The sequence below is a fragment of the Rutidosis leptorrhynchoides genome, chromosome 3 (assembly GCF_046630445.1).
Source record: "Rutidosis leptorrhynchoides isolate AG116_Rl617_1_P2 chromosome 3, CSIRO_AGI_Rlap_v1, whole genome shotgun sequence".
In the NCBI taxonomy this organism is placed as follows: Eukaryota; Viridiplantae; Streptophyta; class Magnoliopsida; order Asterales; family Asteraceae; genus Rutidosis; species Rutidosis leptorrhynchoides.
Genome location: NC_092335.1, coordinates 422,653,815 through 422,725,903, shown reverse-complemented (window position 1 = coordinate 422,725,903; position 72,089 = coordinate 422,653,815). Strand labels below are relative to the sequence as shown.

At 32.7% G+C, this 72,089-nt stretch overlaps 1 protein-coding gene across 1 annotated transcript; it reads right to left on the bottom strand.

Moving 5' to 3' along the window:
* Positions 1-41,778: 41,778 nt before the first annotated feature.
* LOC139901438 (uncharacterized) lies at positions 41,779-46,144 on the bottom strand. Its single transcript, XM_071884153.1, has 13 exons — positions 45,986-46,144; positions 44,921-45,188; positions 44,702-44,798; positions 44,439-44,569; positions 44,136-44,220; positions 43,856-43,997; positions 43,577-43,712; positions 43,323-43,376; positions 42,981-43,213; positions 42,731-42,859; positions 42,445-42,617; positions 42,180-42,300; positions 41,779-42,054 (listed from the first exon to the last, which is right to left on the bottom strand). Exons 1-13 carry the CDS (start codon positions 46,142-46,144, stop codon positions 41,779-41,781), a joined length of 2,004 nt encoding a protein of 667 aa, XP_071740254.1.
* Positions 46,145-72,089: the final 25,945 nt, after the last annotated feature.

The following is a 72,089-nucleotide window of genomic DNA, read 5'->3' as shown; positions in this document are numbered from 1 at the left end:
TGAAAATAACTTAAACTTCACTTATTATGGTAATAATCAAGACATGTCAAGGTACTACACTGAAATTGGAAGGTGTAACCAGGCTTCAACATCGCAAGCAATAGAAATCAATGAGCTTTGGGATAATTCTGACGATAATAACAATGACTCTGACACCGACACTGCAGATGAAACTACCTCACTTGAAGATTCTGATGAAGACTTGTCAGGAGAACAGGAGACAACTGAAGACGTTAGTGTGAAATTTATTATGCCATCCGGTCACGTATATGTAAATGAATGATTTTTAACATTTAAGGTCAAGATCTTTGAATTATTAGAACTATACGTTACTAATTATAATTTTGTATATATTAAATTATAGTGATATTACAATTTACATTTTACATTATTCTTGATATAGCGTCTACCACCGGAATTGCTAGCTGTAAGGAAGTTGACAGCTGGAAGGCAAATAAATGTAACAACTCATGATGGAAACAACTACACATGGGGTTTACTTACAAACGACAAAAGGGCTACCCGAAACTTATATGTTTCGTCTGGTTGGTACAATTTTGTGCGTGTGAATCGTTTACAACCTAATGATGAAGCTGAATTGACATACAAGGCGGGTGAAGATAAGCTTGAGCTGTCTGCTGTGAGACGTAATGGGTTGAACGTTTGAAAACAACATACCACAACAATCTTTTGTTAATAAAAACCATCAACATCTGGGTTTAGGGCATATTAGGTTGTTCAAGATGGATGGCATATGTTGCCTTTTGAAGTTTTTTGCTGAATGTTTTAAGATATGGCTTAAGATGGATGTTTAGTGTTTGTTATGATTTTGTTTTTGAAAATGGCTATGTGTTATCTAAGATTGATGTTAGGGTACATTAACGATGGTTATGGTTATGGTTTTTGATTGTCTCCTTAGGATGTTGATGTTGGTTAAAAAGCATGATTGTATAAACTATTAGATGTATTGTAACCAGATTGTTGATGTTTTATGTTATTATTTGTTATTGTCGATACATACATTCTATTTATATACTGGCAATGTGTTCACAACAACACATAACAATAGGAATGTTATGTTATACTTTTAGAATTTAATCAATCATATTTAACATGTGCACAAATAAGTTAATAGGAAAAGCATCAAAATGTAGCATATCCTCATATTGGGGTAGTGGACAAGGGGTATTATAAATACAAACAAAAAAAAAATAAAAAAATTCTATAATTCATAGTTCAAATTTTTTTAAGAAGGTAGATAGATTAAAGCCTTTTAGTGGCAAGATGTATTTAAGGTATAAAAATCATTATGACTCACGTTTGATATATTTTTAAGATTTATAGCAGTGAACGTAAATAATTTTGTTGATAAATTTAGTTATTTTTAGTATTTCCTTATAACTTTTTTTTTGTACCACGAGTGCATAAAATAAAGACAAAAAAGTTTTATGTATGATATATGTTGAAAAAAATAAAGACAATTTTTACCTAAAGTTAAGTTTAAAATTATAATGAATGATGTATTAAGAATCAGATTGGTGTAAATTATATTATATATGTACTAATGTAATAGATGAACCAAACATTATATGAAAACAAAAACGAACATAGGTCTTTCACTGATAAACAAAAGGTACTTAACATGACATCAACATAGACAAAACAAAGGAAAACACAACAACTAACATTGTTTGTTAAGATAACAACAATGCCTATTCCTAAAAACACGAGACGCTATCATAATGAAAGATCATGATGACCAAACATTTTGAATCACGTCTTTATTTAAAACACTTAGCAGCATACTGACGCAAAACATTCATAAACATAGGAAGTCAGATAACACATTAGAGAGGTTCCATACGTGGAATTTTGATTGCTGCAATCCCATCAGTGATACCAGTAGTTAGAGTCTCAAAATCTTCACTAACAGTTTTTGAATCTGATTTGCGTTTGGTGATACTCGGGCTAGGGGTCAGATTCTCAACTGATGAATAATTACCTTCAATAGTATGAGGGACTGAAGCCTGTGTGACGACCCAGAAATTTTTGACCAAACTTAAACTTAATCTTTTATGATTTCGACACGATAAATAAAGTCTGTAAAGTTGGATTTCAAAATTTTGAACTATATTCATGATATCATTTGACCTTCGACTGTTCCCGACGATTCACGAACAATTGTTTGTAAATAAGTATATATAGATATATATGTACAAATATAAAAGTATATAATGATAAAAATACAATTTACTCATTTGAATTAAAATGAATCTATATATACATGTATATGATTTCTATATATAGTTAATATTATGTGTATATTGTAATATATATAAAATATATGAATATAAAATATATGTTATTATATATATATATTACATAATTAATAATATGTGATATTAATAAATTGGGTTTAATTACAAGTTAAAATAGAGTTGTTATATTAATATTATTATTATTATTACTTTCATTATTATTAAAATAAATATTAATATTAATATCTGTATTATTAATATTATTATATGAAATTTGATACATTTAATTTATTATGATATTATTATTATTACTAATATTATTGTTATCATTATTAATATCATTATTATTATAATCAGTAGAAAAATTTTAATTATGATTATTATTACTAAAATTAATAAAATTATTATAATTATAATTATATTTTTATTTATTAAGTACTCATAGTAATCAAAATATCATGATAAATAATATTGAATCCGTTAGCCATCATTATCTATTCTTTTCAATTTGTCTGCTTGATTGATTCTCTTAATTGATTTATTCCTGCTATTAGACGAAAATAGTTAAAGATCTAAATCAATCTTTATGTTTACTATAATCAATTATACGAGTTTGTTTAAGGTCACTATCTAAATTATCTTTCTGGTTGATTGGTATCTTCTGTAAATCCATCCACCCATTATATAATAATCGAATTTCTCAAGGTTATGAATTAAATCAGTCAACTTTACACTACTTTCATCACACATAAACCCACTTTCTATTTCTCTTTTCTATGAGCAAACCAAACCATCATGCTAGAGCCACCTTCAACCACCGACTACTATCGCCTCCCTTCATCACCATAAGGTTCATGGTAATGATCAAACAATTACCATCTTTAATCTCTATCTCATATTATATATACACACAAATATTGGATATATATACCTTGAATGTATCAACCATCTATCTCCTTCTCTTCTTCAAACATGACCATACACCACTAATTCTATTACCGTGTTCTGTTTGATATCGAAACGCCACACAACAACCACTTTAGTGCCACCACAATTCCACCACCCTTGAACCCTCTCTAAACCACCTATAACCATCGACACACATATCCTTGTGATATAACTAGTTCATCGAATACCTTGCAACACCATTCGCCTGCCATCGTTTCATTTTAGTTTCACTATTAATACGGCCGTTTAAATGCAAAAACCAACACTCATGTTATATATATGCATACACATATAGACTTATACACTTACATTTCATCACCCACACACCTCACCACCTTCAAAACCAACCCTCAAAACCACCACAACTTCTGTTATTTTTTCGTTGCTACAACTGTTATAATCTTAAAAAAAATGTCGCTGCTATATGTTGCCATCCGAACCAAACAACTTGATGTATTAAAAAGAAGTGAGGATCGACATCCTTTAGTGGAGGGAGCACAATTATATTTATCAAATAAAGGGCATTAAAAGTCACATGCTTGTTACTTTTAAAAGTAAATTGTCACTCCTGCTGTACAGCTCCTTTTGGGGGTTTCCACTTTTGATTAAAGAATTCGAATTGCAGCTACTTTTGGGCTATTACCTATCCTTCTGTTTTTTCAATCCCAAGATCACCATTAAACCACCTTTCGATCACTCTCAAATGTTATTACAGCCTCCTGCTACGCTGTTGTTTTGTCACTGTACGAGACCAACACATCTAGCTAGGGGCTGCTACTGCTACCTGCTGATCACAACTTAATTTCGAGCTATTTCTGTGTAGTCCCAAACCAAAGATCACCCAAGCTTGTTTCTAATCTCCCTTCGTGAAACCACAAAACAACCGGACCCAAAACCATCATCAAACACTCCTTCTTCAACCCCCATTCCTTTTTGTTCTTTTTTGTTTTCATTTGACACAACCTTGCAACCCTGATATACGTTGCTATCTCTGCTACCATATTTCTCCACTGTTACGCTTATGTTTAAAGACCCAACAATTTGGGCCATTAATTATTAATTGGACTAGTGTACTTATGGATTTATTTAGAAGGCTGTTGGGCCGAGGGAATTGGGCCCAGAATATAGGGATGGGGACAAGATATATAATGATACTTAGATATGGATTGGTAAGCCGGTTGATGATGATGGTAATACTGAATCATAACGAGAACAATGATATGAACATGATAATAATGATATACGATATAATTAGGTGATGACTATGATGATAAAATGAATAATGATGGTGATATAACATAGTAATTATGATGATGATGTTATTTGAATAAGAAGATGACAGACAGAAAAAAATTGGTTAAAATAAATTAGGGTATGATATAATTCAGAAAAGCAAAGTCAGAAGGAGTGGTATGGGGTGTTGATGGGTTAGCGAGAGGTCAGGGGTTCGAGCCCGGGCTATGGCATTTATTTTTAGGATTGCTTGAAGGTAGTCTCCTTTTATATTATTATTTTTGTTATTATTATTATTATTAGTATTATTGTTATTAAGTATTATGAATATTAATTATTATTATTACTTTTACCATTATTATTATTATTACAACTAAATTATTATCATAATTATCATTAATAGTAAAATTATTAGTTTTATAAATATTATTATTATGAGCATTATTATTATCATTATTATTATCACCCATATTGTTAATCCTATTTTCATACAAATTATTACTAGTATTATCATTTTTATTATCATTATTAAAAATGATTATTACAATTGTAAGTATTGTTATTATTATCATTATAAAGACATTACAACTTTTTACTTATTATTATTATTATTATTATTATCATCATTATTTCAAAATGAGTATTATTATTATTATAACTACTGATATTATTATTATAAAGATATTACGACTTTTGGTTATTTATTAGTATTATTTTAACCAAATAGATATTAGTTACACAAAAATATATCTAAAACGTATAACCTAACTCTATTATTATTATTTTAATAAGTAAGATATATAAAATAAATATATGTAAGTTATTAATGAAAAGCATAAATCATTTTAATAACAAGTATAGCACTAATAATATATAAATTTGTTCGATTACCAATATATGTGTTAATATATATACTTGATATAGGTTCATGAATCCAAGGTCAACCTTGCATTGTTCAGTTCCGTCGTATGCATATTTTTACTACAAAATATCGTATTGTGAGTTTCATTTGCTCCCTTTTTAAATGCTTTTGCAATATATATTTTTGGGACTGAGAATACATGCGCTGCTTTTATAAATCTTTTACGAAATAGATACAAGTAAACGAAACTACATTCTATGGTTGGATTATCGAATCGAATATGCCCCTTTTTAGCTTGGTAGCCTAAGAATTAGTGTTTATGATAATTGCCACTAATTGACGCGAATCCTAAAGATAGATCTATCGGGCCCAACAAGCCCCATTCGGGTTACGGATGCTTTAGTACTTCGATTTATCATGTCCGATGTGAGTCCCGGAATGATGGGGATATTCTATATGCATCTTGTTAAGGTCGGTTACCAGGTGTTCACCATATGATTGAATTTTAATTCGCGAGATACGCGTGTCAATATATGAAATCTTGTGGTCTATTAAAATGATGAAAATGAATGATTATGATAAACTAATAAACTCACCAACCTTTTGGTTGACACTTGAAAGCATGTTTATTCTCAGGTATGAAAGAAATCTTCCGCTGTGCATTTGCTCATTTTAGAGATATTACTTGGAGTCATTCATGACATTTATCAAAAGACGTTGCATTCGAGTCGTTGAGTTTATCAAGATTATTATTAAGTCAATTATAGTTGGATATATTATGAAATGGTATGCATGCCGTCAACTTTCGATGTAAAGAAAGTTTGTCTTTTAAAAAGGAATGCAATGTTTGTAAAATGTATCATATAGAGGTAAAGTACCTCGCGATGTAACCAAATGTAATGTATTTGTCCAGATGGATTAGGACGGGTCGTTTCAGTTGGTATCAGAGCGGTGGTCGTAGCGAACCAGGTCTTGCATTAGTGTGTCTAACAGGTAGTTGTTAGGATGTATTAGTGAGTCTGGACTTCGACCTAGTAGTGTGTTAGGTTATATTAATGAGTCTAGACTTGAACCTGGTCTGCATATCAAAAGTTTTGCTTATTCTTTGTCAAAAAATATCTACCTATCATTGTCAGTCTCGACACGTCTTATTGCAATTATTGCATAGATGATGTACAGACAAATTCATATCCCATCACATTAAACCTTGTCTGACACGTTTCCTTAATTCCATCCGTAATCTACGGGATCTTCTGTACTATATTTAGGTATTCTATATAATTAGAATATCATCCGATATCCGAAAATCATTTCATATCGAAAAATCCTTTATTCAATCGTACGAAATGGAATTCGTCATTAGTTCAAGTCATTCAGATTCCGAAATGGAATGCCACTCAAGCTCCGAAAGCAGTGTGACTGGAATGAATTAACCAATCAGCCGTCATCTATTTTGGATGAATCGGGGATGGGTTCGTAGCCTCCTCAATCATTGGATACAAAAAGAAGGTGATCCCTTCCATCCACCATATTGCCCTCTTGGCGAAGAACCTGAGGCACTTACCGGTGAACCTGTTCATAATACCATTTTCTCTCTCATTTCTAGAGTATCTCGTCACAATTATATACTATCTCAGATTCTAGATCTTATTCATCCGCTCACTCAAACCGACAATCATCCTGGAGCAATGGAAGAAGTCAACAAGCTTCGCGCTCGAGTAATAAATTTGGAGAATATAATGCAAAACTTACTAGCTTCAGCAACATCACCGGCACCGACTGAACCACCAGCAACAGCACCCGTACCATCAACACTACACGCCACAATATCACAATCTATACCCCAAGCATGATCTTAGTTCTACGTATCGTTCTACATCATTTATCTTCGTTCTACATGGTAATTATGTAATCTCTAATATTTTAGAGATTATGTATTCTAGTTCTAACGGTAAACCAGATGAGTTTAATATCACATTGACTCATTAAATCCATGATTACATCTGAGGAAAATATATATGTATATATATTTTCATAAAGATTGTAATTGAAAATTCTTTTGTACAAACTGTTAATGGTGAAAATATTTTAACGGGTAGGTAATACTCGAGAAATATTTAGATTTCACATTAATAAGTTACACTGTACGTTCTTCCAATCTGATTCAACAGTCATTTACTATCCTACTTACATCCACCGATATACGTATCCGTTCACCGCAGAATAACCATTTTCATTCAATTTCATATTTGGATTTTGACCTATCAGAATCCAACAAGTGGCATAATGAAGAAAGCATTTGACAAAATAAAATTTGTTAGAAACAAACAAATTAATTATGAGAAATTTTGTTAAAAATTCACGCTAACAAAATCCTAGCTAACTGTTCCTAGCTAACTGTTAATTCCTTATTACCATTTAATTATCGCAAATTTAATTCTCTCAATTTTATTTATCGTCATTTAATTTCTGTTATTTATTTTACGCACTTTATTTATCGTCATTTAAATACTATTATTTACGCATTTTAAATATCGGGACACGTATGCAATGTTTTGACATATCATATCGACGCATCTATATATATTATTTGGAATAACCATAGACACTCTATATGCAGTAATGTTTGAGTTAGCTATACAGGGTTGAGGATGATTCTAAAATAATATATATGCTTTGAGTTGTGATCGAGTCTGAGACATGTATACAATGGGTCACGGTACGTATTAATTAATTCGAATATTATATATATGAATTATTGAATTATTAACTGTGGACTACTAACTGTGGACTACCAACATTGGACAATTAAAATGAATTAAAATATTGATTATAACATATGAAACTAAACAATTCTTCAAGTTTGCCACTTGATTTCATCTTAAACTTCATTTGTATCTTGACGATTCCAATTTGCGTTCAAACCTTTCATGATTCTTGAAAACACCTCAATCGAGAGGATGAACCAACCGCACTTCATCTATGGAACTAAAGATTTATGCATATAGTTATGCACCTGAAAACACTCGGAACCTGATTAAATGTTTAACACGTATCTGTGCTAGCTCCTTTGGCATTGTTATTACCGAAAACAACTTTACAATCCCTTCCCATAGTAGCCAATTTTGTCACAGCTCCAGCAAATCAACTTCAATTTTTTTCATTCGAATAAACCTTATTATAAAGATTACCCCTTCATCATCGTTACCGGAGAACCGTTTATATCCCACCACATTAGCAGTAAACTTACCAGCAATTCCATTACTCTTTGACTTAAACTTCTCAGAAAAATCACTATATTTAATCATCAAAACCCTGTCACATACTCATTCACATCTTGTAACGAGAATTGCCATATCAATTACTGGTAATTAGAAATCTGTATTTCAAATCTCGCAGCATTTCTGCATCAACAGTTATATGTATACATATAACATTTATCTCTTGAAATTATGAGCTTCCATTTTGAAATTCTGAAAAGCACCCAGTCTGTGAATCAATACTCTGAGTTTTGAAAAAGCTGATAAAGCAGTGAAAACTGAAGACTGCCTTAATAGTCAAAAGTTTAATGATAAAGAATGGAGTGTTGAAAAAGCTCAGAAATTTTGATACTGAAAAACGAATTGAACAAACCATGAAAGAGACTCTGAACAAATCACAAGGACAAAACTTGTACATAAAGAATCCTGATGATTCGGTTCTCATGAAATCTTAAACGAATACCTTGCTCCTGATTCCACACTTTTACGGACAAATATTCATCATCATCCATCGATATTAGAAATTCTAAGATATCATCATATCTTTCATTATAAATATCCTTGATATTTCTGGAAAAAAAAATTCATAACTATTCCTACCTGAAATCATTTATCTCTTCGCGTTATCAGAAACTGCATAGTTTCTATATTTTGTAAACATTCGAGTTTAAAATATGAATGTTTTGAAGTAGTGTTGGGAACTGAATCATGAGTTAGTATAATATAATGACACTAGATCAACGTGATTATATTACAGTAAGTCATGCTGAGTTTCTAATGGGACGTGATGATTCACAGATCATAACGTCTGAAATGTCCCGTTCATATTGATTATAAACGTTCCATATTAATTGATTTCGTCGCGAGGTTTTGACCTCTATATGAGACGTTTTTCAAAGACTGCATTCATTTTTAAAACAACCATAACCTTTATTTTATCGATAAAGGTTTAAAAAGCATTACGTAGATTATCAAATAATGATAATCTAAAATATACCGTTTACACACGACCATTACATAATGGTTTACAATAAGAATATATTACATCAAAAATAAGTTTCTTGAATGCAGTTTTTACATAATATCATACAAGCATGGACTCCAAATCTTGTCCTTATTTTAGTATGCAACAGCGGAAGCTCTTAATAATCACCTAAGAATAAACATGCTTAAAACGTCAACAAAAATTTTGGTGAGTTATAGGTTTAACCTATATATTATCAAATCATAATAATAGACCACAAGATTTCATATTTCAATATACATCCCATACATAGAGATAAAATTCATTCATATGGTGAACACCTGGTAACCGACATTAACAAGATGCATATAAGAATATCCCCAATCATTCTGGGAATCCTTCAGACATGATATAAACGAATTCGAAGTACTAAAGCATCCGGTACTTTGGATGGGGTTAGTTAGGCCCAATAGATCTATCTTTAGGATTCACTTCAATTAGTAGATCGGTTTACTAATTCTTAGGTTACCAAGCAAAAGGGGCATATTCGGCTTCGATCATTCACCCGTATAATGTAGTTTCAATTACTTGTGTCTATTTCGTAAAACATTTATAAAACTGCATGTATTCTCATCCCAAAATATTAGATTTTAAAAGTGGGACTATAACTCACTTTCACAGATTTTTACTTCGTCGGGAAGTAAGACTTGGCCACTGGTCGATTCACGAACCTATAACAAATATGTACATATATATCAAAGTATGTTCAAAATATATTTACAACATTTTTAATACGTTTTACTATTTTAAATTTATTAAGTCAGTTATCCTCATTAGTAACCTACAACTAGTTGTCCACAGTTAGATGTACAGAAATAAATCGATATATATTATCTTGAATCAATCCACGACCCAGTGTATACACGTCTCAGGCTAGATCACAACTCAAAGTATATATATTTTTGGAATCAACCTCAACCCTGTATAGCTAACTCCAACATTACTGCATATAGAGTGTCTATGGTTGTTCCAAATAATATATATACATGGGTCGATATGATATGTCAAAACATTTGCATACATGTCTATAGTATCCCAAGATTACATAATATATTAGAATACATGTATAATACAATATAAGTTAGCTAGGATATGATATGTATAGAATTGTTACAATATTTCCCGTAGCTACAACAATCAAAAATATTCAATCTTGTTTTACCCATAACTTCTTCGTTTTAAATCCGTTTTGAGTGAATCAAATTGCTATGGTTTCATATTGAACTCTATTTTATGAATCTAAACAGAAAAAGTATAGGTTTGTAGTCAGAAATATAAGTTACAAGTCGTTTTTGTAAGAGGTAGTCATTTCAGTCGAAAGAACGACGTCTTGATGACCATTTTGAAAAACATACTTCCACTTTGAGTTTAACCATGATTTTTGGATATAGTTTCATGTTCATAAGAAAAATCTTTTTCCCAGAAGAACAACTTTTAAATCAAAGTTTATCATAGTTTTTAATTATCAAACCCAAAACAGCCCGCGGTGTTACTACGACGGCGTATGTCCGGTTTTACAGTGTTTTTCGTGTTTTCAGGTTTTAAATCATTAAGTTAGCATATCATATAGATATAGAACATGTGTTTAGTTGATTTTAAATGTCAAGTTAGAAGGATTAACTTTTATTTACGAACAAGTTTAGAATTAACTAAACTATGTTCTAGTGATTACATGTTCAAATCTTCGAATAAGATAGTTTTATATGTATGAATCGAATGATGTTATGAACATCATTACTAGATAAAGTTTAGTAGGTAAACCTACTGGAAGTGACAAGAAATAATCTAGCTTCAAAGGATCTTGGATGGCTTGAAAGTTCTTGAAGTAGAATCATGACACGAAAACAAGTTCAAGTAAGATTATCACTCGAATTAAGATAGTTATAGTTATAGGAATTGAATCAAAGTTTGTATATGAATATTACCTTGATTTAGAATGATATCTTACTGTAAACAACAAGGATTTCTTGAGGTTGGATGATCACTTTACAAGATTGGAAGTGAGCTAGTAAACTTAGAAGTATTCTTGATTTTTATGAAACTAGAACTTGTAGAATTTATGAAGAACACTTAGAACTTGAAGATGAAACTTGAGAGAGATCAATTAGATGAAGAAAATTGAAGAATGAAAGTGTTTGTAGGTGTTTTTGGTCATTGGTATATGGATTAGATATAAAGGATATGTAATTTTGTTTTCATGTAAATAAGTCATGAATGATTACTAATATTTTTGTAATTTTATGAGATATTTCATGCTAGTTTCCAAATGATGGTTTCCAAATGTGTTAGATGACTCACATGGGCTGCTAAGTGCTGATCATTGGAGTGTATATACCAATAGTACATACATTTAGAAGCTGTGTATTGTACGAGTACGAATACGGGTGCATACGAGTAGAATTGTTGATGAAACTGAACGAGGATGTAATTGTAAGCATTTTTGTTAAGTAGAAGTATTTTGATAAGTGTCTTGAAGTCTTTCAAAAGTGTATGAATACATATTAAAACACTACATGTATATACATTTTAACTGAGTCGTTAAGTCATCGTTAGTCGTTACACGTAAATGTTGTTTTGAAACCTTTACGTTAACGATCTTGTTAAATGTTGTTAACCCATTGTTTATTATATCTAAAGAGATGTTAAATTATTACATTATTACATTATCATGATATTATGATAAATTAATATATCTTAGTATGATATATACAGTTAAATGTTGTTACAACGATAATCGTTACATATATGTCTCGTTTCGAAATCATTAAGTTAGTAGTCTTATTTTTACATATGTAGTTCATTGTTAATACACTTAATGGCATGTTTACTTATAATTTATCATGATTAAACATAGTGTATCAATATCTTCATATGATTCATATGTATTTAGTAAGACGTTGTTATAACGATAATCGTTATATATATCGTTTCGAGTTTCTTAATTCAATAAACTCAATTTTATGTATATAACTCATTGTTAAAATACCTAATGAGATACTTACTTATCATAATATCATGTTAAATATATATATAATCATATATATGTCATCATATAGTTTTTACAAGTTTTAACGTTCGTTAATCACCGGTCAACTTGGGTGGTCAATTGTCTATATGAAACCTATTTTAATTAATCAAGTCTTAACAAGTTTGATTGCTTAACATGTTGGAAACACTTAATCAAGTAAATATAAATTTCATTTAATATATATAAACATGGAAAAGTTCGGGTCACTACAGTACCTACCCGTTAAATAAATTTTGTCCCGAAATTTTAAGCAGTTGGAGGTGTTGACGTATCTTCTGGAAATAAGTGCGGGTATTTCTTCTTCATCTAATCTTCTCGTTCCCAGGTGAACTCGGGTCCTCTACGAGAATTCCTTCGAACCTTAACAATTGGTATCTTGTTTTGTTTAAGTCTTTTAACCTCACGATCCATTATTTCGACGGGTTCTTCGATGAATTGAAGTTTTTCGTTGATTTGGATTTCGTCTAACGGAATAGTGAGATCTTCTTTAGCAAAACATTTCTTCAAATTCGAGACGTGGAAAGTGTTATGTACAGCCTCGAGTTGTTGAGGTAACTCAAGTCGGTAAGCTACTGGTCCGACACGATCAATAATCTTGAATGGTCCAATATACCTTGGATTTAATTTCCCTCGTTTACCAAATCGAACAACGCCTTTCCAAGGTGCAACCTTAAGCATGACCATCTCTCCAATTTCAAATTCTATATCTTTTCTTTTAATGTCGGCGTAGCTCTTTTGTTGACTTAGGGTGGTTTTCAACCGTTGTTGAATTTGGATGATCTTCTCGGTAGTTTCTTGTATTATCTCCGGACCCGTAATCTGTCTATCCCCCACTTCACTCCAACAAATTAGAGACCTGCACTTTCTACTATAAAGTGCTTCAAACAGCGCCATCTCAATGCTTGAATGGTAGCTGTTTTTGTAGGAAAATTCTGCTAACGGTAGATGTCGATCCCAACTGTTTCCGAAATCAATAACACATGCTCGTAGCATGTCTTCAAGCGTTTGTATCATCCTTTCGCTCTGCCCATCAGTTTGTGGATGATAGGTAGTACTCATATCTAGACGAGTTCCTAATGCTTGCTATAATGTCTGCCAGAATCTTGAAATAAATCTGCCATCCCTATCAGAGATAATAGAGATTGGTATTCCATGTCTGAAGACGACTTCCTTCAAATACAGTCGTGCTAACTTCTCCATCTTGTCATCTTCTCTTATTGGCAGGAAGTGTGCTGATTTGGTGAGACGATCAACTATTACCCAAATAGTATCAAAACCACCTGCAGTCCTTGGCAATTTAGTGATGAAATCCATGGTAATGTTTTCCTATTTCCATTTCGGGATTTCGGGTTGTTGAAGTAGACCTGATAGTTTCTGATGCTCTGCTTTGACCTTAGAACACATCAAACATGCCCCTACGTATTTAGCAACATCGGCTTTCATACCTGGCCACCAAAAATGTTTCTTGAGATCCTTGTACATCTTCCCCGTTCCAGGATGTATTGAGTATCTGGTTTTATGAGCTTCTCTAAGTACCATTTCTCTCATATCTCCAAATTTTCGTACCCAAATCCTTTCAGCCCTATACCGGGTTCTGTCTTCCCGAATATTAAGATGATTCTTCGATCCTTTGGGTATTTCATCCTTTAAATTTCCCTCTTTTAAAACTCCTTGTTGCGCCTCCTTTATTTGAGTAGTAAGGTTAGTGTGAATCATTATATTCATAGCTTTTACTCGAATGGGTTCTCTGTCCGTTCTGCTCAAGGCGTTGGCTACCACATTTGCCTTCCCCGGGTGGTAACGAATCTCAAAGTCGTAATCATTCAACAATTCAATCTACCTACGTTGCCTCATATTCAGTTGTTTCTGATTAAATATGTATTGAAGACTTTTGTGGTCGGTATATATAATACTTTTGACCCCATATAAGTAGTGCCTCCAAGTCTTTAATGCAAAAACAACCGCGCCTAATTCCAAATCATGCGTCGTATAATTCTGCTCGTGAATCTTCAATTATCTAGACGCATAAGCAATTACTTTCGTTCGTTGCATTAATACACAACTGAGACCTTGCTTTGAGGCGTCACAATATATCACAAAATCATCATTCCCTTCAGGTAATAACAATATAGGTGCCGTAGTTAACTTTTTCTTCAACAATTGAAACGCTTTTTCTTGTTCATCCTTCCATTCAAATTTCCTCCCTTTATGCGTTAATGCAATCAAGGGTTTTGCTATTCTGGAAAAGTCTTGGATGAACCTTCTGTAGTAACCAGCTAGTCCTAAAAACTGACGTATGTGTTTCGGAGTTTTCGGGGTTTCCCACTTTTCAACAGTTTCAATCTTTGCTGGATCCACCTGAATACCTTCTTTGTTCACTATGTGACCGAGGATCTGAACTTCTTCCAACCAAAATGCACACTTTGAAAACTTAGCGTACAGTTTTTCTTTTCTCAGCAACTCTAGCACTTTTCTCAAATGTTCTTCGTGCTCTTGATCATTCTTCGAGTAAATAAGTATGTCATCGATAAAAACAATGACAAACTTGTCAAGATATGGCCCACACACTCGGTTCATGATGTACATGAACATAGCTGGTGCGTTAGTCAATCCAAACGGCATAACCATAAACTCGTAATGACCGTAACGCATCCTAAAAGCAGTCTTTGGAATATCATCCTCCTTCGCCCGCATTTGATGATATCCAGAACGTAAATTGATCTTCGAATAAACAGACGAGCCTTGTAGTTGATCAAATAAGTCGTCGATTCTCGGTAGTGGGTAGCGGTTCTTGATGGTAAGTTTGTTCAACTCTCGGTAGTCGATTCACAACCTAAATGTACCATCTTTCTTCTTGACAAACAAAATAGGAGCTCCCCATGGTGATGTGCTTGGTCGAATGAAACCACGCTCTAAAAATTCCTGTAACTGACTTTGCAATTCTTTCATTTCGCTGGGTGCGAGTCTGTATGGAGCACGAGCTATTGGTGCAGCTCCTGGTACAAGGTCTATTTGAAATTCAACGGATCGATGTGGGGGTAAACCCGGTAATTTTTTCGAAAATACATCGAGAAATTCTTTTGCGACAGGAACATCACTGATGTTCTTTTCTTCAGGTTTAACTTCCTCGATGTGTGCTAGAATGACGTAACAACATTTTCTTATTAGTTTTTGCACCTTGAAACTACTAATAAGATTTAATTTCGCGTTGTTCTTTTCTCCGTACACCATTAAAGGTTTTCCATTTTCACGCATAATGCGAATCGCATTTTTGTAACAAACGACCTCTGCTCTCACCTTTTTCAACCACTCCATGCCAATTATTACATCAAAACTTCCTAACTCGACTGGTATTAAATCAATTTTAAACGTTTCATCCCCCAGTTTAATTTCTCTCTCCCGACATATATTATCTGCTGAAATTAATTTACCGTTTGCTAATTCGAGTAAAAATTTACTATCCAAACGCATCAATGGGCAACTTAATTTAGCACAAAATTCTCTACTCATATAGCTTTTATCCGTACCCGAATCAAATAAAACATAAGCAGATTTATCATCAATAAGAAACGTACCCGTAACAAGCTTCGGGTCTTCCTGTGCTTCTGCCGCATTAATATTTGAAAACTCTTCCACGGCCCTGCCCATTAGTATTCCCCTGATTCGGGCAATTTCTAATAATGTGGCCTGGTTTTCCACATTTATAACAAACAGCGTTGGTATTACTTTCTTCGACACTATTCGTTCTGGCATTACTTGTTTCGAAACTATTTGTTCCTTTAGTTCTGTTAAACTTTGATCCGTAGACCTCACACTTTGTCGCGCTATGATCATTTCTTTTACACCTGTTGCAAAATGTCGTGCAAAACCCCTGATGATTTTCTTCACACCTATGACATGGTTGTTTTTTATTTTTGTTGTCGTTGTTGTTATTGAGGTTATTGTTGGGATTGTTATTGTTGTTGACATGGTTGTTATAGTTATTGTTGTTGTTGGGATGTTTGTTGTAGTTATTGTTAGGATTGCGGTTATTGTTGCGATTGTTGTTGCAGTTGTTAGGATAGTTGTTGCGATTGTGGTTGTAATTGTTGTTGTTGTTGTTGTACTGGTGACTCTTGTCACCGTTTTCCTCCCACTTCCTCTTGAGTTGTTTCGTGTTGGCTTCTTCGGCCGCCTACTCTTTAATTCTTCCCTCAATCTGATTTATGAGTTTATGAGCGATTCGACTTGCCTTCTGTATAGAAGCGGGCTCGTGTGAACTCACATCTTCTTGAATCCTTACTGGTAACCCTTTTACAAATGCGTCGATCTTCTCTTCTTCATTTTCGAATGCTCCTGGACACAATAGGCACAACTCTGTGAATCATCGTTCATATGTGGTAACGTCCAACCCTTGTGTTCGTAACTCTCTAAGTTCTGCCTTGAGTTTATTGACTTCGTTTCTAGGACGGTACTGCTCGTTCATTAATTGCTTGAATGTCGACCACGGTAGTGCGTAAGCAGCATTTTGTCCTACCTGTTCAAGATAGGTGTTCCACCACGTTAATGCAGTACCTGTGAAGGTATGCGTAGCGTACTTAACTTTGTCCTCTTCAGTACACTTACTTATGGTAAACACCGATTCGACTTTCTCGGTCCACCGTTTCAATCCAATTGGTCCTTCGGTTCCATCAAATTCCAAAGGTTTGCAGGCAGTGAATTCTTTGTAGGAGCATCCTACACGATTTCTTGCGCCGTTAGCTGCATTCATAGATTCAGAGTTATTGTTGGTATGTAGCGCAGCCTGTACTGCGGCTATATTTGCAGCAAGAAAGGTACGAAATTCCTCTTCGCTCATATTCATGGTGTGCCGAGTAGTCGGTGCCATTTCCTTCAAAATAGCCAACTGAATCGAGTTAATCATACAGAATATTAAGAGTAGTCAATAGTATTTCGTAGCATAATATGAACTCATTTATAAAAGCTTTTTCTTCATATTAGCGTTTTATAAGTTTAAATTCGGGTACTACCTACCCGTTAAGTTCATACTTAGTAGCTAATATACAATTCAACTACTACAATTCCATACGAAAAACTGATTATAATAATATATCACATACAAATATTCTTCAAACTTACAACTTCGCTATATTACATATAACATGAAATATAGTACACTATGATACAGGACAGTTTTGAAGATAAATCTAGTTAATAGGCAAGTTGTTCAGCAAAGGAAATAAAGACACGTAATTCATAAGTCCAGAAACAAGTCATGCATTCTGGTTTTACTAAGACGACTTCCCATCCTTGGTCTTGTGGAAAATAGCCGTTATGACCATTGGCTAGGCAGCATGTTGTAATGTCGTCAAAAGGACGAGGGTTTCGTAATGTCCAACAGCCCCGTAATAATCTAAAAACCTTGTTTCTCACCCCAACTACTGAATCCGTCACTTGTGGGAAGGTTTTATTTAAAAGTTGCAATCCGATGTTCTTTTTCTCACTTTGGTAAGAAGCGAACATCACTAACCCGAAACATAACATGCTTCTTTATGTTGCATGTTAGAAGCTTTCTCTAATTCACGAAATCCTATGTTTGGATATGTTGAGAGTCAAAATAGGTTCTTAACCCGTAGCGTAAAATTGCATTTGGGTTCCCCGCATTTAATGCTTTAAAGAAAACACGGCGTAACTTACGGTCTCCCCAATGTGATATACCCCACCTATCAAAGGAAAGCCTTTTATAAACTAAGGCATTTCTGGAAAGTCTTTCAAATGTTTGACAAGTTAATTTCGCCATAACTAAATGTGCTGATGAATTCTGACCGACTCTAGACAAGATTTCCTCAATCATATCCTCTGGTAGGTCTTCTAAAATATTCGGTTGTCTACCCTTAACGTCCATTTTGTTTTTATACTGTAAAATAGACAAGGATTAGATTCGTAATAACAAACAATACAAGCAATTTTTACATAGAACATAAAAGTACAAGCACACTACAATACATATAATACACAACATGATTACAACCCTCTAATCTGAATCACTGGTTTCTTCTTCTTCTTCGGACTTGGTTCGTTTTCCTAATTTTCTAGGAATTTATGGTGTTCCTCTAATACGAGCCGTTGTTTTCCATAATGGTTTAGAAAAACCTGGTGATTTAGAGATTCCCGGGTCATTGTTACATTTTAGGAAATACGGATGTTGCCGATACATATAAAGTTCATCGGGGTTGGAATCGGATTTCTCTATTTTTATACCTTTTCCCTTATTATTTTCTTTCGCTTTATTAAATTGGGTTGAGGTAATTTCTATAACATCATCGGAATCCTCATTGGGATCCGATTTATCGGAAAATTGGTAATCTTCCCAATATTTTGCTTCCTCGGCGGAAACACCATTGACCATTATTAACTTTGGTCCGTTGGTTGAGGTTTTTCTTTTATTTAATCGATTTACTATAGGTATCAATATTTCTTCCTCCGAAACCTCTTCTTCTTCTGGTTCCTCCTCTTCCGATTCCTCCTCTTCTGGTTCCTCTTCTTCCGGTTCCTCCTCTTCCGGTTCCTCCTCTTCCGGTTCCTCTTCGGGAATTTGTGAATCTTCCCAAAATATATTCGACTCTTCATTATTATTAGGTGAATCAATGGGATTTGTACTAGAGGTAGACATCTATCACACAATATCAAACATGTTAAGAGATTAATATATCTCATAATATTTACATGTTAATAATATATAGTTTCCAACAAAAAAAAAGTTAAGCAACCGTTTTTGAAGAAAAACACGGTCGAAGTCCAGACTCACTAATGCATCCTAACAAACTCGGTAAGACACACTAATGCAATTTTCTGGTTTTCTAAGACCAACACTCGGATACTAACTGAAATGTTCCGTTCATATTGATTATAAACGTTCCATATTAATTGATTTCGTCGCGAGGTTTTGACCTCTATATGAGACGTTTTTCAAAGACTGCATTCATTTTTAAAACAACTATAACCTTTATTTTATCGATAAATGTTTAAAAAGCATTACGTAGATTATCAAATAATGATAATCTAAAATATACCGTTTACACACAACCATTACATAATGGTTTACAATAAGAATATATTACATTAAAAATAAGTTTCTTGAATGCAGTTTTTACATAACATCATACAAGCATTGACTCCAAATCTTGTCCTTATTTTAGTATGCAACAGTGGAAGCTCTTAATAATCACCTGAGAATAAACATCCTTAAAACGTCAACAAAAATGTTGGTGAGTTATAGGTTTAACCTATATATTATCAAATCATAATAATAGACCACAAGATTTCATATTTCAATACACATCCCATACATAGAGATAAAATTCATTCATATGGTGAACACCTGGTAACCGACATTAACAAAATGCATATAAGAATATCCCCTACCATTTCGGGAAATCCTTCGGACATGATATAAATGAATTCGAAGTACTAAAGCATCCGGTACTTTGGATGGGGTTTGTTAGGCCCAATAGATCTATCTTTAGGATTCGCGTCAATTAGTAGATCGGTTTACTAATTCTTAGGTTACCAAGCAAAAGGGGCATATTTGGCTTCGATCATTCACCCATATAATGTAGTTTCAATTACTTGTGTCTATTTCGTAAAACATTTATAAAACTGCATGCATTCTCATCCCAAAATATTAGATTTTAAAAGTGGGACTATAACTCACTTTCACAGATTTTTACTTCGTCGGGAAGTAAGACTAGGCCACTGGTCGATTCACGAACCTATAACAAATATGTACATATATATCAAAGTATGTTCAAAATATATTTACAACATTTTTAATACGTTTTACTGTTTTAAATTTATTAAGTCAGCTGTCCTCGTTAGTAACCTACAACTAGTTGTCCACAGTAAGATGTACAGAAATAAATCGATATATATTATCTTGAATCAATCCACGACCCAGTGTATACACGTCTTAGGCTAGATCACAACTCAAAGTATATATATATTTAGAATCAACCTCAACCCTGTATAGCTAACTCCAACATTAGTGCATATAGAGTGTCTATGGTTGTTCCAAATAATATATATAAATGGGTCGATATGATATGTCAAAACATTTGCATACGTATCTATGGTATCCCAAGATTACATAATATATTAGAATACATGTATAATACAATATAAGTTAGCTAGGATATGATTTGTATAGAATTGTTACAATATTTCTCGTAGCTACAACAATCAAAAATATCCAATCTTGTTTTACCCATAACTTCTTTGTTTTAAATCCGTTTTGAGTGAATCAAATTGCTTTGGTTTCATATTGAAGTCTATTTTATGAATCTAAACTGAAAAAGTATAGGTTTATATCTGGAAATATAAGTTACAAGTCATTTTTGAAAAACATACTTCCACTTTGAGTTTAACCATGATTATTGGATATAGTTTCATGTTCATAAGAAAAATCATTTTCCCAGAAGAACAACTTTTAAATCAAAGTTTATCATAGTTTTTAATTATCAAACCCAAAACAGTCAGCGGTGTTACTACGACGACGTATGTCCGGTTTTATGGTGTTTTTCGTGTTTCCGGGTTTTAAATCATTAAGTTAGCATATCCTATAGATATAGAACATTTGTTTAGTTGATTTTAAAAGTCAAGTTAGAAGAATTAACGTTTGTTTGCGAACAAGTTTAGAATTAACTAAACTATGTTCTAGTGATTACATGTTCAAATCTTCGAATAAGATAGTTTTATATGTATGAATCGAATGATGTTATGAACATCATTACTACCTCAAGTTTAGTAGGTAAACCTACTGGAAGTGACAAGAAATGATCTAGCTTCAAAGGATCTTGGATGGCTTGAAAGTTCTTGAAGTAGAATCATGACACGAAAACAAGTTCAAGTAAGATTATCACTCGAATTAAGATAGTTATAGTTATAGGAATTGAATCAAAGTTTGTATATGAATATTACCTTGATTTAGAATGATATCTTACTGTAAACAACAAGGATTTCTTGAGGTTGGATGATCACTTTACAAGATTGGAAGTGAGCTAGTAAACTTGGAAGTATTCTTGATTTTTATGAAACTAGAACTTGTAGAATTTATGAAGAACACTTAGAACTTGAAGATGGAACTTGAGAAAGAGATTAATTAGATGAAGAAAATTGAAGAATGAAAGTGTTTATAGGTGTTTTTGGTCGTTGGTATATGGATTAGATATAAAGGATATGTAATTTTGTTTTCATGTAAATAAGTCATGAATGATTACTAATATTTTTGTAATTTTATGAGATATTTCATGCTAGTTGCCAAATGATGGTTCCCACATGTGTTCGGTGACTCACATGGTCTGCTAAGAGTTGATTATTGGAGTGTATATACCAATAGTACATACATTTAGAAGCTGTGTATTGTACGAGTACGAATACGGGTGCATACGAGTAGAATTGTTGATGAAACTGAATGAGGATGTAATTGTAACCATTTTTTTTAAGTAGAAGTATTTTGATAAGTGTCTTGAAGTCTTTCAAAAGTGTATGAATACATATTAAAACACTACATGTATATACATTTTAACTGAGTCGTTAAGTCATCGTTAGTCGTTACATGTAAATGTTGTTTTGAAACCTTTACGTTAACGATCTTGTTAAATGTTGTTAACCCATTGTTTATTATATCTAAAGAGATGTTAAATTATTACATTATCATGATATTATGATATATTAATATATCTTAGTATGATATATATACATTTAAATGTTGTTACAACGATAATCGTTACATATATGTCTCGTTTCGAAATCATTAAGTTAGTAGTCTTGTTTTTACATATGTAGTTCATTGTTAATACACTTAATGACATGTTTACTTATCATTTATCATGATTAAACATAGTGTATAAATATCTTAATATGATTCATATGTATTTAGTAAGACGTTGTTATAACGATAATCGTTATATATATGTTGTTTCGAGTTTCTTAATTTAATAAACTCAATTTTATGTATATAACTCATTGTTAAAATACCTAATGAGATACTTACTTATCATAATATCATGTTAAATATATATATATAATCATATATATGTCATCATATAGTTTTTACAAGTTTTAACGTTCGTGAATCACCGGTCAACTTGGGTGGTCAATTGTCTATATGAAACATATTTCAATTAATCAAGTCTTAACAAGTTTGATTGCTTAACATGTTGGAAACACTTAATCATGTAAATATCAATTTCATTTAATATATATAAAATGGAAAAGTTCGGGTCACTACAACGTCATCATGTGCCATGTTACATAACTCTTTCATTCTGCTCAACTTCTGAACATATCAAGAAAGTATATTCTTGATAGTTCTATTCTCAGTGATTCTGGTAATTTGACAAATCAAATCGTGCTATTTCATTCTTTCTTGTTTAGAACATTAAGTTCATTCGAAACTCCATACTTACGAATTCTGGACCATTACTCGCTTTACTAGAGGTCGAGAAGAAAATAAAAAGGCAAAGAGCTCCAAAATATAAAAGAAAATATAGAGCCCAATAACAACACGAAGGTTACAAACCGTGGATATTAATACGAATAGCAATATAAAGACACGGTAGAATTAAGAATAGTATCACCTCAAGGTAATAGTAGAAGTAAACAGATTTTCTTGGTGGAAGATTGAAAAGAAGGATGACAGAAATAATAATTAGGAAAATATCAAGGATTAGAACGGGATTAAGCACTTTCACAATCTTTTGGATGTATGAACTAAGAAAGAAAGTATAGAAATGATGAGAATAATGGAACGGAAGAGTTTAATTTATAATGGAAATATCCGACGGAGTAATCGAGGCAAATCATCGTATTTAATTATAGAAATCTTAATTTCCTTATTCGCCGAAGAATCAAATCTTTTTGATTTCGAAGATTTTCTTTATATCTATTGAATTTCGGAATTCAACCAAGACAACATCAAAAGTTAAGACGCACCTTATTTTCTAAATTCAAACGTGACTACGTCAAAGGTTAAGACGAAACTTTATTTCTTCAATTCACTATCTGTGATAACTTCACTTATACGCTTCGAATAATCGAATTGTTTTATGCATATTACCCACTGATGATAAAACTCTAAGTTCCAGCTCGTATGCGTCATAAAAACATACTTATTGTTAACTATGACAACTCCAATCAAATTTCGGGACGAAATTTCTTTAACGGGTAGGTACTGTGACGATCCGGAAATTTTTGACCAAACTTAAACTTAATATTTTATGATTTCGACACGATAAGCAAAGTCTGTAAAGTTGGATTTCAAAATTTTGAACTATATTCATGAATTCATTTGACCTTCGACTGTTCCCGACGATTCACGAATAATTGTTTGTAAACAAGTATATATAGATATATATGTACAAATATAAAAGTATATAATGATAAAAATACAATTTGCTCATTTGAATTAAAATGAATCTATATATACATGTATATGATTTCTATATATAGTTAATATTATGTGTATATTGTAATATATATAAAATATATGAATATTAAATATATGTTATATATAAATATATGTTATATATATATATATATATATATATATATATATATATATATATATATATATATATATATATATATATATATATATATATATATATATATATATATATATATATATATATATATATATATATATATATATATATTACATAATTAATAATATGTGATATTAATAAATTGAGTTTAATTACAAGTTAAAATAGAGTTGTTATATTAATATTATTATTATTAATTTCATTATTATTAAAATAAATATAAATATTAATATTAATATTAATATCTGTATTATTAATATTATTATATGAAATTTGATACATTTAATTTATTATGATATTATTATTATTATTAATATTATTATTATCATTATTAATATCATTATTATTATAATCAGTAGAAACTTTTTAATTATGATTATTATTATTATTATTATTATTACTAAAATTAATAAAATTATTATAATTATTATTATATTTTTATTTATTAACTACTCATAGTAATCAAAATATCATGATAAATAATATTGAATCCGTTAGCCATCATTATCTATTCTTTTCAATTTGTCTGCTTGATTGATTCTCTTAATTGATTTATTCCTGCTATTAGACGAAAATAGTTAAAGATCTAAATCAATCTTTATGTTTACTATAATCAATTATACGAGTTTGTTTAAGGTCACTATCTAAATTATCTTTCTGGTTGATTGGTATCTTCTGTAAATCCATCCACCCATTATATAATAATCGAATTTCTCAAGGTTATGAATTAAATCAGTCAACTTTACACTACTTTCATCACACATAAACCCACTTTCTATTTCTCTTTTCTATGAGCAAACCAAACCATCATGCTAGAGCCACCTTCAACCACCGACTACTATCGCCTCCCTTCATCACCATAAGGTTCATGGTAATGATCAAACAATCACCATCTTTAATCTCTATCTCATATTATATATACACACAAATATTGGATATATATACCTTGAATGTATCAACCATCTATCTCCTTCTCTTCTTCAAACATGACCATACACCACTAATTCTATTCTCGTGTTCTGTTTGATATCGAAACGCCACACAACAACCACTTTAGTGCCACCACAATACCACCACCCTTGAACCCTCTTTAAACCACCTATAACCATCGACACACATATCCTTATGATATAACTAGCTCATCGAATACCTTGCAACACCATTCGCCTGCCATCGTTTCCTTTTAGTTTCACTATTATTACAGCTGTTTAAATGCAAAAACCAACACTCATGTTATATATATGCATACACATATAGACTTATACACTTACATTTCATCACCCACATACCTCACCACCTTCAAAACCAACCCTCAAAACCACCACAACTTCTGTTATTTTTTCGTTGCTACAACTGTTATAATCTTAAAAAAATGTCGCTGCTATATGTTGCCATCCGAACCAAACAACTTGATGTATTAAAAAGAAGTGAGGATCGACATCTTTTAGTGGAGGGAGCACAATTATATTTATCAAATAAAGGGCATTAAAAGTCACATGCTTATTACTTTTAAAGGTAAATTGTCACTCCTGCTGTACAGCTCCTTTTGGGTGGACTATTTCGGTTTCCACTTTTGATTAAAGAATTCGAATTGAAGCTACTTTTGGGCTATTACCTATCCTTCTGTTTATTCAATCCCAAGATCACCATTAAACCTCCTTTCGATCACTCTCAAATGTTATTACAGCCTCCTGCTACGATGTTGTTTTGTCACTGTACGAGACCAACACATCTAGCTAAGGGCTGCTACTGCTTCCTGCTGATCACAGCATAATTTCGAGCTGTTTCTATCAAGTCCCAAACCAAAGATCACCCAAGCTTGTTTCTAATCTTCCTTCGTGAAACCACAAAACAACTGGACCCAAAACCATCATCAAACACTCCTTCAACCCCCATTCCTTTTTGTTCTTTTCTGTTTTCATTTGACACAACCTTGCAACCCTGCTATACGTTGCTATCTCTGCTGCCATATTTCTCCACTGTTACGCTTATGTTTAAAGACCCAACAATTTGGGCCATTAATTATTAATTGGACTAGTGTACTTTTGGATTTATTTAGAAGCTGTTGTGCCGAGGGAATTGGGAATTGGGTTAGGATATATAATGATACTTAGATATGGATTGGTAAGCCAGTTGATGATGATGGTAATACTGAGTCATAACGAGAACAATGATATGAACATGATAATAATGATATACGATATAATTAGGTGATGACTATGATGATAAAATGAATAATGATGGTGATATAACATAGTAATTATGATGATGATGTTATTTGAATAAGAAGATGACAGATATAAAAAAAATTGGTTAAAAGAAATTAGTGTATGATATAATTCTAAAAAGCAAAGTCAGAAGGAGTGGTATGGGGTGTTGATGGGTTAGCGAGAGGTCAGGGGTTCGAGCCCGGGCTATGGCATTTATTTTTAGGATTGCTTGAAGGTAGTCTCCTTTTATATTATTATGTTTGTTATTATTATTATTATTAAAAGTATTATTATTATTAGTATTATTGTTATTAAGTATTATGAATATTAATTATTATTATTACTTTTACTATTATTATTATTATTATTACAACTAAATTATTATCATAATTATCATTAATAGTAAAATTATTAGTTTTATAAATATTATTATTATGAGCATTATTATTATCATTATTATTATCACCCTTATTGTTAATCCTATTTTCAGACAAATTATTACTAGTATTATCATCATTATTATTATTATTATTATTATTATTATTATTATTATTATTATTATTATTATTATTATTATTATTATTATTATTAAAAATGATTATTACAATTGTAATTATTGTTATTATTATCATTATAAAGACATTACAACTTTTTACTTATTATTATTATTATTATCATTATTTCAAAATGAGTATTATTATTATTATAACTACTGATATTATTATTATAAAGATATTACGACTTTTGGTTATTTATTAGTATTATTTTAACCAAATAGATATTAGTTACACAAAAATATATCTAAAACATATAACCTAACTCTATTATTATTATTTTAATAAGTAAGATATATAAAATAAATATATGTAAGTTATTAATGAAAAGCATAAATCATTTAAATAACAAGTATAGCACTAATAATACATAAATTTGTTCGATTACCATTATATGTGTTAATATATATACTTAATATAGGTTCGTGAATCCAAGGTCAACCTTGCGTTGTTCAGTTCCGTCGTATGCATATTTTTACTACAAAATATCGTATTGTGAGTTTCATTTGCTCCCTTTTTAAATGATTTTTCAATATATATTTTTGGGACTGAGAATACATGCGCTGCTTTTATAAATATTTTACGAAATAGACACAAGTAAAAGAAACTACATTCTATGGTTAGATTATCGAATCGAATATGCCCCTTTTTAGCTTAGTAGCCTAAGAATGAGTGTTTATGATAATTGCCACTAATTGACGCGAATCCTAAAGATAGATCTATCGGGCCCAACAAGCCCCATCCGGGTTACGGATGCTTTAGTACTTCGATTTATCATGTCCGATGTGAGTCCCGGAATGATGGGGATATTCTATATGCATCTTGTTAAGGTCGGTTACCAGGTGTTCACCATATGAATGAATTTTAATTCGCGAGTTACGCGTGTCAATATATGAAATCTTGTGGTCTATTAAAATGATGAAAATGAATGATTATGATAAACTAATGAACTCACCAACCTTTTGGTTGACACTTGAAAGCATGTTTATTCTCAGGCATGAAAGAAATCTTTCGCTGTGCATTTGCTCATTTTAGAGATATTACTTGGAGTCATTCATGACATATTTCAAAAGACGTTGCATTCGAGTCGTTGAGTTCATCAAGATTATTATTAAGTCAATTATAGTTGGATATATTATGAAATGGTATGCATGCCGTCAGCTTTCGATGTAAAGAAAGTTTGTCTTTTAAAAACGAATGCAATGTTTGTAAAATGTATCATATAGAGGTCAAGTACCTCGCTATGTAACCAAATGTAATGTATTTGTCCAAATGGATTAGGACGGGTCGTGAAATGTCCCGTTCATATTGATTATAAACGTTCCATATTAATTGATTTCGTCGCGAGGTTTTGACCTCTATATGAGACGTTTTTCAAAGACTGCATTCATTTTTAAAACAACCATAACCTTTATTTTATCGATAAAGGTTTAAAAAAACATTACGTAGATTATCAAATAATGATAATCTAAAATATACCGTTTACACACGACCATTACATAATGGTTTACAATATGAATATATTACATCAAAAATAAGTTTCTTGAATGCAGTTTTACATAATATCATACAAGCATGGACTCCAAATCTTGTCCTTATTTTAGTATGCAACAGCGGAAGCTCTTAATAATCACCTGAGAATAAACATGCTTAAAACGTCAACAAAAATGTTGGTGAGTTATAGGTTTAACCTATATATTATCAAATCATAATAATCGACCACAAGATTTCATATTTCAATACATCCCATACATAGAGATAAAAATCATTCATACAGAGAACACCTGGTAACCGACATTAACAAGATGCATATATCCCCATCATTCTGGGACATCCATCGGACATGATATAAAAACTCGAAGTACTAAAGCATCCGCTACAACAGATGGGGTTTGTTGGGCCCAATAGATCTATCTTTAGGATTCGCGTCAATTAGTAGACTGGTTTACTAATTCTTAGGTTACCAAGTAAAAGGGGCATATTCGGCTTCGATCGTTCAACCATAGAAAGTAGTTTCATGTACTTGTGTCTATTTTCTAAAACATTTAAAAAGCTGCATGTATTCTCATCCCAAAAATATTAGATTTTAAAAGTGGGACTATAACTCACTTTCACAGATTTTTACTTCTTCGGGAAGTAAGACTTGGCCACTGGTCGATTCACGAACCTATAACAAATATGTACATATATATCAAAGTATGTTCAAAATATATTTACAACATTTCTAATACATTTTAATGTTTTAAGTTTATTAAGTCAGCTGTCCTCGTTAGTAACTTACAACTAGTTGTCCATAGTTAGATGTACAGAAATAAATTGATTTATATTATCTTGACCCAATCCACAACCCAGTGTATACACGTCTCAGGCTAGATCACAACTCAAAGTATATATATTTTTGGAATCAACCTCAACCCTGTATAGCTAACTCCAACATTACCGCATATAGAGTGTCAATGGTTGTTCCAAATAATATATATAGATGGGTCGATATGATATGTCAAAACATTTGAATACGTGTCTATGGTATCCCAAGATTACATAATATATTAGAATATATGTATTATACAATATAAGTTAGCTAGGATATGATTAATATAGATTTGTTACCAATTTTCACGTAGCTACAACAAGTAAAAATATCCAATCTTGTTTTACCCATAACTTCTTCGTTTTAAATCCGTTTTGAGTGAATCCAATTGCTATGGTTTCATATTGAACTTAAGTTTATGAATCTATACATAAAAAGTATAAGTTTATTGTTGGAAATACAGGTTACAAGTCATTTTTGTAAAGGTAGTCATTTTAGTCAAAAGAACGACGTCTAGATGACCATTTTGGAAAACATACTTTCACTTTGAGTTTAATCATGATTTTTGGATATAGTTTCCTGTTCATAAGAAAAATCATTTTCCCAGAAGAACAACTTTTAAATCAAAGTTTATCATAGTTTTTAATTAACTAACCCAAAACAGCCCGCGGTGTTACTACGACGGCGTATATCCAGTTTTACGATGTTTTTCGTGTTTTCAGATTTTAAATCATTAAGTTAGCATATCATATAGATATATAACATGTGTCTATTTGATTTTAAAAGTAAAGTTAGAAGGATTAACTTTTGTTTGCGAACAAGTTTAGAATTAACTAAACTATGTTCTAGTGATTTCAAGTTTAAACCTTCGAATAAGGTAGTTTTATATATCTGAATCGAATGATGTTATGAACATCATTACTACCTCAATTTTTGTGGATAAACCTACTGGAAATGAGAAAAATAGATCTAGCTTCAAAGGATCCTTGGATGGCTTGAAAGTTCTTGAAGCAGAATCATGACACGAAAACAAGTTCAAGTAAGATTTCCACTCAAAATAAGATTGTTATAGTTATAGAAATTGAATCAAAGTTTGAATATGAATATTACCTTGTATTAGAAAGATATATTACTGTAAATAAGAAAGATTTCTTGAGGTTGGATGATCACTTTACAAGATTGGAAGTAAGCTAGCAAACTTGGAAGTATTCTTGATTTTATGAAACCAGAACTTATAGAATTTATGAAGAACACTTAGAACTTGAAGATAGAACTTGAGAGAGATCAATTTGATGAATAAAATTGAAGAATTAAAGTGTTTGTACGTGTTCTTGGTCGTTGGTATATGGATTAGATATAAAGGATGTGTAATTTTATTTACATGTAAATAAGTCATGAATGATTACTACTATTTTTGTAATTTTATGAGATATTTCATGATAGTTGCCAAATGATGGTTCCCACATATGTTAGGTGACTCACATGGGCTACTAAGAGCTGATCATTGGATTATATATACCAATAGTACATACATCTAAAAGCTGTGTATTGTACGAGTACGAATACGGTGCATACGAGTAGAATTGTTGATGAAACCGAACGAGGATGTAATTGTAAGAATTTTTATTAATTAGAAGTATTTTGATAAGTGTCTTGAAGTCTTTCAAAAGTGTATTGATACATATTAAAATACTACATGTATATACATTTTAACTGAGTCGTTAAGTCATCGTTAGTCGTTACATGTAAATGTTGTTTTGAAACCTTTAGGTTAACAATCTTGTTAAATGTTGTTAACCCATTGTTTATTATATCTAAAGAGATGTTAAATTATTAAATTATAATGATATTATGATATATTAATATATCTTAGTATGATATATATACAGTTAAATGTTGTTACAACGATAATCGTTACATATATGTCTCGTTTCGAAATCATTAAGTTAGTAGTCTTGTTTTTACATATGTAGTTCATTGTTAATACACTTAATGACATGTTTACTTATCATTTAACATGATTAAACATAGTGTATCAATATCTTAATATGATTCATATGTATTTAGTAAGATGTTGTTATAACGATAATCGTTATATATATCATTTCGAGTTTCTTAATTCAATAAACTCAATTTTATGTATATAACTCATTGTTAAAATACCTAATGAGATACTTACTTATCAAAATATCATGTTAACTATATATATAATCATATATATGTCATCAAATAGTTTTTACAAGTTTTAACGTTCGTGAATCACCGATCAACTTGGGTGGTCAATTGTCTATATGAAACCTATTTAAATTAATCAAGTCTTAACAAGTTTGATTACTTAACATGTTGGAAACACTTAATCATGTAAATAACAATTTCATTTAATATATATAAACATGGAAAAGTTCGGGTCACTACAGTACCTACCCGTTAAATAAATTTCGTCCCAAAATTTTAAACTGTTGGAGGTGTTGACGTATCTTCTGGAAATAAGTGCGGGTATTTCTTCTTCATCTATTCTTCTCATTCCTAGGTGAACTCAGGTCCTCTACGAGCATTCCATAGAACTTTAACAATTGGTATCTTGTTTTGCTTAAGTCTTTTAACCTCACGATTCATTATTTCGGCGGGTTCTTCGAAGAATTGAAGTTTTTTCGTTGATTAGGATTTCGTCTAACGGAATAGTGAGATCTTCTTTAGCAAAACATTTCTTCAAATTTGAGACGTGGAAAGTGTTATGTACAGCCGCGAGTTGTTGTGGTAATTCAAGTCGGTAAGCTACTGGTCCGACACGATCAATAATCTTGAATGGTCCTATATACCTTGGATTTAATTTCCCTCGTTTATCAAATCGAACAACGCCTTTCCAAGGTGCAGCCTTAAGCATGACCATCTCTCCAATTTCAAATTCTATATCTTTTCTTTTAATGTCGGCGTAGCTCTTTTGTCGACTTTGGGCGGTTTTCAACCGTTGTTGAATTTGGATGATCTTCTCGGTAATTTCTTGTATTATCTCCGGACCCGTAATCTATCTATCCCCCACTTCACTCCAACAAATCGGAGACCTGCACTTTCTACCATAAAGTGCTTCAAACGGCACCATCTCAATGCTTGAATGGTAGCTGTTGTTGTAGGAAAATTCTGCTAACAGTAGATGTCGATCCCAACTGTTTTCAAAATCAATAACACATGCTCGTAGCATGTCTTCAAGCGTTTGTATCGTCCTTTCGCTCTGCCCATCATTTTGTGGATGACAGGCAGTACTCATGTCTAGACGAGTTCCTAATACTTGCTGTAATGTCTGCCAGAATCTTGAAATAAATCTGCCATCCCTATCAGAGATAATAGAGATTGGTATTCCATGTCTGGAGATGACTTCCTTCAAATACAGTCGTGCTAACTTCTCCATCTTGTCATCTTCTCTTATTGGCAGGAAGTGTGCTGATTTGGTGAGACGATCAACTATTACCCAAATAGTATCAAAACCACTTACAGTCCTTGGCAATTTAGTGATGAAATCCATGGTAATGTTTTCCCATTTCCATTCTGGGATTTCAGGTTGTTGAAGTAGACCTGATGGTTTCTGATGCTCAGCTTTGACCTTAGAACACGTCAAACATTCCCCTACGTATTTAGCAACATCGGCTTTCATACCTGGCCACCAAAACTGTTTCTTGAGATCTTTGTACATCTTCCCCGTTCCAGGATGTATTGAGTATCTGGTTTTATGAGCTTCTCTAAGTACCATTTCTCTCATATCTCCAAATTTTGGTACCCAAATTCTTTCAGCTCTATACCAGGTTCCGTCTTTCCAAATATTAAGATGATTCTCCGATCCTTTGGGTATTTCATCCTTTAAATTTCCCTCTTTTGAAACTCCTTATTGCGCCTCCTTTATTTGAGTAGTAAGGTTATTGTGAATCATTATATTCATAGCTTTTACTCGAATGAGTTCTCTATCCTTTCTACTCAAAGCGTCGGTTACCACATTCGCCTTCCCTGGGTGGTAACGAATCTCAAAGTCGTAATCATTCAACAATTCAATCCACCTACGCTGCCTCATGTTCAGTTTTTTCTGATTAAATATATGTTGAAGACTTTTGTGGTCGGTATATATAATACTTTTGACCCCATATAAGTAGTGCCTCCAAGTCTTTAATGAAAAAACAACCGCGCCTAATTCCAAATCATGCGTCGTATAATTCTGCTCGTGAATCTTCAATTGTCTAGATGCATAAGCAATTACCTTCGTTCGTTGCATTAATACACAACCGAGGCCTTGCTTTGAAGCGTCACAATATATCACAAAATTATCATTCCCTTCAGGTAATGACAATATAGGTGTCGTAGTTAACTTTTTCTTTAACAATTGAAACGCTTTCTCTTGTTCATCCTCCCATTCAAATTTCCTCCCTTTATGCGTTAATGCGGTCAAGGGTTTTGCTATTCTGGAAAAATCTTCGATGAACCTTCTGTAGTAACCAGCTAGTCCTAAAAATTGGCGTATATGCTTCGGAGTTTTCGGGGTTTCCCATTTTTCAATGATTTCAATCTTTGCTGGATCCACCTGAATAACTTCTTTGTTCACTATGTGACCGAGGAATTGAACTTCTTCCAACCAAAATGCACACTTTGAAAACTTACCGTACAGTTTTTCTTTTCTCAGCAACTCTAGCACTTTTCATAAATGTTCTTCATGCTCTGGATCATTCTTCAAGTAAATAAGTATGTCATCGATGAAAACAATGACAAACTTGTCAAGATATGGCCCACACACTCGATTCATGAGGTCCATGAACACAGCTGGTGCTTTCGTCAATTCAACCGGCATAACCATAAACTCGTAATGACCGTAACGCGTCCTAAAATTAGTCTTTGGAATATCATCCTCCTTCACCCGCATTTGATGATACCGGAACGTAAATCAATCTTCGAATAAACTGACGAGCCTTGTAGTTGATCAAATAAGTCGTTGATTCTCGGTAGTGGGTAGCGGTTCTTGATAGTAAGTTTGTTCAACTCTCGGTAGTCGATACACAACCTAAATGTACCATCCTTCTTCTTGACAAACAAAACAGGAGCTCCCCACGGTGATGTGCTTGGTCGAATGAAACCACGCTCTAAAAGTTCTTGTAATTGGCTCTGAAGTTCCTTCATTTCGCTAGGTGCGAGTCTGTATGGAGCACGAGCTATTGGTGCAGCTCCCGGTACAATCTCTATTTGAAATTCAACGAATCGGTGTGGAGGTAGTCCTGGTAATTCTTTCGGAAATACATCGGGAAATTATTTTGTGACTGGAACATCATTGATGTTCTTTTCTTCGGAATTGGCTTTCTTGACGTGTGCTAGCACAGCATAGCAACCTTTTCTTATTAGTTTTTGTGCCTTCAGGTTACTAATAAGATTTAACTTCGCGTTGCTCTTTTCTCCGTACACCATTAAGGGTTTTCCTTTTTCTCGTATAATGCGAAATGCATTTTTGTAACAAATGATCTCTGCTTTTACTTCTTTCAACCAGTCCATACCGATTATCACATTAAAACTCCCTAACTCTACTGGTATCAAGTCAATCTTAAATGTTTCGCTAACCAGTTTAATTTCTCGATTCCGACATATATTATCTGCTGTAATTAATTTACCGTTTGCTAATTCGAGTAAAAACTTATTATCCAAGGGCGTCGGTGAACAACTTAGTTTAGCACAAAAATCTCTACTCATATAGCTTCTATCCGCACCCGAATCAAATAAAACATAAGTAGATTTTTTGTCAATGAGAAACGTACCCGTAACAAGCTCCGGGTCTTCCTGCGCTTCTGCCGTATTAATATTGAAAACTCTTCCGCGGCCCTGCCCATTAGTACTCCCCTGATTCGGGCAATTTCTACTAAAGTAACCCGGTTTTCCACATCCAAAACAAACTATGGCGGTATTATTTATTCCGACATTATTTGTTCCTTTAGTTCTATTATGCATTGGTCCGTAGATTTCGCACTTCTTCGCGCTATGACCATTTCTTTTACACCTGTTTCAAAATGTCGTGCAGAACCCCAGGTGATGCTCTTCACATCTTTGGCATGGCTGTTTTTGGTTTTTGTTGCCATTGTTGTTATTGAGATTGTTGTTGGGCTTGTTATTGTTGCTGCTGTTGTTGTTGTTGTTATTGTTATTGGGCCGGTTATTGTAGTTGTTGTTGGGACGTTTGTTGAAGTTGTTGTTGCGATTGATGTTGCGATTATTGGGATAGTTGTTGCGATTTTGGTTGTGATTGTTGTTGTTGTATTAGTGACTCTTGTCATTAGTTTCTTCCCACTTTCTCTTGACGTGTTTCATGTTAGCCTCTTCGGTCGCCTCCTCTTTAATCCTTCCTTCGATCTGGTTCACTAATTTGTGAGCCATTCTACTTGCCTTTTATATGGAGGCGGGCTCGTGTGAACTGACATCTTCTTGAATTCTTTCCGGTAACCCTTTTACAAATGCGCCGATCTTCTCTTCTTCGTCTTCAAATGTTCTGGGACACAATAGGCACAATTCTATGAATCGTCGTTCGTACGTGGTGATATCGAAACCTTGTGTTCGTAATCCTCTAAGCTCTACCTTGATCTTATTGACCTCGTTCCTGGGACGATACTGCTCGTTCATCAATTGCTTTAATGCTGACCATGGTAATGCGTAAGCAGTATCTTGTCCTACCTGCTCGAGATAGGTATTCCACGACGTTAACGCCGTACCTGTGAAGGTATGCGTAGCGTACTTAACTTTGTCCTCTTCAGTACACTTACTTATGGCAAACACCGATTCAACATTCTCGGTCCACCGTTTCAATCCAACTGGTCCTTCGATTCCATCAAATTCCAAAGGTTTACATGCAGTGAATTCTTTGTAGGAGCATCCTACACGATTTCTTACGGAATTAGTTCCACTGCTAGATCCAGAGTTATTGTTATTTTGCATTGCAGCCTGCACTGCGGCTATATTCGCAGCAAGGAAAACACGGAAGTCTTCCTCACTCATGTTCAAGTTCTGACGAGTCGCCGGTGCCATTTTCTTCAAAATAGCCAAAAGAATTGAATTAATCATATAGAATTTAAGAGTAGTCAATAGTATTTCATAGCATAATATGAACTTATTTATAAAAGCTTTTTCTTCATATTAGCATTTTATAGTTTTAATTCGGGTAGTACCTACCCGTTAAGTTCATACTTAGCAGCTATTATACAATTCAACTACTACGATTCTATATGAAAAACTTATTACAATAATATTTCGCGTTCAAACTTTATACAATATTTTACAAACTTACAATACTGCTATAATACATATAGGATGAAATATTGCACATAATAACTTTGCTACTCGGCAGCTATGAAGGCAATTCTAGTTAATACGCAAGTTTTTCAGCAAAAGAAATAAAGACACGTAATTCATAAGTCCATAAACAAATCATGCATTCAGGTTTTACTAAGACGACTTCCCATCCTTGATCTTGTGGAAAATAACCGTTATGACCATTGGCTAGGTAGCATGTTGTAATGTCGTCAAAAGGACGAGGGTTTCGTAATGTCCAACAACCCCGTAATAATCTAAAAACCTTGTTTCTCACCCCAACTACTGAATCCGTCACTTGTGGGAAGGTTTTATTTAAAAGCTGCAATCCGATGTTCTTTTTCTCACTTTGGTAAGAAGCGAACATCACTAACCCGTAAGCATAACATGCTTCTTTATGTTGAATGTTAGAAGCTCTTTCTAATTCACGAAATCCTATGTTGGGATATGTTGAGTCAAAATAGGTTCTTAACCCGTAGCATAAAATTGCATTTGGGTTCCCCGCATTTAACGCTTTAAAGAAAACACGGCGTAACTTACGGTCTCCCTAATGTGATATACCCCACATATCAAAGGAAAGCCTTTTATAAACTAAGGCATTTCTGGAAAGTCTTTCAAATATTTGACAAGTTAATTTTTCCATAACTAAATGTGCTAATGAATTCTGACCGACTCTAGACAAGATTTCCTCAATCATATCCTCTGGTAGGTCTTCTAAAATATTCGGTTGTCTACCCTTAACGTCCATTTTGTTTTTATACTGTAAAATAGACAAGGATTAGATTCGTAAAAGAAAATTAACAAACAATACAAGCAATTTTTACATAGAACATAAAAGTACAAGCACACTATAATACATATAATCTGAATCACTGGTTTCTTCTTCTTCGGACTTGGTTTGTTTTCCTAATTTTCTAGGAATATATGGTGTTCCTCTAATACGAGCCGTCGTTTTCCACAATGGTTTAGAAAAACCTGGTGGTTTAGAGGTTCCCGGGTCATTGTTACATTTTAGGAAATACGGATGTTGCTGATACATATAAAGTTCATCGGGGTTGGAATCGGGTTTCTCTATTTTTATACCTTTTCCCTTATTATTTTCTTTCGCTTTATTAAATTGGGTCAAGGTAATTTCTATAACATCATCGGAATCCTCATCGAGATCCGATTCTTCAAAAAATTGATAATCTTCTCAATATTTTGCTTCCTCGGCGGAAACACCATTGACCATATTAACTTTGGTCCGTGGTTGAGGATTTTCTTTTATTTAATCGATTTACTATAGGTATCAATATTTCTTCCTCCGGAACCTCTTCTTCTTCCGGTTCCTCCTCTTCCGGTTCCTCCTCTTTCGGTTCCTCCTCTTCCGGTTCCTCCTCTTCCGGTTCCTCCTCTTCCGGTTCCTCTTCTTCCGGTTCCTCTTCGGGAATTTGTGAATCTTTCCTAAATATATTCGACTTTTCATTATTATTATTAGGTGAATCAATGGGATTTGTACTAGTGGTAGAAATCTATCACACAATATCAAACACATTAAGAGGTTAATATATCACATAATATTTACATGTTAATAATATATAGTTTCCAACAAAAGTGTTAAGCAATCGTTTTTTAAAGAAAACATGGTCGAAGTCCAGACTCACTAATGTATCCTAACAAACTCGATAAGACACACTAATGCAAATTTTTGGTTCTCTAAGACCAACGCTCGGATACCAACTGAAATGTCCCGTTCATATTAATTATAAACGTTCCATATTAATTGATTTCGTCGCGAGGTTTTGACCTCTATATGAGACGTTTTTCAAAGACTGCATTCATTTTTAAAACAACCATAACCTTTATTTTATCGATAAAGGTTTAAAAAAACATTACGTAGATTATCAAATAATGATAATCTAAAATATACCGTTTACACACGACCATTACATAATGGTTTACAATATGAATATATTACATCAAAAATAAGTTTCTTGAATGCATTTTTACATAATATCATACAAGCATGGACTCCAAATCTTGTCCTTATTTTAGTATGCAACAGCGGAAGCTCTTAATAATCACCTGAGAATAAACATGCTTAAAACGTCAACAAAAATGTTGGTGAGTTATAGGTTTAACCTATATATTATCAAATCATAATAATAGATCACAAGATTTCATATTTCAATACATCCCATACATAGAGATAAAAATCATTCATACGGTGAACACCTGGTAACCGACATTAACAAGATGCATATAAGAATATCCCCATCATTCCGGGACATCCATCGGACATGATATAAAAACTCGAAGTACTAAAGCATCCGCTACAACGGATGGGGTTTGTTGGTCCCAATAGATCTATCTTTAGGATTCGTGTCAATTAGTAGACTGGTTTACTAATTCTTAGGTTACCAAGTAAAAGGGGCATATTCGGCTTCGATCGTTCAACCATAGAAAGTAGTTTCATGTACTTGTGTCTATTTTGTAAAACATTTAAAAAGCTGCATGTATTCTCATCCCAAAAAATATTAGATTTTAGAAGTGGGACTATAACTCACTTTCACAGATTTTTACTTCGTCGGGAAGTAAGAGTTAGCCACTGGTCGATTCACGAACCTATAACAAATATGTACATATATATCAAAGTATGTTCATAATATATTTACAACATTTCTAACATGTTTTAATGTTTTAAGTTTATTAAGTCAGCTGTCCTCGTTAGTAACCTACAACTAGTTGTCCATAGTTAGATGTACAGAAATAAATTGATATATATTATCTTTACCCAATCCACGACCCAGTGTATACACGTCTCAGGTTAGATCACAACTCAAAGTATATATATTTTTAGAATCAACCTCAACCCTGTATATCTAACTCCAACATTACTGCATATAGAGTGTCTATGGTTGTTCCAAATAATATATATAGATGGGTCGATATGATATGTCAAAACATTTGCATACGTGTCTATGGTATCCCAAGATTAGATAATATATTAGAATATATGTATTATACAATATAAGTTAGCTAGGATATGATTAATATAGATTTGTTACCAATTTTCACGTAGCTACAACAAGTAAAAATATCCAATCTTGTTTTACCCATAACTTCTTCGTTTTAAATTCGTTTTGAGTGAATCCAATTGCTATGGTTTCATATTGAACTTAAGTTTATGAATCTATACATAAAAAGTATAAGTTTATAGTCATAAATACAGGTTACAAGTAATTTTTGTAAAGGTAGTCATTTCAGTCGAAAGAACGACGTCTAGATGACCATTTTGGAAAACATACTTCCACTTTGAGTTTAATCATGATTTTTGGATATAGTTTCATATTCATAAGAAAAATCATTTTCCCAGAAGAACAACTTTTAAATCAAAATTTATCATAGTTTTTAATTAACTAACCCAAAACAGCCCGCGGTGTTACTACGACGGCGTATATCCAGTTTTACGGTATTTTTCGTGTTTTCGGATTTTAAATCATTAAGTTAGCATATCATATAGATATAGAACATGTGTCTAGTTGATTTTAAAAGTTAAGTTAGAAGGATTAACTTTTGTTTGCGAACAAGTTTAGAATTAACTAAACTATGTTCTAGTGATTTCAAGTTTAAACCTTCGAATAAGGTAGTTTTATATATATGAATTGAATGATGTTATGAACATCATTACTACCTCAAGTTTTGTGGATAAACCTACTGGAAATGAGAAAAATAGATCTAGCTTAAAAGGATCCTTGGATGGCTTGAAAGTTCTTGAAGCAGAATCGTGACACGAAAAAAAGTTCTTGAATACGAGTATTACCTTGTATTAGAAGATATCTTACTGTAAATAAGAAAGATTTCTTGAGGTTGGATGATTACTTTATAATATTGGAAGTAAGCTAGCAAACTTGGAAGTATTCTTGATTTTATGAAACTAGAACTTATAGAATTTATGAAGAACACTTAGAACTTGAAGATAGAACTTGAGAGAGATCAATTTGATGAAGAAAATTGAAGAATGAAAGTGTTTGTAGGTGTTTTTGGTCGTTGGTATATGGATTAGATATAAAGGATGTGTAATTTTGTTTACATGTAAATAAGTCATGAATGATTACTAATATTTTTGTAATTTTATGAGATATTTCATGCTAGTTTCCAAATGATGGTTCCCACATGTATTAGGTGACTCAAATGGGCTGCTAAGAGCTAATCATTGGAGTGTATATACTAATAGTACATACATCTAAAAGCTGTGTATTGTACGAGTACGAATACGGGTGCATACGAGTAGAATTGTTGATGAAACTGAACGAGGATGTAATTGTAAGCATTTTTGTTAAGTAGAAGTATTTTTATATGTGTCTTGAAGTCTTTCAAAAGTGTATGAATACATATTAAAACACTACATGTTTATACATTTTAACTGAGTCGTTAAGTCATCGTTAGTCGTTACATGTAAATGTTGTTTTGAAACCTTTAGGTTAATGATCTTGTTAAATGTTGTTAACCCATTGTTTATTATATCTAAAGAGATGTTAAATTATTACATTATAATGATGTTATGATATATTAATATATCTTAGTATGATATATATATAGTTAAATATTGTTACAACGATAATCGTTACATATATGTCTCGTTTCGAAATCATTAAGTTAGTAGCCTTGTTTTTACATATGTAGTTCATTGTTAATACACTTAATGACATGTTTACTTATCATTTAACATGATTAAACATAGTGTATCAATATCTTAATATGATTCATATGTATTTAGTAAGACGTTGTTATAACGATAATCGTTATATAAATCGTTTCGAGTTTCTTAATTCAATAAACTCAATTTTATGTATTTAACTCATTGTTAAAATACCTAATGAGATACTTACTTATCATAATATCATGTTAACTATATATATAATCATATATATGTCATCAAATAGTTTTTAAAAGTTTTAACATTCGTGAATCACCGGTCAACTTGGGTGGTCAATTGTCTATATGAAACCTATTTAAATTAATCAAGTCTTAACAAGTTTGATTGCTTAACATGTTCGGATCAAAACACTTAATCATGTAAATAACAATTTCATTTAATATATAAAAACATGGAAAAGTTCGGGTCACTACAGGTCGTTTCAGCCTGCACAATAGAGATGAAAAAAATTGTAAACATAAAGTTCGTGAGCTGAAATGAAGATACAAATTATAAGTATGCGAGCGTTGTGTAGTTCAAATAATGGAAGAATACCTTCATTGGTGTAACCTCCTTGTCATCTCCACCTGATGGTTCAACAGTTGGTGCGTTTAATTTAAGCGTACGATCAACATAATCAATTACACCAGGTGAGTCAGTAACATTGTACGCAATCATTGAAGTAAAAGTGTGACTGCTAGTCCAGTCTGTGACACGTATCATCCAAACACAAGACTTATTGACAATCTCATACAGCACAGGCGGAAACTTCTTTTCAACACCACACTTCAAAACAAATATTAATTGTTAATAAATGAGATCCATAAAATTCAACTTAGTAGATATTAAACAACCTAGTACATATGCTATAATGTTTAAAATTTAAGGTAAAAGTGGTGAGAATGTCATACCTTTAAATTCATCTGAACTAACCATTCAGAACTCCTATTCAACAGCTGCGAAAGTTCATGCTGGAATATACCACAAGGAACAACGCCAGTAGAGTCTTCAATGTGAACAACTAACCTGATTCTGTTTGTAATTAAAAAATATATTAAAATAAAGTCCTAAAAAGTTTAATATTGACGATTTTAGAAAAAAACGCATATGAAAAAAAATGAACATGTTACATTAGGTATGTAAACTTTAAAAGTTATACGCGTAAAACAAAGATACCGTGGGTTAACATCAGTGACAGGTCCACAATTGTCACATTCATACTCAACTTTCGAAGCAACAGAAGAGATTCTTGGACCGGCATATTTGTGGCACTTATTACATGAAAATGTAATCCACACTTGGTCCTCATCGATGACAGCAACCTTAGCCTTAACAACATACTTCCCAATCTGTTACATTTATAAAGAACATAAGTATATGTGTAATGGATAAAAAAGTAGAATTATAAGATAATAATGTCGAACACATTTCATAGTGGTTGATAATATATCGAAATACATACCTCAAATATGTTCTGTAGCTGTGTGCAGGTTACAACTGAGCGTTTACTCCAACGTTTCAATTGATCATCCAATGAGGGTGTTACATTAGCTGTTGCAGTCAGTGGTCGTGGAGTCGTAAACCGAGTATCCTGAGAAAAAATAATAGATTACGAAAATTATGCTTACATGCATCAGTTCTCATCAATATAATTATAGATTTTCAAAATAAGATATAACATTAGGAAAGATCTTAGTATTGTGATTATATACCGAAGGTGCTGCTCCAGCTACAGTCTGAGTGTTAGGAACGGTAGTAACTTGATTAACATCACGACACAACTTATCGTCAATTACTTGAAAGACTTCTTTGTCATCGGTCACATTCTCAATCGTCAAACCGGGGTAATTGAAACACACATTAAAATCAAAAACTTTAATGTGCCATACATAGGGATTAAGCAACATTTCATTGAACTCTGCGGGGGCTTTTGTGGATCGGAAGACTGTAAACATGAAATAAAATCATCAGGTATGCAAGAAAGTTAAGTCAGTTTAAGATAGGAAAATTGATTAGGATGTTTGATATTCCAATATATGAATATGTAAAATTACCTGAACTGCCTTCTCCCTCAACCACGAAACACTTTTCTTCAACATCTAAGATAGCTGAGAGTCGAACAAAACTAATGTGCACTCTCCAGTAGAATCTCCAACTCTAATAATTGTCCTAACTCTGAAAATTTATTACAAGTGTTACTGAATAATAATACTACAAATGAAATTGTAGAATGTTAATGTTCAAAAAATTAAATTTTGTTTTTAATAATACCTAGGGAAAACACTTTCAGCAATTCCACAGATTTCACAGTCATATAGAGCCTGATTAGAGTCAACAAACAACCTGGGTGCAACTTTCTTGTTGCATTTGGTACAGGTATATGTAAACCAGCCCTCATCGACATTAATCTTCTGAACACGACCCCTGATAACATAGCTAGTTGCCTAGTACACAACATATTTGAACATCAAACAGTTGCACGCAAGCAGATTATTTGATAACAAATTATGAAATGAATTTATCAACAGTGAATGTAACAATATAGTATTGAATATCATATTAATTTGATATCTAATTGATAGATCACCTCATTGAGTTGAAGCAAATCCTCCATAGACTTGGGTTGATGTTTAGAAAATATATCGACAGCAGTTTGTAGGACAGTTTTGATCTTCAAGTCTGGAGCTTGAGTCTGACCATTGGTTGTGATTTCAGCATTAACATCGGACCTGTACGAATACGTAATTTTTATTAACAAATAAATAAAATTTTTGTAACTTTTTTTTAATGTACTATAATGTATAATGTATAAGTATATGGTAAACAAATATTTGAACACTGTAATCATATTTAGTTGTTGTACTTACTCGGCCTTAAAAGTTCGAATAGGAGCAACATCCTCATTGATGTAAACACGACAGCCCCACAATTGGTTTGAAACCTGAGCAAACCCTGCTAAGATAGTTGATTTAATTATTTTTAGGTATTATAGGTAATATATATATATATATATATATATATATATATATATATATATATATATATATATATATATATATATATATATATATATATATATATATATATATATATATATATATATATATATATATCACAGCCTCATCTAACTTTTATATAAATTAGTGATAGTGATGTAATTTTTGATGTACCTTGCCAATCATGAACTTTACAGTTGTGAAGCAGAACATAAATTGGCACATCAAGATGGATGTATTCAGAAACGAAATCAAAAAGCTTGGTCGCATGATGAGACCACAATGCACACTTGAGACGAAAACCACTGTAAGAAAACAAATATCAATGAAAATTTATATATGAAAGTGAACATGATTGCATTAAAGTGAATATGGTTTATTAAATTAGTCGTCCACAAAATTTTTAACACATCTAAAAAAATTGAATTTATCTACACCTGTTATCAGACAGAACAAACTCAATTGATTTAGTATCCACCCCTTTTTCGCGCTTAAAATGGAGTGGATTCATTTCAACCAGCCGACCAACAACATCTGAAGAAAAAAAATAGTCATCAGATATATAATAACATGTTTTTTTAACATTAGATGATAGTGGGTTAAAAACTCATTTAATAAACTTAAGTTTGGCTACGCAGTATTATATAAACACATACTAAATACTTGAGAAGTATTAATCTTCCACTCAATGAGATCACGAAATGTTACGGTGTTGAACTCGTCAGAAATCAGTTCAAAGGGTTGACAACGAACCATATTGGTGTTTCGATACAGCATTATCTTCCATGGATGATTTACAATCATCACCTTATCATCACATGCCACAACTCCAAAATTGTATAAGTCAAATAAATCTCCTTCTTTGATAGTGTTGATAAAAAAAGGAATCAAGTTCTTTGTTACAGTAGCGCGAACTTTGTGACCCTAAAAATAAACATTTAATAATAACGTATTAGATAAGGTTATTTCAATCTGATATCAAATGTGGAATGCAATCGGTTGTGTAATGTATTCTAATAAAAATTAATTTTAATATTTATTTTAGTTTGCGGGTTTGTAACATTATTGAAGAAAAATGATAGTAACGTGAATGATATAAATAGTTGTAAAGATAAGTTGAAGATATTGGTTGTTTAACCTCTGATATGCTATTTTGTAAACTGATGAAAATTTCTATAATGTCTTATATTTTACTCGTATGTTTTTAGTTACAATTGATTCTCCAATATATATTTTACATGATGAGATGCCTATATATAAAAATAACTTTTTACGAAATATGTTCATTTGTTATCCAAATTAGCAGAGTATGATACAAAAAGTTTACCAACCAAAATAAATATGGCAGTTATTTTACGTCAGAATACATTACACAAAAATTTAAACAATAAGTGATTACTTCAGTACAACGACATAATTCAGTTTTATGAACATCAATAATGTTACTTTCATATTATCATGTAAGTACAAAGGCAAGTATTCCTAAAATCCTAAAATCATATCTTATATCCTAATAGCATTATATCCTAATTGTGTACCAGGACAGTCAAATAATGAATGCAACATGTTATATACATTATATACATCATAATTTATTAATACCCGACGACTAAACTAATTACCTATTAAAAAATTCTTACGCTAATATGTGCAGGTTCTAAACATATCAAAAACATTCTGTTATCAAATTATGTTAAAAAAAAAAATTAACTAAATTTTACCTCATAGTCTATGAAGATTATCTCATAAGACATAGCAGACACTGGATTATTGAAGTATGTCTTTTTCCAGGTAATAAACACCTTGACACGAACACGAGTTTCATTTGTGGCTTGATTGTTGAGCAGACTCAGAGGTGTGAACTCTACAGCATCACCCATTTTTTAAGTGAATTTTATGTGTATAAATGATTTTTAATAATGAGAAACGATGGTTCATATTTATAAGTAGTTTTCTACATTTTAAATTTTAAAAAAATTAAAACAATTGAAGGGAAATGAAGTCGGTTATTGATTTACAGTTTCATTAATCAGTTCTAGAACAAACATCAGTTTAGTAGTCTTATTTTTTTAGAATTTTTAAATAAAATTTCAAAAAAATTAATAAGGAAAATATAAATATAAATATATAAATATAAATATAAATATAAATATAAATATTAAAAAAAATAAAAACTTGTAAAACATCATTCAATTAAACATTACAATTATAATTAATTTATCAAACATTACAATTACAGAGAAAAATTGCGATTTATACATAACAAAATATGAGAAAAATCAGAAAAAATGCAAACAAACCCTTAAATCCTGTAATGACAATTTAATAATTAAGGATTTATTGTGAAATCAATTAAAGTAAGCTAACTAACAACTATATTTATTAAACACAAATATATCATACCCTCGTTTGAACAGAGATGAATGCGCACAGCTCCTGTAATCAATTTGTTGAAGAAAAAATGAAATAGGGTTTAGATTAAAGATGAATGGATATCGAAATCAGGTTAGGAATTCATTGTAAGTATGCAACAGCACACCGGAACTCATATATATCGTATTAAATCAAAGTCAAAAAGGGAATAAGAAATTCGGATTATAGGTTTACAACAATTATGAGTTCAATTTTGGATTTCAATCGCTAAATAACGATTGAGTTATGAAGGTTTCATCAGCAATAATCGAACAACGCAGCTAGGTTTGCTTTTCCTATTGATCTGATACGTGTACTTCTTTATTTGCTATAAGGGTAATTTAGGATAGTCACTTAATTCTAACATCAGAGAGTGAAATCTGACATCAGATAAATAATATCCATTGGATTACCCCTGAAAAACCTAATCTAATGGTTGGGATTTGTTGCTGTAGGGAGAAAATGTAAAACATGAGGTAAATAGGGGTTTGTTATAATATATAGAGTAGATACTAGTGAAATGACCCGTGAAAACACGGATTTATTTAAACGAAACAGTTTAATGATATGTTTTAGGTATTAAGTGAATGTAAATGTTAAAGTCATTTAGTTTATTGCCCTGTGGAACTACGGATTCCGACTAAAAACTTGTCGTTGATTTTACAAACATAAAGTTCGCTCAAAGTTGAATAATTATATTTATATTTATAATAATAATAATTATTAATAATAAAATTACAATTTAGGAGAGATTAATATTTTCTTTTATAAAAGATTTTGTATTATTTTTTTAATTAAATTAATATATAATTATGACATCATCATTATGAAAAGTAAAGGGTAATTTAGTTTAATGATGATGTCATCATTTTAGAGGTTTATTAGACTATATATATATATATATATATATATATATATATATATATATATATATATATATATATATTTATGGGTTAAAGCTATAAAACATTATATACTTTCACTTTTGTTCCAATTTAGGCTATATATCCAATAAAATATCAGTGTATGCTATATATTTTCAAAAAGTGTGCTAATATGAATGCATTGAACTTGTTAATCGGATAAAACAAAAATGAGTGAACAAAAGTGAAAGTGTATAGCCTATATCAGAACAAACCATTTTTGTATATAGCCTACATCGGAACACAAATGAAAGTATATATAACCTATTTGTAGCCATATAAAATAAAAAAAATATGTTAAAAAATTGATTACACCGGTTCAGCAGGTAATCGATCACCAATAATCTACATTAGAACACTTTTTGAAAGTATATGATATTCACTGGTAATTTATTGGGTATATAGCCTACATTGGAACAAAAGTGAAAGTATATGTCATATTTATAGCTTTAACCCTATATATACATGTATAGTCAAAATTCCAATGAGAAATCAAATATGGCTGAGAACTATGAGAACTTCGTATTCGCACAAAATGGAGGCACGGTCGAACAAATTAAGCCATGTTCGAACATTTTTTTCTACGAATATTTGTAGAACAATCATGTTCTACATCTTGTTTAACATCCATGTTCTACATTTTAAGCATTTTTCTAAAAAAAAATTAGTGTGATTTTAGGGTTAGGGTTCAAATGTTAGGATTTAGATTAAGTTTTTAACACAAAGAATTTAGAGTTTAGGGTTTAAAGTTAAGGTTTAGAGTTTTGGAATTAGGGACTAAACCCAAATCACTAAACCCAAATCACTAAACCTCAAACTTTCAATCGGGATAAATATGAAAAAGTTGAATTCGAACAAAAATTGCTAAATTCGAACAATTTTTTCCATGTTCGAACAAATTTCGTTCTACAGATTGTTCTACTTATCATGAATTGGAACAAAAAATGACTATTTCGAACAAAAAATGGCCAATTCGAACCAAAAATTGTAAAACGAGATTCGTAGAACAAGAATGTAGAACGAGTCCACCCTATATGTTTTTGTTCAAACACACCTAAAATCGATCGACTGTGGCTTGATTTTGTTCGTCTACGGAATTTCATGATTCTCTCTATCTTGGAGTTCACATGGGATCCTCAATATATATATATATATATATATATATATATATATATATATATATATATATATATATATATATATATATATATATATATATATATATATATATATATTGGTAGGATCAAGGGGGAAGTAACCAATCGGGGGGAAGCACGGGGAAGCAATTTTTTTTTTTTTTAATTTTTTGGTTTTTTGAAAAAACTTTGTTCACGAACATTATAGATTGGATGAAAATATGAACATTTAATAAGATACTTTGTGATAAATGTTTTTATTTTGGCGGGAAAACGCTCGAAGAAGTAATATATAACAATTATCGTGTTTTTCGAGCGTTGTGACGTCCTCCAGATAGGGTCTGGAAGAAAACGTCACTAATATCAAATAACCAACATATTATATAACGAAAGAATAAATTGTCATTACAATAATTTGAATTACATTGAATGTAAATTGTTGAATACGTAGCGAAAAAATAATTTGTCATTACAATAATTTGAATTACATTGAATGTAAATTGTTCATAAATGCATAAATGTAAATGTGACTCTTCTTGATCCTAGGTCCAAGTAAGCATCACAAAAGCAGTAGATAGTAAGCTTGATCAATCAGCACCTGAGATAAACATGCTAAAGTGTTAACCAAAAAGGTTGAGTGAAATCATAGGTTTAACAAAAGTAGTTATCGTTGTTTTTAGACCACAAGATTTTGTTTTCAAAAGTAGATCACACAGATCTTTAGTTGTCAAAGAAGATCATAAAGATCTTAAAAATGTTGATCTCGCGGGGATCACAAAGTTATGCCAGTTCGTGATATTTAGACTAAACGTTTAAAGTTTGCCCCATGACAAGTTGTTCTGTCCTTGTCGGTTTAATTTCATTATCAAGTAATACAAAGACTTAGTCAAATGTATCGGGGATGTTACTCCCGATAGGCCTACCCTCAATAATTAAGAATGCGCTCAACGAGCAATTAAAAATATCACTGTGGGGAATTGCAGGACATAGCCAGGTATAGCATCGTTTAACAGTTAGTACTTGTGTCTAAATTGTAAATAGTAAAAGTAGCATGTATCTCACCCCAGTAAGTTAAAATAAATTGCTAGCAATAAAGAGTGGGGCTATGAGTTCACCTTAGTAAGTAGGAAAGAGTTCGTTATTCCTTGGGAGAGAAAGATAAATGAGTTGGATTGATCGTGAGCCAAATGTCAACCTAATGACATTAAGAATAGTTTAGATGTTTTGCCCGAGTTTAAGTTAAGTTTAAGTATGTATGTACTTAAGGGTAGTTCATTTTGCTAAGTTTCTATTCTTAGTAAGTTTTCACTTTTAGTAGATTTCCATTTTTAGAAAGTTTCCATATTTAGAATGTTGCCATGTTTAGAAAGTTTCCATATTTAGTAAGTTTCCTCTTTTAGTAAGTTTCCATGTTTAGACAGTTTCCACGTTTAGAAAGTTTCCATTTATAGTAAGCTTCTATCTTTAGAAAGTTTCTATTTTAGGAAAGTTTTATAATCAAATATACTTTCGATTAAAGACTTTCAATTCGTAATGGCCATTTCAGGTCTAGGTGCTTGAGCTATAAGATCCTCGTCCTAGAGTTTTGTAGACACCATCTGTCAAGAAAGTTCAAAATTAAATCCAATATGTTTATCTTGGTTAACTATATTAATCGTATGCTATTAACTTAATATAAGTGTTATAATATAAGTAGTATGTTATAAGTGTTAGTAGTAGTATAAGTGTGTAAGTGTTAAGTAATAGTAGTATAGTATAAGTAGTATTAGGGTTTAGTAGTTAAGTAATATTAGTAGTTCAAGTAGTAAGTAGTAGTATTAATTAATTAGGTTTAATTAATTAGTGTAGTATTAATTAATAATTAGATAATAATTAATAGTAATATTTAATTAGGGTTTTAGTAGTATTAGGTTAAAGTAGTAAATTAGGGTTTAATAAATTAGGGTTAGGTTAAAGTTAAATTAGGATTTAAGTAACAAAGATTTAGGGTTTAGTAAAGTAGGTTTAAATTAGGGTTTACTCTCTTTTTTTTTAACCGTGAGTATAGGTACACATGTATATGTTTTAAATTTTTTTTTTTTTACACATATATGTATATGAGCCGTAGGTTTGTATATGTATATATGTTTATGTATATTTTTTTTTTTACAATAAGATTATACATGAAGATTAAGAACAAGATTTAATTGAATGAATGAATGAATTAAAAGTTTAAGATTTAGGGTTTATACCTTGTAGATCTAGATGAAGATTAACAAGATATGAAAAGATGACTTTGAAGATGAAAAACCCAAAAACTTCAAGAACACGTTTGAAGATCTTGATGAACACGATGAACACGATGAAGATCTTCAAGAACACGATGAAGATCAATTGAAGATTACCCGGAATCAAGAAGTAAATAACCAAAACTTCAAAGTGGTGTAGGGTGGTGATCGGTTTTGGTGGAAACCGGTTGGTGGTGGCGATTTTTGGTGGCCAAAGGTGGCGGCTAAAGTGGTGGTGATGGGTGGCGGGTATGGTGGTGTAATGGCCAAAAGTGGCGGCCAAAAACAGAGGAGAGGGGGAGGTGTTTAAGAGATGATTTGTGATGAATGAGATGAGAAAACCTAAACCCTTGCATCTCCTTTTATACTTGAGCTAGGAAGGATCTAGAATTAGGGTTTAGTTAGGTTTTTCTTGGAGGCTAAGTTAGAAATTAGGGTTAGGGTTTAAAGGGGGATGGTGGCCGAAAATTTCAAGGGTATAAGGCTCTTTTCCCTTGCCCTAAATGAAGGCTAGGGTTAGGGTTTAGTGAGGGAACCTTTTTTGTTTTAGACCTTGTAGTTTGGTGTGTTTAAAAGGGTTCCTTATTTGTTCTAAATTAATTATTTAAACACCCTAAGTTTTGAGTTATTACTTTTTGTACACCATGTTTGTAAGATCATTTTAATTACATCTTTTATTAGTTGCCATTTGTTGCATAAAGTTATTTAATGTGTTTTATAACTTTTAAAGTTGACAGTTAAGGATAAAAGTTTATTCATTTCACTTAAATCTTTTATTCGGGCATTAAATTTTAAAGGAAGAAAATATAGATGGAAAAATGAGGGTCGTTATAGTACCTCCCCGTTATTAGAAACTTCGTCCCGAAGTTTTAGGTAGATCTCTCGTTTGCCTCAGCAGTTGCGAAGATAGGGGGTATTTCCGTATCATTTAGTCTTCGCGTTCCCGTGTATGTTAGGGGCTTCTACACGAATCCCAACGGACTTTAACGATAGAGTTTATTTTTCACGTTCCCTCGTATAATCGGGGCCCTTACGTGAATTCCAGTGAATGTTAACAATATGGATATTGTTTTGTTTACACGTTTGATCTCATGATCCTTAATCTTAATAGGTCGTTTACAAGTGCATTAATGCTGAGATCTTCCAAGGAATAACAAGAGTGTCGTTTGACTAGTTTTCCTTTAAAAGGAAAAATGATGCTATATCAGCATGAAATGTATTATTGAGCTTGTTAAGATCTTGAGTATTTATGCCGCAATAGTAGGGCAGATAAAATAGAGTAGAGTACGTAAATATTTCAGTTACATAGTTTGATGTATAGCTGGTGTTTGTAAGAGATAGTACCAGCTTCAAGTTTCGAAAGGTAACCATGATACCTTTAGTTTTCAAGAGATGTCTAATAGACAAATGAGATGTTAGTTGAGGATTCATTGACCTCAGGATAATATGAGCGATTAAATGAAAGACATCGTTCAGTATACATGAGAAGTTGTCTTTAGATATAGTTTCAGGATGTAGCTTTAAGATTTATGGTTTCAGTTTTATGTCGAACCATAAATCTAGGCTTGATTTGAATAACATCTAGTTGCAATCCAAGAAGGAAGAAATGTGTAGAGTGTCTTCATAAATGTTTAGGGTAACTCCTTTTGAGTAAGAAAAGTGTTTTCGCACAAATGGCGAGTCGGCCTATTATTTACTTACGAGTTTAAACGCGGACGCGAATGTGAATCATTATTTATAAGATGAAGGAACCTCTGCTTCCTTGTTCAAAAGATCGTAGAATTGATGTTTACGAGAGCGTTGTGGTTTAGCCGTGAAGTACCGGAAGTAGAAACTTCTTAATGACTATCACAGTAAGGAAGAGATGATGTTTGTAGGGAGATAAGTTTCGTTCTTGCACGGAGAATGAGAATAAAGGTGATCCAAACACATTGGAGAGCAATGCGAAAGTTTTAATAATAAGCCAAAGTAATTCTTGAAAAGTTGCGACATTTGATACAACAATATAAACGAAGCGGAGCTATTAGTAAAACTTAAGTTACGTACAACACGTATTATTTTACGTGAAATAATTTGAACAATACGAAAAAGAGTTGATTAAAAGAATGTTTAATTTGATAAAACAAAGGTAAATTGATAAAAATGCGAATGTGTTTATATAATTAGTGAAAGTAATTTTAGAGGAGGTGACGAAATGATGTTCATAGTAAAACTAGGGTTACGTAAAATTTGTAAAGTAATTTCGATTTAATCAAAGTGAAAATTTGTAGAAGCGAAAGTATAATTTGATATGAACTAGTCAAAATATGAATTTGTAAATTTATGTATAAGATTTTATAGATCGCATAAGTGAAAAATCATTTTCTTTATAAATTCTGGGATAATTTGAAAATAAAGACACGTGTAAAATATATTTGGAAAATAGGATATTTGTATTTAAGAGTTTATTTGTTTGAGAAAAATTGATTGAAGATTTTAAAATTCCGGAGGATATTTGTGTAATAATTGTTTCGAGGTAGTGAAAACTAATGAATTGACTTTTATCAGGGCACGAGTCCTTGGACTCAAAATGTTAACATTAAAGTAAGAAGGATGATAATGTGATTATCATCAAATGAGTAAATCCATCGGATTTAGAGTTATGTATGAAAGAACTTCAAATAAGATTTGCAACTTTGAATCGTTCGAGTGATAGTGAGAGTTCGAGAACTCGGCATGAATAATCTAGCAGTCGCATAGACAAGTATAAATAAATGCTAAAGCAGTGACTTTCAACTGTGTAATTATCGTTTGAATTCAGCCTTAGTTGGTCTGAGAGGAGGATACGTTAAAGTATGATGGAATTATTTCAATTGTTACAGCAGTTTTTCAGATGTGATGAGTTTAGCTCAAGCCACAACTTGAGATAGTGTATTTCACCTTTGATTTTCGAGTTGACAATGATCTATTATTGTTTGAGTATGACACCATTACTTGCATGGTGCCAAGTAGACTATTATAAGTAGATGTACGAGTACAGAAGTTTCTTGACTATGATAGTCAAAACGATACACTTATGGAGGTTCCATTCTTTAAAAGATTATGCATATGAGATATTTATCATCTCGACATAGAAAATGTAATATTGGACATGGTGTTTGTAATATCGACGTTTAAGGGTTCAAATGACATGGGTTTTTGAAAGTCATATGAAAATTTACACTGAAAGTGTAATAACAGAGAGGATTTGGATATAACAAGTGATGATTAAGTATCAATGATCAATGATCAGGAGATATCCATTTAGGATAAAGGAATGTAAAATTTCAAGATTCGATTGTTTACAACCTTTATGGTACATAAAAGTTTGTTAAATGAGTATGAGATAGATATATAGTTTGATTAGAATGAGTTCTTCGTATCTACTAATATCAAGATGATCCTTTTTCTCCTTTCATGCCCCTTGCATTTAGGTTTTTTGAACAGATAGCTTGAGAGTTTCTTTGATTCACTTTCTATTCCATACGTCATGATATTGGAATATTTCTATGAATTACCGTAATATAATCACGTTGGCCACCGTCATTATATTTCACTAATTCATATTTCCATTCCAAGGTCACTCCATAAGGTCAGGATATGTGATCAATGATGATTTCTAATATAGTGTGTTAAGGATAGCAGTAATCTTAGCTGGATCGACAACATGTCGGTTTTTAAGCCAAAACTTGCACTTGAAAAAGTTTGCGTAGAGTTGTTCTTTTTCTTAAGAGTTCAAGAATGAATTTGCAAATGTTGCTCATGTTCTTTCTCACTCTTGGAGCAGATCGAAATGTCATTCATGAAAACAGTTACGAACTTGTCGAGTTATGGTTGGCTAGTTATAAGTTGCAGTCTTTATAGACTTGGTCAACTTTCATATCTTTGAAAGTTAGGAAGTTGTGAAAGTTATGAAATGGACGTAGTCAAACGAGAAAGTTATGAAACATCGTGGTAATAGTTGGTGCAGTTGGACGAACTAAGTTATAGAAGTCTGATAAGTTTGATAGGTCATAAGTTTGAAAATTTTCAAGCGAGATAAGGAGAAAGCATGACAAGATAATATAAATGAAACGTTTATATTATTAGAAACGAAGGGATAAAATAAGCCTTTTATTACACGTGTTGGAATATCCGAATTTGTCTTAAGGCATTGCCTTTACATAGATTAGGAAAATGGAAAATAAATAAATAGGAAAACAAGGAACAAAATAAGCTTCATTTCTTCTATTTCTCAGCCTCTTTCATAAACTTCTCTGCTTTCTCGTTCTTCTCTTTTTGTTTTCTCGTAGAGATATTCAAGATTGTTGTAAAGATCCGTTACACGGCTATTGACGGTGTTGTTATTGTACTCCTTTATGGCAAGCTGAAGGTTGATCCAGTTCTTCTCCACCTTCATTCGGGAATCAACTTCTTCTTTCGGATAGGCAAGAGATTGTTTTCCCCAGCGGGTATTGCGTTCTTCCTCAGCCTTCACTTTCATCACTTTCTCCATCACCTTGTCCATGTTATTCTTCACAAGTTTCTCTAGTCTTTCGGTTTGAGAGTCGAAGGACTCTTTGATAATTTCCTTCAAGATTTTGTTTTCTTTTTCTAGGTTGTTTAGACGCGTTTCTATCCGAGCAACATGGTGTCTGCTATACTCTTTATTCTTATCACAACTTCACTGAAGGTTGATGAGATCACACTTCACCATCATGTGCTCAATGTTATTACAAAATGATGGACCGGCTTCACCAGTAGTAGCGGGTTCGGGTTGCTTTCTCTTTAGAGTTGAGTTTTCAGATGATTCTTCAATAGCCTCTTCTTCAGGCTCATAACTTGAAAAGTCACTGTCATAGTTAGGGAGGTCTTGAAGAGCATCCCATTCGAGAGTACTCGTCGGTTTATATACCGGTGAGTGATGAGAGCCAGAGTCAGCAGAATCAGCAGGGCGTTTTCCTTTGCTTTCAGATCTTGAAGTCGGGTGATAATCAGGAGAAGTAGGTAGAGTATCTGGGCTATAATTTGGTGAGGGAGGACCACCAAAGCCAAAAGGTGGACGTTGGACTGGTCTTTCAGTGGAAGACCTTTCAGTATCTTTTTCGGTTGGCTTGAAAAGATTCATTTTGTTCGCTTGATGAGAATTAGACATCCTAATATTAGGAAAGAGATTTTGATCAGTTTTAAGATTGTAAATCATATGTTTTAAGATTACAAGGCAATCCTAAGTGCTTTGAAGTCTAAGGCAGAAAAGGTTATAGTTTCCTAGATTGCTAAGGCACCCTAGCTAGCAAGCAAGGCACACATAAAGATGCAATCCTGGTTCTCTATAACAGCCTGGTTATGCTGTGATACCACTCTGTGACGTCCTCCAGATAGGGTCTGGAAGAAAACGTCACTAATATCAAATAACCAACATATTATATAACGAGAACAACTCTAAATGAGACGTTTTATTAAAATCAATAGAGTTGAATACGCAGCGGAAGAATAAATTGTCATTACAATAATTTGAATTACATTGAATGTAAATTGTTCGTAAATGCATAAATGTAAATGTGACTCTTCTTGATCCTAGGTCCAAGTAAGCATCACAAATGCAGTAGATAGTAAGTTTGATCAATCAGCACCTGAGACAAACATGCTAAAGTGTCAACCAAAAAGGTTGAGTGAAATCATAGGTTTAACAAAAGTAGTTATCGTTATTTTTAGACCACAAGATTTTGTTTTCAAAAGTAGATCACACAGATCTTTAGTTGTCAAAGAAGATCACAAAGATCTTAAAAGTTGACCTCGCAGGGATCAAAAAGTTATGCCAGTTCGTGATATTTAGACTAAACGTTTAAAGTTTGCCCCATGACAAGTTGTTCTGTCCTTGTCGGTTTAATTTCATTATCAAGTAATACAAAGACTTAGTCAAATGTATCGGGGACGTTACTCCCGATAGGCCTACCTTCAATAATTAAGAATGCGTTCAACGAGCAATTAAAAATATCACTGTGGGGACTTGCAGGACATAGCCAGGTATAGCATAGTTTAACAGTTGGTACTTGTGTCTAAATTGTAAATAGTAAAAGTAGCATGTGTCTCACCCCAGTAATTTAAAATAAATTGCTAGTAATAAAGAGTGGGGCTATGAGTTCACCTTAGTAAGTAGGAAAGAGTTCGTTATTCCTTGGGAGAGAAAGATAAATGAGTTGGATGATCGTGAGCCGAATGTAAACCTAATGACATTAAGAATAGTTTAGATGTTTTGCCCGAGTTTAAGTTAAGTTTAAGTATGTATGTACTTAAGGGTAGTTCGTTTTGCTAAGTTTCTATTCTTAGTAAGTTTTCACTTTTAGTAGGTTTCCATTTTTAGAAAGTTTCCATATTTAGAAAGTTGCCATGTTTAGAAAGTTTCCATTTTTAGAAAGTTTCCTCTTTTAGTAAGTTTCCATGTTTAGACAGTTTCTACGTTTAGAAAGTTTCCATTTATAGTAAGTTTCTATCTTTAGAAAGTTTCTATTTTAGGAAAGTTTTATAATCAAATATATTTCCGATTAAAGACTTTCAATTCGTAATGGCCATTTCAGGTCTAGGGGCTTGAGCTATAGGATCCTTTAAATTGGAAAATCCAAACCCTTCCATCCTAGAGTTTCGTAGACACCATCCATCAAGAAAGTTCAAAAATAAATCCAATATGTTTATCTTGGTTGATTATATTAATCGTATGCTATTAACTTAATATAAGTGTTATAATATAAGTAGTATGTTATAAGTGTTAGTAGTAGTATAAGTGTGTAAGTGTTAAGTAATAGTAGTATAGTATAAGTAGTATTAGGGTTTAGTAGTTAAGTAGTATTAGTAGTTCAAGTAGTAAGTAGTAGTATTAATTAATTAGGTTTAATTAATTAGTGTAGTATTAATTAATGATTAGATAATAATTAATAGTAATAATTAATTAGGGTTTTAGTAGTATTAGGTTAAAGTAGTAAATTAGGGTTTAATAAATTAGGGTTAGGTTAAAGTTAAGTTAGTTTTTAAGTAACAAAGATTTAGGGTTTAGTAAAGTAGGTTTAAATTAGGGTTTACTCTCTTTTTTTTTAAAACCGTGAGTACAGGTATACATGTATATATTTTAAATTTTTTTTTTTTTACACATATATGTATATGAGCCGTAGGTTTGTATATGTATATATGTTTATGTATATATATACATTTTTTTTACAACAAGATTATACATGAAGATTAAGAAAAAGATTTAATTAAATGAATGAATGAATTAAAAGTTTAAGATTTAGGGTTTTTACCTTGTAGATCTAGATGAAGATTAACAAGATAAGAAAAGATGACTTTGAAGATGAAAAACCCGAAAACTTCAAGAACACGTTTGAAGATCTTGATGAACACGATGAAGATCTTCAAGAACATGATGAAGATCAATTGAAGATTACCCGGAATCAAGAAGAAAATAACCAAAACTTCAAAGTGGTGTAGGGTGGTGATCGGTTTTGGTGGAAACCGATGTAGCGACCCGACAAAATCATCATTGACGGCGCCGTCTACTTAGGTCCCGTTACGTGGTCATAAGTCTTTAAAATGACGTTTGACCAAAATATGTCGCATTCATTTCAAATGTAAAGATGTTTCAAGTTTACAAAAGTAGTTCAACGACTAGTTACAATACAACGTTTAACGTACAATGAAACCTATGCGACATGATTTAAAAGTAAGTCAAAAGATGCTCCATGTATGCATGTATACTCGACATCCAAGCAAGTATCAAAAATAGGGAGCGGAAGCATGTATCACAAAACGTTCAAGGACCTGAGAAAAACATAGAAATCTGTCAACGAAAAACGTTGGTGAAATCATAGGTTTAAGTAAGTAAGTGAGTAAGTACAAATGAACCACAAGATTTATAACGTTGAAATAATAGTAAACCATTCTAAAATTTATTATCACCAGCACCCAATTATCAAGGCTTAACTTTCCACGAACCCCATCACAATAGTGTTAGAACATACACTGTTTCTCGAAAATATATTTCATCCGAATAACGGTAGCGAACCGTCCGAATGAGGGTTTGTCAAACCCATATGGTCATACAACATAAGTTCTCGCTTACACCCGGCAAGTGTAACTAATGATAATCGAATTAAGGATTTTTTTCTAACTCGTATGTAAAATGTTTGTTTTCGAACTTGTGTTCACTTTGTAAAATGAAACGTTTATGTTTTCTCATCCCAAATGTAAGTTAAAAAGAGTAAAATTGGGACTATGATCTCACCTTGAGTGCACGAATATAAATGTTGTAGTGACCCGTCCTAATCCATCTGGACAAAGTCTTCAACAGTTGGTCCCATTGCGAGGTTCTGACCTCTATATGCCATGAACGACTCCATGTAATATGAGCAAATGCACAGCGGAAGATTTCTTTCATACCTGAGAATAAACATTCTTTCAAGTGTCAACCAAAAGGTTGGTGAGTTCATAGGTTTATCTTAAAACTATAAAATTCATCATTTTGATAGACCACAAAATTTAAATGATGCATGGTACAAATGGGCCCGAATCCTACACCCACCTGTAATGTACATGAGATATCTTTTAAATACAGTACACCTTTCTCGTGTACGAAATCTATTTTTCATAAATCTTAGTAACCGTACACATATCTCATGTACAAAAAATAATACACATAACCTGTGTATAAAAAATCATTCTCTCGATACATAACATTCACATCAATTGGTGGCAATTATCATGTCCACATAATTCAACGGTGGCAATTATCATGTCCACATAATTCACTGGTGGCAATTATCATGTCCACATAATTTAATGGTGGCAATTATCATGTCCACATAATTCAATAATAATCCACAGAACTTCTGTCTGTATAATAATTCATTCTAGGAATGTTTTGCTTGTGTCTATCTCCTCAAACATTTATAAAAGTATTTCATGTATTCGCAGTTCAAAATATATTTCAAAAGCATTTAATAAAGCAGTTGTAAAAACAGCGCATGTATTCTCAGTCCCAAAAATGTAAAGAGTAAAAGGGAGCAAATGAAACTCACGCATATAAATATTGTAAAACAATTAATAAAGCATTTGCATGTAATCTCAGCCCAAAAACGTAAAGAGTAAAAGGGAGCAAATGAAACTCACCTACTGTATTTTGTAGTAAAAATACATATGATGACATTGAACAAATGTAGGGTTGGTCTCAGATTCACGAACCTATATCATTTATATATATATTAACACATAATTGTAATCAAATAAATTTATATCTATGTAAATTTGTTAGTTAAATCATTTTTATATTAATACTCTACATGTTTCGTATATTCATTTTATACAAGTAAAAATATTAATTTTGTTATGTTATATGTATTAAATATATTTTTGTAAATATTTATATATCGTTTGCTTTGTTAAAAATATAATAATACTAAAATGATATTAGTAATGATAAAAATAATAATAATGGTAATAGAGTTAAAAATGATACTTTTAATATTAATGATAGAAATGATAACTTTAATAAAATGATTCTTTTAATAAGAACGTTAATTTTAATAATAATTAATACTAATAATAATAACTATAAAAATGATGATTTTACTAATACCAATAATGATACTAATATTTATATTAATAACTATAATGATAATAATACTAATACTTATGATAATAATAATAATAATAATCATAATTTTAATATTTAGTGTTAGTTTAATAATAATAATAATAATAATAATAATAATAATAATGATAAGGTAATAATAATAATAAGATAATAATATTAATAAATAAATGAATAGATAAGTGACTACCTCAAAGGAGTAACCCTAAAGAAAATGCCCAAGTCCGGATCTGAACCCGCGACGTCCCGCTAACCCGATAACATCCTAAACATTCCATCACTATTTCATTTCTGATTTAACCACTACCCTAATTCATTTAAACTCAAATGAATCTGCTCCCTTCTTCTTCATAGTTCCTATGAAATCGTCATCATCATTTTATGTTCATAATATCATCATCATCGTGACCAATATTATTATCATCGATCATGAATCATTATTATCTCCATTTCCTAACCCGTTACCATAATTATCTACGTACCATCTTCATCATAACATTATAAGATTATGTATCCATCATTCTTTTTATCGTGAAACTTCATGTATCATCATAATCATCTAACCAATATCATAATCATCATTTAACATCTTTCCCATTATGAAATTATCATTATCATAATAATTATCATAACCTAAACATCATCATACACCGGTTATCATTCAAGTATCATAATCATCTTTTCCTAATCCTCAACTAAATTCTTAGATCCATGGCATGCGGCCCAATTTAAAATAGTCCACCAGATAGTCCATAATAATTAATTCGGCCCATCAGAAACACGGCCCAACATGTTAAATATGAGAATCCATTTATCAATCTAATAACACACAAAATAAACCGAAGCCCACTAATCTATTAAGGATCGATTACGGTTTTTAAGAGGAAGCAATTATTGTTGTTTTTAATCATGTTTAAATTGACACAACAAGTTGTAGTGCAAGTTGCATAGTGGGATTATTACTTTAATATATGTCGGTCACTTCTTGCAATTGTCCCACTATTATTTGTCCACTAAAACATGCGTCCATTCTATCTTAATCCACTTTTTTTTTTTTTTTTGAAGACAGAAGGAAACGCAGCAGTGCTGCAGTTAATCATTTGGTGATTTGTAAATAAGAAAAGGAGAGAGATAGATAGAGAAGTGGTGTTTAAAGATAGCAGTAACAGTGAATCAACAAAGTGATGGGGTGTCGATAATTAAATGGGTTTGTAGTCCTTGGTTTTGACTTCATTAAAATAGAAGAATGAAATGAGTTTCATGGCGGTTTGAACAAGATAGAAAGATCAACGGTGGTGGATTAATGAAGTGGTGATGGGTGTGAAGGTGGCGATGGATTGCAGAGGTGTTTGATGATGATAAAGAGAGAACAAAAAAAATTGAAAGATATCGTTTGATAAACAATAAGTATACGGTTTATTTTCATGGTCGTTCTTGATTCTTTGTGATAGAATCTAAACTAGCATTTGTTCTCGAGCTTTATGTGCTACTTGGAGTCTTGGGTGGTTTTCAAGTTTCACAAAACAAGTTTGTTAGAGAGAGAGAGAGAGATAGAAGAAGATGAGAGAGAGGTGGTGTGGTTCTTTGATAGTTCATCGCGAAAACATAAACAGAAGTGAGTAGCGTGGAGGTTTGGGGAGTGATAAAGTGGGTTTCGAACAACAGTAGCTCGCGAGGGTTATAACTCTGATCATATAACCGAAACATAGCAATGCTCAAATGGGTTTTGTTTTTGGGTTGTAAGATTCTAACAATTTAAAACAGTAGCGTTTGATCATGATAGAGATATAAAAGTTAGTTTATGGTGAAGAGGTGATTTGTAGTTACCTTAAAAGAAATAGATAGTTGATGGCAAGTTGTGGAGATGAGGTGTTGATGGTACTTCTGTGGTGATCCGATTTAAACACAAAGAAAAAAAAATGGAAGTGGGTTTGTTGAGTAGACAATCAAAGAGAAAGGTGGAAATGATTTGGTGATTTGGTGATTGTGGTGATGACGGTTATTTGTTCTTTGGACAGAATACGAAAGAGGAAGGAAGAACAGAATCAATTGAATATGCAGATTGGTTTTCTTCTATAAATGTATACATTCATAATATAGTATAGAGAGATAGGAAATTAGAATAGATGGGATAGGTAGATTAGATGGCTAACAGAATGCAAAAGCAAGAAAAATGAACTTCAATAATTTTGTACGAATGAAGTTGATGTCTAACAAGTTTTTGTTTTGTATTGAGGGTTGGGGTCACAGAATCAAAATTAGATTGGAAGCAGATGGTTGAATTAAGTTTTATCTAGAATACTTAGCATTATAAATTAATAAATATAACTATATTAATATTAATAAAAATACCAATAATATTAATAATAGAATTAATAATAATATTAATAATAATAATAATCTTAAGATAATACAAATTTTTAATAATAATTATATTAATAACTAAAATCATATATATCTACACGTAGATTTATTTTAATAACAACTTTCTTATCTTGTATATTATTTTACATATTTAATTCTAATGATACAATCATATAATAAATCAAATAATATTTCAATTTATATATATATATATATATATATATATATATATATATATATATATATATATATTTAAATATATATGTATCTATTTACAATTAGTTGTTCGTGAATCGTCGAGAACAGTCGAGGATAATTGCATAAATGAAAATACTTCAAAATATTTAAGACTCAACATTACAGACTTTGCTTATCATGTCGGAAATATATAAAGATTAAGTTTAAATAAATTCCCGGGTCATCACAAATGTACTTCACAAGTAAATGTGTGCAAGAAAGAATGCTAGTCTTGACCTAAATAAATAAGTTGTATCAATATCGGTAAACACGGTCGGTTAAAGTTGTTCAATTAGTCCTATGGCTCATTACGACTCGATTAATATATAGCATGTGAATCACGTTGTCAAGTTTCATGTAAGGTACAAGTATAAAAGCATGTTAGGACGATTGCATAAGTATTTGGTTAAGTTTGAATAAAAGTCATCTTTGGTCAAGTCAAAGTCAATGAAAAAGTCAACACGTTCGGGTCGGGTCTCGAACTATTTTTCTGAGGTTTTTAGTCACATATAAGCACGTTAGAACAAGTTACATGGTAATCAGAGGTGCGTAGCATAGTTAAAAATTTTCGTAAAAGTGCCAAGGTGAACAGCCGCTGAACACGGCTTATGTCGCGCTGTGACATAGGATGGCCGCGCCGCGGCAATCAACTGGAGCTGGTGCCTGGCTCGTTTCAAAAGTCTAAGTCCCAAACCAAATTTCATTCAAACACAATTAACGAACCGTAAACATTCAAGACACGTATCATATATCGTTGGAAAGGTAATTTGACGAGGAACACAACAAAGCACATTTCAACAACCAAAAATCATCATTTATAATAATAAAATCCAAATTGAAAGTTCATTAAATGTTCACCATAAATGCTTTCAAGTTCATAAATGTACTTTGATGATTCGAGAATTTGATGCACACATATGATACACCGTTTCGTAGGTAATTACGCATACAATACAACTAAACACTTACAAACAACATTGCAAAGCATTCAATGCATCAAAAGTTCATTTTACTTCTATCAAACCCTAACTCAAAATCACAAATTTAACAATTATGTTTATGAAGCTATTCCTTGTCAACCCACATACCAAATTGAAGCTAGTGATGCTAGTAACACATTTAATACATGCACTTTTAACATCTAACAACATTTAAGCAACCAAATCTCAAGATCAAGCACATCCATTTCAAGTTTAAGTTAGTTACATCAAAATAACAAGAACAAGCATATAAATCATATATTCATGTTAGACTTGAGCCATAGACACTAATTAACATTTTTATAAGTTAAAAACATCAAGAACAAAGAATATAGTAATTTTAGAAAGTTACCCAAACTAGATGAAATCGGTATGGAATTGAAGAGGAAGATGTAAGGATTTCAAATATGTAATTTGTTTTGTAAAACACTTGTTAGATCGAATTTAGATGATGATTCTTTGATTGAAGGTTGAGAGAAAAGTTGAAGTATCAAAAGAGAGAAAAGAGGTGAATGAATGGAGGAGAAGACATGGTTGACTAGTTGACCTAGTCAAGACTTTGCCCACTTGAAAACTTTAGTCCCTCAAGTTTAAAAGCGGGTGCGTGAATTACCTAAACGAAATATTTTAAAAACGCGTATTAACGGAAGATGTTATAATTATATAACGGACTTTAAAATAATTAAACGGAAGGTAAATGGAAAAAGGCGGGATGTTATATTACCTACTCCTTAAAAGAAATTTCGTCCCGAAATTTACGTAGGCGTAGTAGTCGTTGTTTCTTCCTCGAGATCTTGCGTTTCTAAATCCGCAAATAGATGAGGGTATTTCCTTTGCACTTGATCTTGTCTTTCCCAAGTAAACTCGGGTCCTCTTTTGGCTTTCCAACGGACCTTGACAATTGGGATTCGGCTCTGTTTTAGCATTTTGATAGAGTGATCCACAATTTCAACCGGTTCTTCCACAAAATGAAGTTTGCCATCAATAGTAAGCTCCTCAAGAGGGATGACGAGTTCGGATTCGGCAAAACACTTCTTCAAATTTGATACATGGAAAGTAGGATGAACGGAGCTCAGTTGAGGCGGAAGATCTAAACGATAAGCAACGGTTCCAACACGCTCTAAGATTTCGAAAGGACCAATATACCACGGATTTAGCTTCCCGTGTTTCCCAAAATGGATTACACCTTTCCAAGGCGCGACTTTTAACATTACATGATCACCAACTTGAAATTCGAGGTCGTTGCGTCTTTTGTTGGTATAGCTCTTTTGACGACTACGGGCCGTCCTAAGCCTATATCAGATTTGAACGATCTTCTCGGTTGTTTCATTAATGAGTTTGGGTCCGGTGATTTGTGTGTCGCCAACTTCGGCCAAACAAAGAGGTGATCGACATTTTCGGCCATATAGCGCTTCGAATGGTGCGGCGTTAATACTCGTGTGATAACTATTGTTGTATGAGAATTCGGCGAGAGGCAATGCTTGTCCCAAGCTTTTCCAAAATCGATAACGCAAGCTCATAGCATGTGTTCCAAGGTTTGAATTGTGCGTTCGCTTTGCCCGTCGGTTTGCGGACGGTGCTCATGTCTAATCGTAACGCTTCTTTTAAAGTGCACCAAAATCCAGAAATAAAACAGCATCTCAGTCGAAAATAATCGATAATGGTACACCATGACGGGCTACGATCTCTTTAATGTAAATTTGTACAAGTTTCTCCATTTTTGTCAGTTTCCTTCATGGCTAGGAAGTGGACGGATTTGGTGAGACGATCTACAATAACCCAAATAGTATCATAACCGCTCGCCGTCCTTGGTAGTTTTTTGATAAAATCCATCGTTATTCTCTCCCGCTTCCATTATGAGATTTCGGGTTGTTGAAGTAGTCCGGACGGTCTTTGGTGTTCGGCTTTGACTTTGGAGCAAGTTAGGCACTTTCCAACATAAGTAGCAACGTCCCTTTTAATGTTCGACCACCAATATTGTTCCTTGAGGTCGTGGTACATCTTATTGGCACCGGGGTGAATCGAATACCTTGACTTATGGGCTTCGTCTAGAATAAGGCTTCGCAAGTCCCCATAACTAGGCACCCAAATTCTTCCGGCGAAATATCGGAGTCCAGTCTCCTTAACTTCGAATCGAGAGGTGAGGATGTTCAAGCGTTCGAGAGAGATGTTTTCATCCTTGAGAGCCTCATCTTGGGCTACACAAATTTGATTATTGAGATTGGTGTGGATGGTGATGTTTAAGGCTCGGACACGAAGAGGCACCGCTCTTTCTTTTCGACTTAAGGCATCGGCTACTACATTTGCCTTCCCGGGATGGTAACGAAGCTCACAATTATAATCGTTCAAAGTTTCAATCCACCGTCGTTGTCTCATGTTTAGTTGTTTATGATCGAAGATGTGTTGAAGGCTTTTGTGATCTGTGAAGATAGTACTCTTGGTTCCATAAAGATAGTGTCTCCACATTTTGAGTGCAAAGACAACGTATCCGAGTTCGATATCATGTGTCGTGTAGTTCCGTTCATGAATTTTTAGTTGTCGAAAGGCATAAGCAATTACTTTCTTTCGTTGCATCAATACACACCCAAAACCATGTTTCGAGGCATCGCAATATACAACAAAATCATCATTGCCTTCTGGAAGTGACAAGATAGGAGCGATGGTTAGCTTTGTCTTCAAGATTTGAAACGCGGACTCTTGTTCGGTTGCCCAAATGAATTTCTTTCCCTTGTGGTTAATGCGGTTAGAGGACGAGCAACCAAAGAGAAATCCTTAATGAATCTACGATAGTATCCGGTGAGACCCAAGAATTGACGAATGTGAGTAAGAGTAGTAGGGGTTTTTCATTTGCTAATGGCCTCGATTTTTGATGGATCGACTTTAATACCTTGGTCGCTTACAACATGACTAAGAAATTGAACTTCCATCAACCAAAATTCACACTTGGAGAATTTAGCATAGAGTCGTTCTTGTCTTAAAAGTTCAAGCACAAGTCGGAGATGTTGTTCGTGTTCTTCTTCGCTTTTAGAATAGACCAAAATATCATCGATGAACACGATAACGAATTTGTCGAGGTATGGTTTGCACACGCGGTTCATAAGATCCATGAACACTGCCGGTGCATTAGTTAGACCAAATGGCATTACAAGAAATTCATAACTACCATAACGAGTCCGGAAAGCGGTTTTGGAGACATCTTCCCCCTTAACCCTTAGTTGATGATAACCCGAGCGGAGATCGATTTTTGAATATACACAAGACCCTTATAGTTGATCAAAGAGGTCATCAATGCACGGAAGAGGATATCGGTTCTTAATCGTCAATTTATTTAGTTCACGATTATCAATGCACATTCGTAGGGATCCATCTTTCTTCTTAACGAACAAAATCGGAGCGCCCCATGGCGAATGGCTAGGTTGGATAAAACCACGGTCAAGTAATTCTTGGATTTGACTTTCCAATTGTTTCATTTCGAATGGAGCAAGTCTATACAGTGCACGTGCTACGGGTGCAGCTCCCGGAATAAGATCGATTTAGAATTCTACCGATCGATGAGGTGGAAGGCCCGGCAATTCGTCGGGAAAAACATCGGAAAAGTCACTAACAATTGGCACATCATCGATATGCTTCTCGTCGATCTTGACTTTCTTAACATGGGCTAGAATCGTGAAACAACCTTTACGAAGGTATTTTTCAACTTTAAGGCACGAGACGAGGTTGAGTCCGGTGCAACTCTTATCACCATAGACAATCAAGGGTTCACCATTCTCGATTGGAATTTAAATCGCTTTAAGATCGCAAAGGATGTGAGATTTCATTTTAGCTAACCAATCCATACCAATGATTACATTGAAGCTCCTTAGTTATATAGGTATCAAGTCAATTTCAAACTCTTTACCCATTAAGTTTAACGTACACCCCCGATAAAATTTGTCGGCACTCAATAGTTTCCCGTTGGCCACTTCAATGGTATAAGTAGTATCTAGTAGGAGTGGTAGAGTGCTAAAAGAATGAGTCAAAGTCTTGGATAAAAAACTCTTATTGGCACCCGAATCGAATAAGCATGAGACATAATAATTGTTGAGAAGAAACGTACCCGTGACTAGTTCATTGTCATCTCAGGCTTCCTCGGTATTAATGTTGAAAGCTCGGCCGTGCGTATTAGGGTTATCTTTCTTCTTTGGGCATGCATTTCTATAATGACCCGTTTGGCCACATTCGTAAAAAGTGACCGTCTTTGGTGTATTGGGCCCCTTTCGAGCGACGGGGGCGGCACTTTTACAATCGTTGGCCTTATGGCCACTTCCTTGGCACCGGTGGCAAATTAGCTTGCCACATTCACCAAAGTGATGCTTGTGGCATTTGTTGCAAAGAGGTAGGTTTCCGGCATAACCCTTCTTGTCGTCGGAGGTAAAAGGCTTCTTGGCGAAGTTGTTGTTGTTGTTGCTTGATTGGGGGGCTTCCCACTTTCTTTTTTTTCCATCCGATTTATCCTCGGCCTTAGGTGCCGGTGCTACGATTTCATCCACCGTTTCAATCAATTGACGGGCCATCTTTAAAGCTTCTTGTAGGTTGATGGGTTTGGATGACATTACCCCATGTTTGATGCTCTTAGGAAGGCCATCCATGTAAAGTTCAACTCGTAGAGGCTCGGGATTTACAAGGTTTGGACACATTAGAGCTAGCTCGGCAAATCGTTGATTATAAGCGTTGAGGTCGTTTCCGACTCAAACATCTTAGCTCGCTTTCGAGACTTAGAGTCTCTTCTCGAGAAAAGTATTCGGTGATCATCTTTTCTTTTAAATAAGGCCAAGAGAGAGCGTGGGCTTCATCGGTACCCACCGATTGTACATACGTATTCCACCACGTGAGAGCGATACCGGCAAAAGTGTGGGTGGAGTATTTGATCTTGTCTTGGTCCCGGCAACCGCTTATGCTAAAGACGGCTTCCGTTTGCTCAAACCATCGAGTAAGAGCAACCGGTCCTCCGGTCCCATCGAAAGTGTGAGGTTTGCACCTCATGAAAGCTTTGTGGGAGCATCCCTCGTTTGAGTTACCGGCTCCATTGTTGTTGTTGTTATTGTTGTTGTTGTTGGATGATTAACCGGCCATGGACGCATCTACGGCAGTGGCTATCATTCGTTGAAGAGCTTGTTCGGGAGTTTCATTGCGTGGGACTCGGAGAGGAGGCATTGTTCCTTCAAGACACAAGAATATCGTTGATTAGTATTCTCAATAATACTAATCGTGATATGAAATAAAGATAGAAAATTTTCCATGACTCGCCCTAAATTCTTTATTTTATAATGTCGGAACGTCCATATGAGTCACCGTAATATAATCTCGAAAATTATATTACCCTAATTCATATGTGCATTCGACATTACCTCGTAAAGTCAAGGTGGCGTGTCAATCAAATTAAACTACGTGAGATTAAGATGAAATAAGAGTTAGATACGAATAGAAGAGTTCGAGTATAAATGCACAAGTAGTCAAGTAATTTCTACTTCAAGTCTATAAGCCGGTTGTAGTCTAGACCCACTAATGTACCCTATGACTCGGGGTTGACACCAATGAACTCTAAATCCCTACAACCAACGCTCTGATACCATCTGTAGCGACTCGACAAAATAGTCATTGACGGCGCCGTCTACTTAGGTCCCGTTACGTGGTCATAAGTCTTTAAAATGACGTTTGACCAAAATATGTCGCATTCATTTCAAATGTAAAGATGTTTCAAATTTACAAAAGTAGTTCAACGACTAGTTACAATACAACGTTTAACGTACAATGAAGCCTATGCGACACGATTTAAAAGTAAGTCAAAAGATGCTCCATGTATGCATGTATACTCGACATCCAAGCAAGTATCAAAAATAGGTAGCGGAAGCATGTATCACAAAACGTTCAAGAACCTGAGAAAAACATAGAAATCTGTCAACGAAAAACGTTGGTGAAATCATAGGTTTAAGTAAGTAAGTGAGTAAGTACAAATGAACCACAAGATTTATAACGTTGAAATAATAGTAAACCATTCTAAAATTTGTTATCACGAGCACCCAATTATCAAGGCTTAACTTTCCACGAACCCCATCACAATAGTGTTAGAACATACACTGTTTCTCGAAAATATATTTCATCCGAATAACGGTAGCGAACCGTCCGAATGAGGGTTTTTCAAACCCATATTTCCATACAACATAAGTTCTCGCTTACACCCGGCAAGTGTAACTAATGATAATCGAATTGAGGATTTTGTTCTAACTCGTATGTAGAATGTTTGTTTTCGAACTTGTGTTCACTTTGTAAAATGAAACGTTTATGTTTTCTCATCCCAAATGTAAGTTAAAAAGAGTAAAATTGGGACTAAACAAATACTTCACAAGTAAACGTGTGCAAAAAAGAATGCTAGTCTTGACCTAAACAAATAGGTTTTATCAATATCAGTAAACACGGTCGGTTAAAGTTGTTCAATTAGTCCTATGGCTCGTTACGACTCGATTAATATATAGCATGTGAATCACTGATAGTGCTCCAAATGAACATATATTTAGTAGCAATATCCTCCCAATATATAAATTATTTAGTTGTAATTGTCCTATTTTAAGTTGTAATCGTTTATATTAAATAAGTGCGAAGACAAAAGGCGAAAACGACGATTTGAAGACGCAAATGACCAAAAAGCTCAAATGTACAAGATACAATCCAAGTGGTTCAATTTATTGATGAGAAACGTCTAAAAATGACAAGAGTACAAGTTGCGGAACGCAAAGTACACGATATAAAATAATACGCAAGGACTTTCGAAAATTCGGAACCGGGACATGAGTCAACTCTCAACGCTCGACGCAACGGACTAAAAATTACAAGTCAACTATGCACATAAATATAATATAATATTTAAATAATTCTTAAAATTATTTATATATTATATTTATTTATATATTATGTCGGCAAAGCTAAGATCCAAATTGATGTGAGCTGGAAAATCAAACTCCACGACTCGCGGAGTTTGAAGGCCAAAAACTCCACGACTCGCGGAGTTTGAAAAATCAGAAATCCCTATAAAAGGCCATGCATTCTGCCGAGTAAAAATATAAAAAATAATAATAATAATACTCTGTAATAAATAATAATATATATATATATATATATATATATATATATATATATATATATATATATATATATATATATATATATATATATATATATATATATATATATATATATATAGTATAGGGTAATTTTATATTAGATTAGTTCGGGTTATGTAAAGGTTATTTTACGGGTTTTTGAAGTCGAAATTCTGTCCGTGTAACACTACGCGATAAATACTCAATGTAAGTTTTGTTCTCCTTTTTAAATTAATGTCTCGTACTTAAGTTATTATTATGCTTATTTAATACCGAAGTAATCATGATGTTGGGCTAAAAATATTAAAATTGGGTAATTGGGCTTTGTACCATAATTGGGGTTTGGATAAAAGAACGACACTTGTGAAAATTAGATTATGGGCTATTAATGGGTTTTATATTAACTAAACAATACCTTGTTAATTTAATATACAAACTTATAATTTGGCGTATTTATATATAACCACATACGCTTGACTGGGTACGGTGGGCGGGATATCTATAAATACCAATAATTATTCATTTTACCGGACACGGAACTGGATTAATAGTTAATAGACTTGTTGAAACAGGGGTGAATTACATTCAAGGGTAATTGGTGTAATTGTTAACAAAGTAGTAAAACCTTGGTTTACACGCAGTCGATAACCTGGTGTATTCATTAAACAAAGTATTAAAACCTTGTTACAATTCGAATCCCCAATTAGTTGGAATATTTGACTTCGGGAATAAG

What these genes read in the sequence shown, in the direction of transcription:
- LOC139901438 (XM_071884153.1), bottom strand. Translation starts at nt 46,144, where the DNA reads ATGGGTGATGCTGTAGAGTTCACACCTCTGAGTCTGCTCAACAATCAA. An exon ending in TAATCTTCATAGACTATGAG is followed by an intron (nt 45,189 to 45,985) that starts GTAAAATTTAGT and finishes GTTTATTTTTAG; the next exon opens with GGTCACAAAGTTCGCGCTAC. An exon ending in TAATCAGGCTCTATATGACT is followed by an intron (nt 43,377 to 43,576) that starts GTGAAATCTGTG and finishes TTCGACTCTCAG; the next exon opens with CTATCTTAGATGTTGAAGAA.